The 72,089-nt window shown below is 43.2% G+C and overlaps 1 protein-coding gene across 6 annotated transcripts; it reads left to right on the top strand.

The window, feature by feature from the left end:
- The first annotated feature begins 21,664 nt into the window (after window positions 1-21,664).
- Window positions 21,665-70,480, top strand: LOC147892869 (Leucine-rich repeat protein kinase family protein). 6 transcript variants are annotated; one of them, XM_087386893.1, is made up of 14 exons: window positions 21,665-21,799; window positions 22,369-22,717; window positions 22,869-22,921; window positions 23,072-23,821; window positions 41,062-41,326; window positions 41,511-41,649; window positions 41,731-42,631; window positions 42,859-43,294; window positions 43,732-43,907; window positions 65,847-66,012; window positions 66,097-66,321; window positions 66,448-66,801; window positions 69,329-69,430; window positions 69,519-70,480. In XM_087386893.1, exons 4-14 carry the CDS (start codon window positions 23,076-23,078, stop codon window positions 69,915-69,917), a joined length of 3,909 nt encoding a protein of 1,302 aa, XP_087243019.1. In that variant the 5' UTR covers window positions 21,665-21,799; window positions 22,369-22,717; window positions 22,869-22,921; window positions 23,072-23,075; the 3' UTR covers window positions 69,918-70,480. The 6 variants fall into 6 exon arrangements, with proteins under 6 accessions (XP_087243019.1, XP_087243017.1, XP_087243018.1 ...); XM_087386891.1 differs by having other exon boundaries at window positions 22,882-22,921; window positions 23,069-23,821; window positions 69,519-70,479; XM_087386892.1 differs by having other exon boundaries at window positions 23,069-23,821; window positions 69,519-70,479.
- Window positions 70,481-72,089: the final 1,609 nt, after the last annotated feature.

Below are 72,089 nucleotides of genomic sequence, written 5' to 3'. Positions count from 1 at the left end.
GAGTTCCACAAATGATGTCCACCTGTATAACAGGCGACCATCTTGAATATTGCAACTTCCTAGATCCTACTTCTTAGACAACCTTGGTGCATCTACAAGATCAAACTTGCTCAAAGTCCTCATAGGATTCCTCTTCTTGGCCTTCACTCTACCAAAACCTACTCCTAGGACTTTATTACGACCCTACTCTCTGATCTACAACCATCTTGACCTCTACCAAAAACCTATTCCTAGGACTCTATCAAAAACCTACTCCTAGGACTCTATTATGACCCTACTCTCTAATCTTCAACCATCTTGGAATTCTAGATCCTAATTAACACTTACCCACTATGTCAAATCTTTGAATATTGGAACTTGCTAAATCATGATTTAATGCTAGACCTTCATCCCCAAAACCTGCTTCCTAGTAGCTCATTGGACCAAGAGCTTTATAAGACCTTGGAAATTATGGGACAACGAGATCTCAAATGCCATAGGCCCCAAAAATTGCAACATCACTAAAACCCTTGCCTTTGGATCTTGACATATGAACCTAGTACTTGGATCCTTGCCCCAAAAATTCAAACTAATAAAAAATTGAATTTGGAACATAATACCTCTGTTGCTATCTCAAATTTTGAATATTTGAACTTGCTAGATCACGATTACATGCTAGACCTTAATCCCCAAACAAGATTACATGCTAGATCATGATTACATACTTTTTTTCTCATTGGATCTAGAACTTTATCAGACATTGGTAACTATGGGACGAGTACATTTCAATAGCCATAGGGTACCCAGACCTCAAAAATTAGAACATCACCAAAAACCTTGCCTTAAATCCTGAAAATGCAACCATGTACTTGGATTCTTGCTCTAAAAGGAAACTGAGTTGGGATCATAATCCCTTTGTTACTTGAACATGATCATAACTTTTACTATGCATCTTAGATTGAGATGAAGTGTGGATGAATTAAATATATAAGACAACAACTTGACAAGCTCCACAAGCCTATCACAATTGGAAAATCCATATGACAATGCACCTCTTAACATCATAACATGAAAGTTGCCAAGACCCCTCCTACATAACCATTTTGCATCAAGTTCAAACAATGAAATTGCATAATAGAGTGAGAGATCTAATTGAATATGACAAAATTCGAGTGCATTGATTAACCAACACGTGTTGAAATATGGGTCATTGGGTTGGTCATCATCGATGTACGTAGGGTGTTACATATCTTCATATATTCATATACATGGGTGGATGGATAGGAGTATAGAAGGGATCCTAAGTCATGGTGTGAATAGTCTACATGGACTTAGGGTAACCTGTAAGAAAACAATACAACGTCTGTGCTCAATAGATAACAGGATCTCGTACGCAAGAGAGAAAACAGATAGTATGGAAAATCAAAAATTTGATTACTATAGAACTGATACAATAGATGGCGCTGCCTCCCAGCCATGCGCTCCTATGAAAGAAGCTTCGATGGCAAGCTGGAAATAGTAGAAGACGGAGGCTAGATGCTAAGGAATCAGGGTTGCTATAGCCAGTGATGAAATGGGCTTCATGGGCTTGCTCTTAGTCGGTTAGACCCAATTGGGTGACCGACCCAGTCCGCCCAAAACGATCGACTCGGTCCCGAAATAGGCCACCGACCACACGATAGAACCAGTGCACAAATTAGAGCCTAGAGTCCATTTTCTTCCATTGATGGTTGAGAGCTTAGAGTCCATTTTCTTCCATTAGCCTTTGTGAATGATATTTGGCCAATGTGGGATGTAGGAAGTGATCAATTATGTAGCATAGCACATTGTAGGCACACGGCACTTTCAATGCTAATTCATTGTCATAGTTGTTGACATCCGCTAAGCTACAACTTGAGATGTCTAGCTAGGCCAATGATGTTATAGGTACATCATAGGAAAACCACTCTTGGTACATCATAGGAAAACCACTCTTGGGCATTAGGCGATGTCCAAAGTCTGAGTTTAGGCAAGGGTCATTGCTTCATTGGTTTGATCCTTGTTCTACTTACTTCTCATTATGGCTGGCCATTGCATTCCCTTACTCTTCCCTCATGGCCTTGGGTTTCATGGGTGACTCCTACATTTGCTATGATTGAGGTGGGTTCATTGGTGGCCCTTGTAATCATTGTGTTGATGGTGTCCGTTGTGGCACATGTTGGTATTATCACTGTTGGGGTTGTTGCCTTGCATGGCAACGGTTGTGCCTATTGCTTGCCCTCTTTGCTCTTTGGTGAGTTGGTAAACAAGTCAATTATGTTCACGCAATGGGACATTGTTGATCCTTTAGATCTTCACCACTCCTTGTGAGTAGGCATAATTGTTCAATTAGTCATCCTACCTTTTGCTTCCTCATGTTATTTTTTCCCACCTAATTGTTGATTCTTAGATCACCACTCCTTGTGAGCAGGCATAATTGTTCAACAAGTCATCCTACCTTTTGCTTCCTCATGTTGATTTTTGCCACCTAATTGTTGATTTAGGTGGCAACTAATTTCATCCAATTGATCAAGAACCCTAAGGATTCCTTTAGTTCTTTTTGGACTAGGGTCGATGGAACACATGTGTTAGACACACCCCTGCCTTTATAGCCATCTCTATTCATTAAAGAGTTCACATGATTCTAGGGTTAGCTAAATCATCGTCTTCATCTAGCAACTTTACACTGATGATCACCATTTGCGCCTTCATTTGAAAGGTTTTTGTGGTGGCATCATACAAGTCTTAATGGCTTCAATGGGGCGGTGTTCCAGTCAAAAGCTACTTGCCCTAGTGGCTCACTGAGTTCCCTAAATCTAGTGAGGTTGATCCAAGTGCAACATGGGGCCACTAATCAATAATGGAAGGGTGGAGGTCAAATTGTATGGCTTTGTTGGCTTTGGTCTCTTGGTGGAGGTTCCTTTGCCCTTCAAGGTTGATCTCTTCTTTGGTTGGTGCATCTGTCAGCTTTAGGGCTATGTGGGGCTTGGGTGGGGAGGCTCAGAGGTTGTGGAGGTGATTGGGGGTCTGTGCCCAAATTTGGAACTCCCTTAATCATGATTCTACATAATCGATCCTTTAATCCTAGTTTGACCTACAACAACTCTCTTACTTCCATTTTGTTCCTTTAGTATTTCCTTTGCAAGGTCTATTTGGCTAACACCTCTTGATCTAGATTTTGTTGATTCGCTCCAAAATCACCACCCACAATGCATCAACCCAAAATGGATCAATTATTGCAATTGACTTTCTTTGCCTTCTAAGGCTATTATGAGGGTTTCCCCTCCGGAGTCATGGAACACCTTGACACCATTCATACATAGTCATCCCAATAGCATGGGGTACTATGCTTTGCTCTCTTTCTTGACCACAATGAAGGTCACCATGCAGTAGGCCCCACTGATTTTGATGCAAATGTCTTTTCTCTTGCCAACAAGCATGACCAAATTTTGATCAAAGGGACAGAGTGCTCCATGGAGAAGAAGCTCGACATGGAAGATGAGAGGAGAAGACTTGGAGGAGACCACAAAAACAAGGATAAGCCAACATATCAAGATATCATATTGACTGTAAGCCTTATAAGTGATACTATGTGCTTCATATAATATTCATAGGTATTACCTATTAAATAGGTGACCAATTCCTCCACATCAACATCCAAACCTTGTCCAAAAATAGAATCTAGCAATCACCTTGATGTTCAAATCATAGGTGATATAACAATGGGAGAAGCCTTTATATAATAGGATTATTACAAGGTTTTGTATGGTAATAAAGAGACATGGCAATATTTATACAGGAAACCACATAGCTAGAGTAGTGTATTTATTAAAGTAGATGACTTTATGAAATCGCTTGACCTCTTTAAATTCCATATGCATTACACCATCCTCACACAATGACCAAGTAATTTGTATATGGATATAATTAGCTTCCACAAATATGTTTGGGATTTTTCTCCTCCTCCAATCTCATGAGGATAGCAACACCTCCTCCACATGGCAATGAGTCCATTCCTCTAAATGAAGGAAGGACAACAAAGAAGGAGGGCCTTACCACTTTACCTTACATGAAGGTCAAGGGCAGTGTGAACTCCTTAAAAAATTTAGAGGAAAGAATAGATACATGTCTTTACCAAAAATGCCCATAAAGACTGAGGATGCAAGCATAAAGAGAGTCAAAATATAAGTCACTATAATAGCTACTTCTTTAAATAATCCCATATCAAGTGCTCACCAAAATGATGGATGAGTCTATCATCAAGATGAAGCAAATCATAATCGTGACCAAGCTCATCTTCCTTTAAAACAAATGCACTCTCCAAATTGGATGTTCTCTAATTAATATATGGCAATACACTCTTGATTATTAAGAGATTATAATAAATGCTTGCCAATAAAAACTGCTTAAGCCATTAAGGGCCAAGAAATAGAAGAAAAAAATACAACCAATATAAATGGCAAAATAAAACTACCTTTGAATTGGTTACCAAGTTAAAATGGTTGAAAATGAAGGGAAAATGAAGCAGTAAAAGTATAGTTTGACTAGTCATTAAGACCTTGTAACAAAGTCAACACACACATTGACTAACATTACCTTAAATGAATTAGCCCAACTAAGGCTAGAAATACATGCCACATGTCAACAACCTAAAACCTTAGCCAAGGAATACTAACCTATAAAAAAACTGACAAAAATGCATCACCAAGACAGATCTATGGAGGAAAATAGTACTCAAACTACAATCAATTAACCTATCACTTGAAAAAATGCACAGCTAGAAGCTTTGTTCTAGGGGTATAAAGCAATGCAATGATTTCAATACCACCTCTAGAATGGAGGTAGACATTGAGAACTTTCAAGAATAAATAGTGGCACCCGAGATGGAGCAAAAAATACTTAACAAAATAGCTTTATCATTGATAAAGGACTCTTTAGAAGGTATACAACAATACACAACTAGCTGGCAAAAATTCTAAAGGAATAAAAGTAATGCATGATAAATAGTATGAGTATTTAAAATTGACAAAACAATAAGAATTTCAATGGAGATAAGGTATCCTATAATGAATCTAGCATAGATCCCATGTAATTGACAAACATAGCTCTTGCAACCAAGTAGTCTTCAGTTTTCTAGTAACCATAAAAAGATGACTGCCCATAATAGTTCTTATTGTGAAATAAACTGCAACCTAGCGAGAAGAAAGCAGCCTTTTGATGAGGGATACCAAAAAGCGAGCTAACAAGCAGATTTATTACACCGAGCATAAAAAAGCGAGTAGACCATCCAAATCATTCATTTATTGTATTGGGGAAAGAATATTGTAACCAACATCAAATACAACTGAAAACATGAAAGGGCTAGAAGTGTGCTGTAGGGAAAGTTGCTACTCATTTCTGTAAACTCTGAGCATCCTATTTCTCATTATAGGCACCTCTAAAGGTCCATTACCTCTCACATGGATGAACAAAATCTGTCTATATATGTATTACCTCTCACATGGATGATCAAAATCTATCTATATATGTATCTACTTCTTATTTACAACAAATAAAAGGAGCATAGGAAGCTTCAATTTTTGGATTATTTTCCTAACCTTTTATCCGTCTATCCTAACATCATATGAGCATAGAAATAAACTTTTATTTTGGCTTTTGCATGACACTGTATTGTACTTCAAAGCCACACACATTTTTCATGAATAATCTGAGGATAGAAGAGTTTCACAGTCTCCTTAATCATGGCACCTTAAATTTAAGGAAATGGGTAAGCCATTAGAGAAAGCATTTAGTGACAGCAAGGAAGCCACGCAAAGAATTAAGCCAGGCAGGCAATGATGCCAAATTAGTTCTCAAACAATCAATTCCCATCAGTCCACTTTCACGTACTTGCTTTATGTAGTGGAGCATATTTCATAATGCATCTAGTATTTTAATGGAAAAAAAGTTCATGCACAGTAGAGTGAAATACCAAAGGTATTGAAGCTAGTCCAAACCAAAAGATCTTCATTATTTCCATGTGTATGAAAATCACAGCCCATCGACCTTGCACTTACAAAAAGTGTCCATGACATGTTTATGCAATAGATACTGAAGAAATATAGAGATGTCTCTTTCATCTACTCCACACTTGTTTGGCTCTACTTACTTTCAAACATTTGTAAAGACTAAAGGTATTGATATACCAAACCCACAAATCCTTGTTATTGTATGTGCAAAACATTACCAAAATTGAGACAGGGATCTCTTTTCATCTCCTATACATTGCTACCATTCTCCATACACTCTGCACATGTTAGGATTTTGCCACATCCTTGTGCACCTACTCCATGCATGCAAGGTTTCTACCACCGGCTAAGGCATGAACAACTCCACCTTTGTAAGTGCAACCTGATGAATGAATTGATGGACTTTTGCAACGAGGCCGAGCACCAAAATGAATATGAAGTATATGTGTTTGCAAAGCATGTATGCATTCTTTTTTGCATCACGTTGTGCGAAGTCCAAATAGGTGCAATGTGGAAACTCCACAATTATCACAGCATAACTAACCTTCTTAGCTATTGAGCCTGGAGTCCACACATGAAACACATGCGACACATTTGGAACAATGATATCCTCTTTCAAAACCTTGCCACTTTCTATCATTGCCTTTGCAATCCTTTCTTTGAATTCCTTAATTTTGATCTCCATCTCACAAAATCACAATGACATGGATGTGCATGGCTTACTGTGTTGCCTTGTTGCACTGGATCACCTTGCCCAACATCCTCAAGGACAAAGCCTGCTTTTATCAATTCAGCTCTCTCTTCAATACTTAGAGAGGTTCCCTCAGCAACCTTCCACATACCAGGTGAATCCCATGGCACACCTTGAATAGATCGATCCATGTTCCAAGTATGGGTCACCGTTGTATTGCAAAAATAGATATATTGCTCTATGATTCCATGTGGATGTTGTCTTCTACCTTTGAAGCATGGTGCAGGCACTCCATGATCAGCCCCTCTACCCTGTGCATTAATCAACACCCCACACCTCCTTTGCATATCTTTCATGTACCCAAAGCATGTGACAACACTGTGTGGATCAGTTCTCCGTATTGCCCAATTGGCAACATGCACATCTGTCTCTTTACAAATTGGTTGACCTAAATGGCTTGCTATATTTGGCTTTCCTCTTTTACCAAGCACTCTATTTGTTGTCATTGTGATGTATTCAGGATGATGACTGTCTAGTTCATGCTCCTCAGTAGGCAATCCTGAACCCCTCTTTCTTCTTGTTGTTAAGGATTCAGTCATGGGTCTCTTCAACTCTGGAGAGTTCAATCCAGCCTCTTCTAGCACAACCTCTGTCAAATCCATAAGCTTATTTTGTTGTGCTCTACTTGAATTACCCTCAGAAACTTGTCTTCGCAAAACCTCCAAATTTGGTCCAGTCCGGGAGTGCTTTCCTAACATGTATGCATGATAATGGGCACTTTGTAAAGCACTCATTATAAGATCTGAAGCCGAAGCTTCATATAGAGACACATATTTTTGCAACCCATGACCTGTTCTAATGCGAGTGCTTGTTCTCAGATAGATTCACTGTAGGGACAAAGCCAATATTTTCATGTTGCATTAAGAACATGCCTCCCCATTGACTAACACAAATGTCCCAAAAGGCCATCCACACTTGGAGGACAATCAATTCACCTTCCTTCACATGGGTAGGAGACCAAAACTTTCTAATCCTATTTTTCCATTCATCTGTTACGGCATCTGTGGTTGCATTTCTCCAACTTCGGCATAATGATTTGTGTTCCTCTTGAAATTGGGAGGTAATGCAGCGTCTTGTGTGATCAACCATACTCATTTCCCTATGGAAAATACAAGTTCTCTCCTTTCCCTCCATTCTATTTTTTGGCCCTCCATTGTACATAGTCCTTACAGCCAACCAATTTGAACCAGCACTATTTTCCATAAACCCTCGAAAGTCCAGTTTCTCAAATCCATTTTGTAACATTTGCTCATTTAACATGTGCCAAAATTGCACCTATGCATCTGTGTTCTGTACTTTAAACTCACATGTAGCAATGGTCAATAGCTCATGTATATAGGGGTCATATACATGAGCAGCCATAGTGGCTGACCCTTTAACATGTTGTATGTGATCAAAATGCACCCACATTTGACCAAGATTTCCCCCAGGCCTCATTCGATTAACAAGATCTACTCTAGAGGCAAGGCCTATAGAGGACATTTTAAAAATATGAGGTTGACTCTTATCTTGTAGTTGGCCAGGAAATAATATACTTTGCTTTGCTTCAAGCTTTGCTCCATCTTCGCTCTTGACGCCAAGAATCCTGATGCTCACCAGCATTCTTCTCCCCTTCCCCCTCCTCCTTTTTCCTCCTACCATCCCGTTTAAGGTGAGTGGATACTTCAGTTGCTGTTTGGGGGTGTAGTCGCTGCACTCGTGTACTCACGACTGATGAAAAGAACCTTCAAAATCTTTTCAGCAAGTGTGCAAAGAGAAACTCGGAGAAACTTCAATAGTTGGTGTCACTGTTTGGCAAGGTTAGAACCTTTGAGACTTTTACCTTCTGTTTGAACTTCATAATGTTTGTGTTCAATAGTTGGTGTCGCCGTTTCAACTTTATGCTCTTGCTCCTTGCACCTTTTTTTACTTTCTCAAGTGCTGTTAGAATACCTCTGCCCTTCACTCTACTCCTCCTTTTAAGCTCAAGCTCTCTCTCTAGTCGAGCTTTCTCTCTCTTTCCATAGCTCATTGGAGATGGCCAAACTGTCCTTCATTCGTGAGCGGGTCATGGAGTTCTTTCTACTCCTAGAAGACAAGCTTCTTCAAGTCTTTGCCTTGCAGATTGCGAGCAGACCCTCAAGCTCCGATTGTCCTTGTTGAGCTTTGTCTGCTCCAGATCTACCCACGAGTGCTCAATGCGCTTTTCTTGCTACAGGTTGCTGTCTTCCAAAGCGTCTCATACGCGGCTTCAAACTCATATCAAAGGACTTGTTGAAATGACTTCCTTGCATGCAAGCCCTCTGCCCTCACAAGATGAAGTAGTTTATGCTTGAATTATCACTTCCTCTTAGTTTGAATTATCACTTCCTCTTTAATTAAATCACTGTTTGAATTGCCACTTCCTCACAGATCACAGAGCTTTTTGATCAAATCATCATCTCTAACTCAACTAGAGCCGTGGAGATAAAATCAAGTACCATGATAACAAGTTTGGAATGAAGGCGTTTCAGGCAAGCTCTAAACGCATTTTTTTCATTGGTAGAGCACGTGTATTAATACGCGGTGGGAAACCTTTTAATCTTGCTTTTTTTCAAATGTTCTACCATTGTCTCATGCTACAAAGATTTTATAGTTTGCCTTTTATCAGTTCTCCATTGAGGTGATTTGTTGGCAAGAATGATGTGTTTTAGGCAGTGATTTGTTGGCTAGAGCACAACATATTAATGCGCAGTTCCAAACATTATGACAATTCCAGATTTGCGCTTGAGGAAGGCAAGATTTCAGAGGTCATTAACAAGGCAATTTGCAGGTTTTAGCTCAGCGTATTAATACGCTATGGAAAAGGTGGATCACACTCACATATATTGTTTGTGTTAATAAGAGTGTCTCGTACACTAGGTTTAATGATACCATGCTCATTCAATCTGCACAAATAGACAAGGTTCAAATAGCATTCTAGTTAGTAGTTTCCATATCAAATCATGCACGGCATCAAATAAAATATTTTAATGTACTTACGAATTCATTCTTTGCAATCCAGCAAGCAATGCAATCTCTGAAGTATGGCGAGGGTCTATCACTATGCACATCACCCTAATGTGTCTTGCCTTAGTCTCCATGTAGGCCTCAGAAATCAATTGCATCCATGCAGTGGTACGATGATTGCCCTCCCATACATAAAACATCTTCTTACACATAAATTGCCACTCTTTTTTACTTGCAAGCTCCTTTTCAAATTCACCTTCAACTTCCCTCCACAATGGTGTCAATGTTTCTCTGACTTCATTTGTGACTTTTGTTTCCTCCCCAGTTGAAGTGCAAAGAGAAACAATGAAAGCCCCTTTTTTAGGTAAGTAACCTTCATATTGAAAAGCACTTTTAAGTGTTGCCACATCAGACATCAGACCACGTACACGAGCATATGGAATCATCCTACACAATGGTATTCATGGACACTCATCATAGCCAAGGAGTCTGCATCTACCAATGACATCACCTCCTCTTGCCATCTCCACCTCCATTTCTGCAAGATCCACATCTATCTCTTCATCCTCTTGTGGAAGTGACCGCTCAATGTCTTCATCCATACCCTGAATTGCAACACTATCCATTTCAAGAACCTCTCTTTCATTCCCTACATTGTCATGGACAGATCCCTCACTCGGGGGGCACTCTCTTTTCCTTTTTTGTGCCCTTGCAGTAGTGGCAAGAGGAGGCTTTTTGTTTTCACAAAGTTTCAAAACCCTCTTCTTGACCATGATTCCAAGATTGAAATCCACCAATAACAAACAACAATCCATGATGAAAAAACAATCAAACCGTTATTTTTCAAGCATTTGCTATATAAAGGCAGGCCAAAATTTACCTTTTTGCTCAAGCCCCAACAAATGGCTCCAAGAGTAAGCACGAGCACAACACTAATATGCCCTCCTAAATCTGCATGAGGAACCACCTTGTTTCTTAGTACTTTGACTAGTGAACAATGTGTAGTCATTGAAAAGGCAAGGACAAGGGATTCAAAAGGGAAAAAACAATGGTACCCCTTGACAAGAGTATATCTTGCACGTTTGGTGTTTCAGATGTGCTCATTTTTATTGTATTCACATTTCTCATTGTATTCATTGTTTTCATTTAGCAAGATTACCATGTTTAATTGTATCCATTCACTATTTCTCAAGGTCTTGATTTCATAGGTTGAATACACTGGAGATTACGCAAGCAATAGAACATGTGGGAAAGATAGTTTCTGAAGAGAGGAGGGCAGAGGCTGAGCGCAAAGAGCCTACAAGAATTCACAAAAAGTACTCTGATAAAATGGGAATGGTATGTGACCATCTTTTGTTGAATGTTATTGATGGCTTTTAATGTGAAGTATCTTATCTTTTTGCTTATGCTGAATCATCCTAGGTGCTCAACATCCGTGATCCTAAACTTGGTGATGTGTGGAAGAAAAAGGTTTTTTCATTGCACTTTGAAAGTCATGATTCTATTGTTACCTTATTTAAGCTAAAGTATCTTGCTAATGCGGAGTTGAGAAATGAGAAGACACTCATGTTGCTGTCACTTCTCGATGCTAACAAGAGGATGAGGGAGATGTATTTTATGCTTGTAGGAGATAATGAGTATAGAGGGTAAGTGTTTCATGCCTATCCTATATTTTCTCAGGATGGTATGTGCTTAGTTGGATTTCTTTCTTTGATGTGCTAGTTTGATTTCTTTCTAAGTAGGTGGTTAACAAAGGAGACATTCCTTGAGAAAGTTGAGATCCAATCATCAATGGCTTTGGAGGATTTATGTGCACTTTGTGCAATGACCCAGCCACGTGATTTGCCGGAAGATTATACACTACAACAATATATAGAGGACATTAAATTGGAGGGATGAAAGCATATGTTTGCTTCCTTGAGATCCAGGCATGGCAAGGTTGAGCTCAAGAGTGGGAGAAGAGGAGATCGAGGAGCACAGAGGAAGGCAACAGAGCTTGATCAAAGGGTGATTATGGCTTGGTGATTGTAGGTATTACATATATATTCAATCATGTGAAATCCACTTTGATGAGAAGCCTTTTACATATTTAAATACTAGTTAGCTTATCAAGAAGGTTAAAGAAGTGCCATGTTCTACAATTTGGAGAATAGTTATATTTCATTCTACTCAACAAGCTAGATAAGTGTAGGTAGCCATGTAGCATGAGAGACTATGTTCTCAATCCGTATTGGTGAAAATTTCTATTATAGGATGTTATTTTCTTTTACATGCTTAAATAAAGCATCCTAAATCTGTTTGTATGTAGATGTAATACTAGTGTTAGAATAATGACTAGGCATCGTGTTCACTTGTTAGTTGAGAATATAAAAATTGGTTATTGGGCTCATAAAGACAAGAAGACAATTAAGCATGTCAACTTAGTTTGAGAGATTCTTTTGTTCCAGATTGCTTTGAATTTCCTATAGCTACAAAGAAACTAAAGCATGCCACAAGGGATGCAAGAGGTGTATTAAAGAACCCCTATCAAAGCCTCAACTTTGGTTGGAGAGATTCCTTTATCCCAAAATTGCTTTGACTTTCCTATATTAGTGAGACCCTATCAAAAGCCTCATTTATCAATTAATGAATTGGTAGATGCTTTTGTTTTGAAAATGACTGACTATTGGATGCTCTTGTCTTCTTAGATGGCAGCTTCTTTTTCTTTCTAGGCTTTGTGTTCCCCTTTTCTAATGCAATTGCTTGATGGAACAACTTTTCATATGTCCTCATCAGGTACCTTATCTCCATGTTGTGTATCTCCATTTCTAGAGTAAGGCCACTCATCAACTAGGACCACAATGCCATCTCGTCTCACACATTGGGGAGCTAGTTGGTCTACACCCTCATTTGTGTTGTGAATCCATGCACCATTTTGCCCTTCATTTGGTTGAGGTATTGTGCTTCACTAACACATCCTCCTTGTGCTGAATTTGTGCTAGAACCTTTTTAGGAATTCTTCTTTAGGAAGAGTAGGTGCATTTACTTTGTATTGATCTAGGCTAACAAACTTCTCCTACATGTATCCAATGCATTCAAGGGCATCCTTCATCCAGTTTCTTGACTTCAATAGCAGTCGCGATGTAGTGTCTTTCCTTCATGTCTGTGTCAGCCACAAATCTCTAACTCCCTGCATCGTGTAGTGACATTCCGTTGTTGGCTTAACTTCTTCACATGGCACCTCATGGTCTTGGTGACCTTAACGAATGGTCACCTATGGATTGGGCATCTGGTACACTATGTTGACTAGCGAGACCATGCTACTCCCCTCTTCGCTGAGTCCTTCAGTTGTTTGTCATTTTCCTTTGCCTTTGCTAGGGAGATTTGTTACCCACTTTGTCCTTTAGTCTACAAGCTCTTGTTCAATTGCAATAAATCACAAAAACATCAATTCTTTGATTCAAGGAGAAATATTAAAAGATATAAAGTATAAGTTTTTTCACAATTTATACCAAAATTTGGGCTCAAAATCATGAAAAATGAGCTCTAGGTTGCCAAATATGACATTTGTCTAAAGCAAGAGTGATAGTCTAGTTGGTGTCTCTGCTCCTAATTGTGAAGTGGATTCTCACCCTATGGAGGTAAAACATGACCCCAAATTGCCTATTTTGCACAAAATTTCTTGACTTTTCAACTTTTTTTTCAGGTTTTTGGACCTCAAGATAAGATTCTTCCACCTTCATAGATCTTTCACCTCCATAAACATCCCTTTGCTACACCGTTTCAAAGTTGTTGCAATTTGAACAAAGCAATATAGGTATTTCACCCAAAAAGTGTGCATTCTTCATGCTAGGGTTAAGAGCATTAATTCGACACTAGTTTGATGGATAGATGGGAAAAGACGTGCATTCCTAGCCATCGAGTGGTATTTCTCTTCATATCTATGTTGTTTTGTTCTTCATTCATGCATATGTATGATTGTTAATCTCCTACCAAAATGTTATTATTTATTTTCTTCTTTGTATATTCCAAGCTCAAAGAAATGCATAGGGTTTCTTATCGTAATTCATTGGCAATGATGTGTAGAAAGTAGTTCTTACATTAGCTTGTGTAAAGAAGAGTTGTCATTGATCAACTCTCTCTCTCTCTCTCTCTCTCTCTCTCTCTCTCTCTCTCTCTCTCTCTCTCTCTCTCTCTCATTACAAGCTTCATTGTGGCATTGAAATTCTATGTTCAAAGATGAATACTAGAATCCATGGTCTTTGATGGCAAGATCACGATGCTGAATGACACAACTAAAGAAATATTTGCCCAAATGTTTCACGGCTATAGTTGTTCCTCTCTTTTGAGGTTGTCGTCCCAATTGATAGGTCGTTTCTATTCCCTATCAATTTAGAAACAACAATATCAAATTGTCAAATGCCTTCTACAAGCCGAGCAATAGATAAAAGCATGACAACAATACTACACGAAACAACCCATACATGCTTTCACTTAAAAAGCTATGGGAGAGACTAGAAAATCTTCAATGTCCCCTAAGTACTCAAAGAAACCATGATTTGACTATACAAGAGGTTGCTAGTCGAGCTAGCACTGCCACTAGCGATGGGCCATGATGCTCAAAAAAAGGTCATCATAAGTAGCACTAGGGGTTAAGTCAAGTTGTCTACTCTCAACTCGAAGATTGGATGGAAGTACACTAATAGATATGTAAATGCTAAAAAAAAGGTAATCATAAGTAGTTAAGCTATGCGCCTATTCAGTGAGCTTTTTCGAGCGAAGAAAAACCGAGCAAAACGTACTAAAACAGGCATGCATATGCATCATCACCATCATTAAATTGAGACCTCTTAGCTATCTCATTAATTCTTGAATGTTTAGGGTGTGTGCTTGCAAGGAGTGTCCCCGAATCATTTGTCTAGTTCTTATTAGTTTTAAAAATTACACAACAAAAGCCACTAAATAGGAGCACCCATGTCGGGAACAACAAGGAGTAACCAGCGGAAAAAATAGATGGACTACATTCACAAAAGAACCAAATACATCGATGTATGCATCATCACCATCATTGAGTTTGAAGACACTTAGTTGTCTCATAAATTATTGTATGTTTAGGGTGTGTGCTTGAAGATATGCATTGTCCTTTGAGTTTGAAGATGCAACAATAGATGGACTACATTCACAAGCAACAAATACATCGATGTATGCATCATCACCATCATTGAGTTTGAAGACTCTTAGTTGTCTCATAAATTATTGAATGTTTAGGGTGTCTACTTGAAGATATGCATTGTCCTTTGTCTTTGGGACTTGTCTGCTCATTTTGGGGTGCAAACAAATGCAAAATTTCTTGGCTTGAATAGAGCGCTAAAGCATGAGGCAAGGGGCTAATGCATGAGAGAGGCCCAAAGCATGAGAACTAGCCATTTGAATAAGGATTAATCTATGTAATTCTCTCATGCTTTAGCCATTTGTCTTTCCATTTATTTCTTTCATGCCTTTTTATTTTAAATTTGCCATGAATGCAATGTGAATAATTTACATGATCATTAAAAGACTAATCTATCTATCATGATCACATGCAACATTATCATAATGTTTCCTTGAGACTTCGCCCTTCTCATATTACCATTTATAAGCAAGTACATTCAATTCCTCCTAAACATCACTAAAACATGTAGCATTTCATGGCATTTCTAGGAAAGTTTTTTTGCAGGCTAGAAGATGTTGTGTTAGCATGACTTGTTATTGGGATTTTTTTTTCCTAACATGGAGCAAAATATTGGTATAGAATTTGGATATTCTGACATCACCAATGCGTACGTAGTGCCCAAAACCCCCAAAACGACTTTTGAATCATCAAAATCGAGCTTCAAATAAATGACAATTTCAAGCAAATTTTTTGGCCCAAATTAGGCCGCACCAATGGTGCGGCCTGCTGATCTAGGCAAAAAAATTTGTTTGAAAATGTCATTTCTCCCTCATCCAAAGTCCGATTTTGGTGATTCAAAAGTAATTTTGAGGGCCTTTGGGCATTTTGGACGCTTTGACCAAAATCGGACTTTGGATGAGGGAGAAATGACATTTTCTACGCAAAAAAATTTGCTTGAACATGTCATTTCTCCCTCATCTAAAGTTTGATTTTGGTGATTCAAAAGTCATTTTGGGGGTCTTTGGGCACTCCGGACACATTGACCAAAATTGGACTTCATATGAGGGAGAAGTGACATTTTCAAGCAAATTTCTGAAGTCCAATTTTGGTGATTCAAAAGTCGTTTGGGGGGTTTTGGGGTACTCCGAATGCATTGGTAATGTCAGAATCTCCAAATTTTGCATCAAAAATATTAGGGATTTTGGGCCACTCCGAATGCATTAGTGTGGCCTAATTTATGCAAAAAAAATTGCCCAACATTAACATTATCATAATGTTTTCTTGAGACTTTTCCCTTCTCATATTACCATTTATAAACAACTACATTCAATTCCTCCTAAACATCACCAAAACATGTAGCATTTCATAGTATTATTGGGAAATTTTTTTGCAAGGTAGAACATGTTGCACTAGCATGGCTTGTTATTGGAAAAAAAACAATTCTAACATGAAGTAGAAATTGGTACAAAAATTGGATAGTTTAACATTACCAATGCACCCGAAGTGCCCTAAAACCCTCAAAAGGACTTTTGAATCACCAAAATCTGACTTTAAACGAGAGAGAAATTACATTTTCAGGTAAATTTTTTTGCTTAGATCAAACCACGCCTGATCTAGGCAAAAACATTTGCTTCAAAATGTCATTTCTCCCTCACTAAAGTCCGATTTTGGTGATTCAAAATTTGTTTTGGGGATTTTAGGGCACTTTGGATGCATTGGAGATGTCAAAATCTCCAAATTCTACATCAAAATTTTGGGATTTTAGGGCCACTCCGAATGCATTGGTGTGGTTTGATTTATGCAAAAAATTTTGCCCAAAATTGGCTCAACATTATCATCATCATTATGTTTTCTTGATTTTGCCCTTCTCATATTACCATTTATAAGCAACTACATTAAAATCCTCCTGAATGTCAACAAACATATAGCCTTTCATAGCATTTTTTAGGAAGTTTTTTTGCAGGCTTAAACATGTTGCGGGAAATTTTTTCCCCACATGGAGCACAAAATTTTTGATATTTTAACATCACTAATGCATTCAAAGTGCCCAAAACCCCCAAATTGACTTATGAATCACCAAAATCGAACTATGCAGTAATGTCATTTTGGTGGGTTTTACTCGGTTTCTTCTTCGGAGTTTAGGGGGACTTAGCTAGGCTGTCCCCTCCCACCAACTTTCTTTGGTATTTTATTGTGATCTAGAAGATTGGATGAGAGTACACATCAAAGAGGGAGTTCAAGTGAAGACGTATGCCTTATTAGACTTCATGTAGATAGATGATGTAGGTTTTTTGGCAAAAGACAAGAGGGACATACAAGCACACTTCGATGCACTAGGCAGATTTTGGGGAGATTTTGTAGACACTTGGGCATACAATCCAACATCTTCAAGGTGAAAGCAATTGTAATCAAAACTCAAAATAAACAAATGAACTGTACATTCAAAGGGAAGTTTTTGAACACACTGACCTCATACAAATACCTAGGGTTGGAATTTTAAGACACTTACAAATGGAATGTATGTGTGGAAAGGTGAATAATTAGAGGTTTGAAAGATCTATATAGCCTCCAAAATAAGTTCAAGAAGGCACACCTATGGAACTAGGAAATGAGAACCTTCCTGTACACCATGTTTGTGGATTAGTGTCATCCATGGATGCCCCGCTTGGGCACTTGGGCTCTCCAAAGCTCATTGCAAAAGAATAGAAATAATACATAAATGATTTCTTATAGGAGAAGTAGGGGCCAAGCTACAGGCACCCTATCCCATTTTACTAGAGCTAAGACTAGTAGTATGGTACCTCTTGAAGCAAAAGCATTATGCCAATACATGGTCTACCTCAACAAGCTTGACAAGATGGATGCAAGTGAATCCCATGCAAAGAATGGAATCTACAAAGAACGTTGGATGGCACAAGGAGTGGGGGGAATTGATGAAGTTATAGGGCATACAAGCTATTGATATCCAAGGCGATATGGGGGAAATAAGAAATTTGGTCATGCAACAAATGCTACGAAAGCTATGGCAAGACCTAGGGAGGGGAAAAACGCAGTTCTACAAACAAGAAATTAATCCAATGGATAGATACAAAATGCAAAAATGCCTTGCAGAGGATATATCAACATTCAAACAACATTTAATTTGCAAAATGAGGAATAGCTCCCATGACGGGGTAGGCGGACAATATGTAGGATCCCAAGAGGCACAAGAATCTCCAAAATCTATATCCCTACAAGGGAGAAAGAAAATTAGCAGCATTTGCTCCGGCAGTGTCAAGCCTATGCGTATACTAAGGAAATAAATAGTGGCAGCACTGACAACTTAAAAAACCCTCCTAGAACAACCAACCAAATAGCTAGGGGACTACCTAAAGGAAGTTTTGGGACATCGCAACAAAGTCCTCGAGCTAGCACACCAATTGGCTAAGCAAGTGCTCACAACATAGCAAGTTTTGCAAAGAATTATTCTCAAAATTTTGGGATATAAATAGCCACAATGAGTTAATAGAGGTTACTAGCCCCATAGATCTTGAAAGATCTCAAGGACTTTAATACAATTGCTTCATATCATCTCTCTCTCTCTCTCTCTCTCTCTCTCTCTCTCTCTCTCTCTCTCTCTCTCTCTCTCTCTTGCTTGTCCACTCTCCCTTCTTGTGATCTTCCCACCCTTTCTCTCCCCCCTGCCGAACCCTTCTCTTTGCCCACCCCCTCCCTTGCTCGATGCCTCCAATTCGGCACCCTTGCTTCTCACTAGCCATCTCCTCGACTCCTTCCTTCTCTCAGCATTTGATGACTTAGTAAAAATTAGGTTAGTTTTACTTTTAGTTTATTTTAGTTTAGTTTCTTTAATTTAGTTTATTAAGCTAAGTGCCAAATGCACTTAGCTTAACATGAATTAATGTGAAATTTGAAGTTGTAGATTGAATTATTTTGTGGCATGGGATTTTTATATGCAAAAGTAAAAACATGTTCACTTTGGTAGTATGGTCATTTGAGTTATAATGGCAAATTACAAATTTTAAGTAGCAATGGTACCCAGTGTGTACCTAATATGTGACCCTAGTAAACAAAATGGAATCTAGCAAGATACTCCCCCTTTTGTTGATGACTTCCCCATCCTCCCCTTCCCCTTCTCCTTTCGCTCGCCCCATCTTGCACCCCCTCTCCCTGTGTGCTCAGCCCGCCCCCCTCTCTTGCATTTTCCCCCATGCCTCAACCACCTGCCCTCCTAAGCTAAGCTAAGCTAGGCTAGTTTAGGTTAGCTAGTTCAATTAGCTTAGCTCAAGCCAGATAAGTTGGGTTCATTATGTTCGATTGGGTTACATCAATTTAGGTTAGGCTAGACAAGTTGGGCTTGTGAATTTAGACATATATCATGTAGCATGCTTGATTAGCAGTATTGAAGGTCTAACTGATGTGAATTCTAAAGTTATAGATTTTGTCATAGAATATTTTTATGCAAAAATAAAAAAATAATGGCTTTGGTGCTATATTGATCGACATTTTGGATTGGGAGTTATTTACAAGAAACTGTACCGATTATGTACCCATGGAGACAATGGGTACATAATGGGGGTACCATTTTGTTCAATATTTGTAACTTGCAATCTACAACTCCAATGACCATACTATCAAAGCCAACATTTTTCATTTTCGCAATAAAAATCCCATGCCACAAAATAATTCAATCTACAATTTCAAAATTCACTTTAATCCATATTAATTCATGTTAAGCTATGTGCACTTAGCACTTACCTTAATAAACTAAATTAAAGAAATTGACTACACTAAAATAAACTAAATACAAAACTAAACTCTTCAACTAAGCCACCGCTTGCCCCATGAACATTGAGAGACGGAAGGAGTGGAGGAGATGGCCAATGCGAGGAAAGTGTGCTTGATTGGAGGTGCCTGGCAGGGGAGGGGGCACATGGTGGGTTGGGAAAGGGGGAAGAGAAAGGTGGGTTGGGGGAGCAGGATGACAAATAGGGGGAGAGGGACGAGTAGGGAGAAGGGCGAATATACACGACATTCTCAAACATGAAGCCTAAGAAGGGGCCATTCTCTTGGATTATAATTCTTTGTAGAAGGAAGCACACTGCCTCCCCACCCACATTGTGTGGTTATAATAATTATGTTTAGAAATATATTTAATTGCAAGAAATGTGTGAACTCTGTTAGCATTGCCTGAGGCCTCCTTACAGATAGTGCTATAATGGAGGATTAAAACTCTATTGTGAATTTCCACGTGTATTTTCTAAAAAAGTAATGTGTTTCAAATTGCCATTTATGGAGATCATCCTACACAAATTGCACTTTAATAGCCGACTCCCTTTACAAAATCGTTTTCTTTATCTTTTGCATCCAATGGTGCTTGCTTTACCACTATACTAGGAGGAAGTCTCGACATGCACTTGTGCAATCTTCTTCTCTTTCTTTCCCCAAGGTATATTTACTCAATCTAAATTCTTATAACATTTACTTTTGTGTCTTGGTGCTTCCAATAGGTCTACAATGTCGTTTCCCAAGCATACTTGCTATCGCCTTTCTCCAACTTGCTACTGTCTACTTTTGTTGATGGCTCATAGCCGGGTATTTTGGTACTATTTTATGCTTTCTCCTTCAATTTCAACAATAAAATCACAATTGGACTATTCACTCGAATTACAATTCTTGCAAAGCATATACTAGCTATGCTATTTTACTTTTGTCCTTAATTTATACTATCTCATTTTAACACCCATAAAACAAATACTCTTACATCTTGTGATAGGTTCGATAGGCATACATTTAGGTCTCTTGGGGCACATAGGATTATTGAGGGAGGATGCCTAATTGCAACCCAAGGCCCCACCCAACAAGCCTCTTCTACAAGGGCCACATGCTAGTTGCCAAAAAAAAATTGAGCAAACCATTCGCACCGGATAGACATACGCACATGGGTGGACAAGACCCCCTGACCAAAGAGACGGGATTGAAACTCCTTTTGTCCCTCATGTAATTTTTTCTATAAATTAATTTGGTGCTTCGAATTGCCATTTAATAGCCCAACTTCCTTTTCAAAATTGTTTGCTTTCTCTTTTGCATCCAAAAGCGCTTGCTTTACCACGGGAGTGCCACCGTGCAAATGCTCACTCTTGTTGCAAATAAGACTTGAACCTAGCGCTGCACCTCCACCGAAGCCAATCTCTCTCACCCTTGGCACGTGCAGCATTGGTGGCAAAGTTTATGCAAAAAAGTACAATGACGGATGCAAATGGGCTACACAGGCAGGCAAGGGTTGGTAGGAAGAGGATATCCAATAGGAATGAAGAACCTTGGTTATCTTGCCTCTGGATTTCAATCCTTACATGTCTGTGATTTCGACCGGAAACTGAACTCGCTCACATAGTTTTCGGCCTGCCCCTGGCTAGGTCTAAGTGAAGGTGCACTCATATAAGAAGTGAAATTAGGATTTTAAATTTTCACGAAATTCGACGTTGGTTACGGGCAGTTGATTGACACTTTCTATTTTCTTCCCTGGAATCTCTCTCTCTCTCTCTCTCTCTCTCTCTGTATCCCCCTCTCGCCTTCTTTCTCTCTCTCACTTTTCTTCATTCTCTCTCTCTCAGCTTTCCGTCTCGCCTTTTTTCTCTCTCTCAGCTTTCCGCTCTCTTTTCCATGCTAGACATCCAATTCATCTTCTTTTTCAATCTGTGGCAGGCCTAATGAATGATGATATTCATCATTCATCTTGGTTTTTTTTTTTTTGGCCCAATGATGATGAGTCATCATTTGTCGGTGGGAGCATTGCACGCCTATTTACATGACGACTTTGAGCTGCTGTCTTTTGTGTTTGTGTTTTGCGTAGAAGCTTCAAAGCTTTCTGCGGCTATGGAGATTCCCGCCCTCCTCCCACCGCCTCTCCCTTGATCCAACGCTTCCCGCTCTTTCGTCTTCGCCAAAGTATGGTTTCTTTTCTCACCCTCCACCTTCAACTTGTAATTTTTTCGCTTCCACATTCGTTCATTACAAAGCCCTACGTCCTTTGTTCTCTTGTGTTTCTCAGAGCTCTTTTCTGCGATTTCGGCTACGTTTTGAAAATACGAACTCAAATCTTGCACGACAATTTACGCTCCGCAAGTTGTCCTTTTGCTCTGTGTAACTTAACCGCTATAGAAAGTCAAAGTGTTGTTGTCGACAGAGTGCCTCCAGCGATTTTCGCTCTCCACTGGTGTGAGCTTTTCCGTTTAAATCAAGTTAATCACAAATCGTGAATTTTCAAAATTACACAATAACGTATCGTACAGGAATATGGCGGTCCTGCATGTTCGAGAGGCTTTAGGCTAGTCCTTACTAGCTCAGAAACACCAAGGTATTCAATGAGGTCCGTTGTTATTTGAATTCCTTCGGACTTAAGTGTCACGAAACCTTGGTGGACAGTCAAACTATCGTCTTTTTAAACGAATCCGTAACGTTTTGAAGGAAATTGAGTTGGGTCAGTTTTGAAACGTGTCTCGTGTTTTGCATTACAGGAGCAGGGACAGAATCCCCAAATTTCTACTAGCTCAGCCTGCTAGGAAGCAGATGCAAGTGGGGAGCTGTGCAGTTAGGGCAGGGGGGATTTGCAAAAGCAAAGTTTGAGGAACAGCAGAATGTCATCAAAGTCCTGGGAATGATTACTCAAGCTCAGCAATCTTGGTCTTTTTCAGATTTGCTGCGAGTTGGCAGGACAGAAGGAATGAGGAGGTGGAATATTGCAATGCAGCATAGAGGGGCAAAGAAGGAAAGAAGTTGCACCGGGAGAGCAGAAAAGTGTAACCGGTATCCAGGAGAAAAGAGTCACTGCCAGAGAGAGACGTGAAAGCAGCAGGTGGAATAAAGGTATCTTTAGCTGCAAACGAAATCCTAGACATTGAAGGAGAGGTTTATAGAGAGCATGAGAGGAGCTGATGACTATAAGAAGTGGCAGTGGAGCACTCATTTTGTGGCTGTCAAGCTATGGAATTCTGACGTATGACAATTTTTGTCTAAGTGGTGATCCTCAGGACGGCTGATATGTCTGAGATTTTAATTACTCTACGGAAAGTACGTACTATTCCTGTCAAGCATTGGACACGATTTCATGAATATGAATGCCTTTATGGTCTTTTTGCTGTTCACACAACTAAAAGTATGTTATGCCTCACGGCTTGGCTTGTTGGTTTCTTTTTTTTGCTGATTGGTTATGTACAGCAGCAACATGGACGAGAATGTTAATGTTTTGGAACGGGCATTGCCTGACATTCAAGGCAAAGAGGTTAAAGGAAACGACACCGAAATTGATGTCGAACTACCTTGGGATGGTTGTGCGACCACTCTTGGTAACACAGAGATGGCAGCTCCCTCTTCCAATGGATCATCTGAAATCCGAGCACATGCAGCTGAGAAAAGTGACACTGATGCGGGTTGCTTGAATTTTGAAGATATTCACAAACAAAGGGAGGAAGGATTGAAATTTGAAGCTGATGATGTTTTATCCCCAGCATCCATTAAAGATGCTTTGAAAAACTCCTCATCTAATGTAAACAGTGACGATGAAGTGGTGGATGTCTCACCCAATGGGTTCTCTCTTGCCACCTTGGAGTCTGTTGCTGGGCACAAATCTCAGGAAATTTTGCGTGTGCGAAACATGTATGTCTATGATAATACGTTTACAGTACTACCTAGATCTCTGAGCAGGCTGAAAAATCTGAGAACGTTGAAGGTTTTCTCCAATGAAGTAAGGTTACTGCCAGATGAGGTAGGTGACCTTGGGAAACTTGAGCATTTGCAAATGAAGGTGTGCCCGAGTGGCCTTGGGAGCTTGCCTTCTTTGGGCAACTTGAATCGTCTGAAGACATTGGAGTTGCATCAGACACCTTTGCGGCCTTCTGTGTTCTCTCTACCACCTGAAATATCTAAGCTGCGTTTGCTGACACGGTTGGCTGTTTGCAATTTCTCAATCTCGTAAGTGTAGATTATATTAGTTCTCGTGTTTGTTTTCTCTCAAATGTCTTTCGTTCTAGGATACATAGCTGTGCTTGAAACCTTTAGAAATGCTGTGTGCTTGTGCAGCATGTGGGTGAGTGTGCGCATGTGCCTGCACCTGTCTGTGCTTATGCTTATGTATGGCCTTTCTTTTTCATAATGGTACTTTGGTACATGGTACATGGGTAGATTTATCAATCTTTGTGTACAGTACAAGACACGAAATCATACTTTTATTGGTATTGAGATATCGGATGACAGCTTATGCCTGGGTATGGATGGCAACTTAGGCTTTTATACTGATGAGAATATAGGCGGAGCTTTGCTTACTAGGTTACTGATGAGAATATAGGCATAGCTTTGCTTACTAAGTTATTCTTATTTTGGTTTTTCTCTTTTAATCATGGTTTTGTTTGACATCTCTTATGAACCCCCTTCTTCCCTTGTCCCTCTTTCTCTCACCTTTGTTCTTTTCTCTTTCAGTTCCTCTGTCCACATGCTCTCGACACATTCAACTATCCTACTAAGCCTGTACAATTGTTGAAAGTTACTGCTCCACCCTGCATGCATGACCTAGTCTTAGACTGTCCTCATGGAAGTCTTGACAGTGAGGGAGAGTAGGGCATCATGTAGGTTAGGTTGTTTGGGGCTGTTTTGAGGGCATGGGTATGCTGAATTATAATCCTAGAAGTGGATTACGGGCCTCAGCCAACCAGCTCATGCCTAGGATTCACCAAGGGTCGGTCAGGTATGTTTGGCATGCTTTGCATACAAAGTTTACCTTGTGAGTTTTTTATCCAGGTTATGGCCTGCTAATATCATCAGAATTCCTTTTAGCGGTGCATTGCCCTATATGTCTGGCAGAATACTCAAATGGAAACATTGGAGAGAGAGAGAGAGAGAGAGAGAGAGAGATGTATTAACGTCCTCGGAAGACCTCACAGGCCTATGGGACAAGGTACAAAGTACACCAAAAGGATGATCTCATACAAGCCGCAGTGGGCTGGAGCAAAGGGCGCACTAAGGCCCTTGCTGAGTGCGAAGACTGCTAAACTGATAAGCTGATAAACTGGACTCAGATATATAACCTGAAGACTATCTGAGATTCAGGCTCAGAAGTCCAAGCCTAGCACCGTAGTGGCTCGCCTATGAGCGGTGAAAATGTATCGGATCTGCATCTGTCGGGTTGTGTCATGCTGTGGTGGAGGGGGACATGGTCTCCTCGATCTTTGAACCCATTGGGCTATGTTCAAAGTAACCCCTCTTCTTAGGCGGTCTCCCTTGAGGAAAGCTGTGATAGGGCGGACCTCAATGGAGTGTGCTTTGGTCACTCTCAGTGCTGTAGGTGGCCTCTGCATCCCTCTCTCAGTAATCCAAGCTGCCTGCATGTCAGCTATCTCCTTCACCACCATCCCGATGTGTCCTGGAACTGACTCAAATGCATAGAAGTCTGTGATGTGGCGCTGTGCTCTGTCAGCCTCTTTGTCCTGTGGTCTGATCGCCTCCTGCTGCTCTCTAATCTGTAGTAGTAAGGTTTCCCCGCGTTGGCGCATCTCAAGTAGATAGAGCCCAATGCAGACCTGATCTTGGAAGTGGATCAATTGTGAGTGGACCGAAGCCAGTCCCCTCCTGGTAGAGGCAGTGGTATCGTCCCCTGATCTCATAATAGGCTGGGCAGACACATAGGAAATGCTCCTTTGTCTCAATCACTCCTAGTGTGCAAAGCATACATAGCCACTGCTCCCTGGGTGTGCTTGCTGCTCTCCCCGTCTCGATCCTCAACTGATGAGATGAGACACGGATCTGTCAAATGGCAATCCTCAATGCATGAGAGACTTCTCTATCCTCGAGATACTGGGGTTTGATGACGAATCCCTCTTCCGATACTCTCAGGCAGTGGTCACAGTAGGACTGGGGAGCTCCTAGTCTCCCCCCCAAATCTGAGACGTATGGTGTAAGAAATCCTAGATTTACTATATTTAGAAATGTGCTAAGGATCAGAAAAGAGACTGAGATAGCAGAGAACAAGGAATATTTGTATTGCTTGAATATCTGTAGGGTGGATGTTGTGTGTCATCCATATAATTGGGCGTCTCTTATATAGAGAGTGAAGAGTCACACATGAAAAGGTGTGTACTCCAAAGGGTATGTGCATGAAGAGGTGTGTACCCCTTGTGAAGGGTGTGACCCTTGATGAGAGGGTACATTACAATAGGAATGTCTCTTCATTAGAATGTCTCTTGTGAAGGGTTATGCCTCATTAGGAAGTGTCCCATCGAAAGGGCAAGAGTTGTGCCTCTTAGGAAGTGTCCCGTCGAAAGGGCATACCCTTCCACAAGTGTCCATTCATCAAACCATCCATAAGTCTAGAAATAGAGAAAGGAATACGTCACAGATCGTGACATCCCCTCCCACTCAAAAGAAAACCCTGGTGGAGATAATGAACTGATGTAGAAAATATCACTGTAAATTCTGAAAATACTGCTGTAAAATGTCAGACTACTGCTGTAAGTCTTCATCAGACTGCCAAGTAGCGTCGGAGTCGTCCAGATCTCGAGCGTTCATGACTGGCTGAGTAAAGATATACTTTAGAGAGTGATGGTCTGTCTGGACCACAGAGTCGGCTTCCATGAGATAATGTTTCCAAGAGCGATAAGCATGTACAACAGCAAGAAACTCCTTATCATAAACCGGATATCGGGTTTGGATATCAGAATGTTTATGGCTGTCAAAAGCAACAACTCTGCCTTCTTGCATCAAGACTGCTCCTGTAGCGATGTCGGAAGCGTCGGTCATGACCTCAAATGGAAGGTTTGGGTCAGCAATAGCCATAACTGGTGTGGTAGTGAGTGCTTGCTTGAGTTGTTGGAAACTATACTCTGTTTCGGGAAGCCACTGAAAAATTTATGTGCTTTTCAATAATTCGGACATAGGAGCTGCGATTTCGGAAAACTGATAGACCTTTGTATGGTAGAAGTTTGCCAATCCGAGAAAAGAGCGGACATCATGAACATTCTTAGGAGTGGGCCAGTTTCGGATTACCTCGACCTTCTTGGGATCCACAGAGATGCCTTGAGCTGAAATAACATGTCCCAAATATTCGAGTTGGGTTTTGAAGAACTCACTCTTCTCAATGTTGATGTAGAAAGAATTTGCACGGAGAACTTCAAAAACTTGGTGAAGATGTTGTTTGTGCTCATGTAGGGATCTGCTGAAAACGAGGATGTCATCGAGGAAAACGAGGATGTCATCGAGGTAAACGATGACGAACTTATCGAGGAAAGGCCTGAAGATGTCGTTCATTAATGTCATGAATGTGGCCGGGGTATTGTTTAACCCAAAAGGCATGACCAAACATTCATAGTGTCCATACTTTGTTCGAAAAGCTGTCGTGTACTCATCACCTTCTTGTATGCGGATTTGATGATAACCTGAACGAAGATCAATCTTGGAGAATTGTGTTGCGTGTAGAAGTTGATCGAAGAGGTCATCGATGCGAGGCAATGGATACTTGTTTTTGATAGTGAGCTTGTTGAGGGCTCGGTAGTCGATGCAGAGGCGCATTGACTTATTCTTTTTTTCCACAAGTAGTACAGGAGATCCGAAGGGCTACGACTGGGCCGAATGTGACCTTTGTCGAGTAGTTCGGTGACCTGTCTTTGGATTTCTTCATTTTGAGTGTAAGAAACCCGATAAGGAGGTTTCGACGGTGGATTACTGCCTGGAATAAGTTCGATTGGGTGATCCACTGGTCGTCGAGGTGGTAACTGCTTTGGCAATTCCTGTGGAAAAAGATCCAGGTAGGGCTGGAAAAAAGGTTGGTTGAGGTATTCAGGAGGATCCTTTGTTGGTGTCTCCTCGACTGCCGTAACCAACAGAAACGAAGTCTTTACTTGGCGTTTACGAACCCACTTCTTTACTTGTAGGGCAGAGGCAACTGGGGTTGAAGGAGAGTCCCTAGAACCAGTTAGCTCAATAAGTTTTCCCTGGTGGACAAACTGGATAGTATGGCTGCGAAAGCTGATTGATGGATCATAGTCGTAGAGCACTGTTGTCCGAGTATGACATCGTACCGAGAAAGAGGCATAATGTCGAAGTTCAACTTGTCCGTATAATGTTGGATGCGAAAAGACAAGTTTTTAATCCTGGTGTTGCACAAGAAAGTTGTTCCATTTGCGAGTTCAATCTGATAGTCCATGAGACTAGGACTGGTGGTCAACCGAAGTTTATCGACCACAGAACTGGCTAGGAAATTATGAGAACAGCCACTGTCGATGAGGATGGTGACCGTTGTTCGACGAATCGATCCTTGAACACAAAGTACTTGAGTGGCCAGGGAAGGTTCGGGGTTGCTGGCAAGGCTCAGGTGGATGGTATTCGCCATTCGAACAGCTTTGCCTTTCTTGTCTTGTGCTGAGGTAGCATCTTCTTTTTGGGAAGTGCTAGGTTCCATATTGGAATTTTGCTTTGGTCGCTTGGGACAATCGAACCATCTATGGTCGCCTGTACAGATGGTACAAAGTCCTTTTGAGCTGGAGTTGTTCTTCTTGTCAGTGGCCGCACCTTTATGTTGGGGATGTCGGTAATGACTTTGTGAAGAAAAAGAAGCGCGATCCTTGGGGGAGTGCTTTTGTTGGAATCCAGCAAATGATTTCTGAGGCTTCTGGGGATCTTGAGACTGTCGCTGACCTTGATTACCGAAGTTTTTTCGAAACCTGGTGTTATCTTGAGGGCGAGCACCTTTGGCCATAGTAGAGTTCTGTGTGCGATTAGCACTCTGCTTCCCTGTGTTTAGGAAATCTGTAATGCGCTCTGCATAAGCAATAGCGCCATCTGTGGTGGTGATGTTTGCTTTAAGAACATCAATGCGTAACGAGGGATTTAGGCCTGAGATGAAAGCATGAAGGCGATCATCCTCAGTTAAACCATCAATCTCCAGCACCAATGTGGTGAACTGAGAGATGTACGAAGACAGGGAACCCGTTTGCTCCAACTGTCGGAGTTTTGAACGTGCTTGGAAGTCCGCATTGGCAGGTATAAACTGCTTACGGAGCACGTGTTCAAAACGTTCCCATGTTAACACACTTTTTTCGTCCTTTAAGCGTCTTTGCCACCATAGAAATGCTGTATCCTTCAGGAGGGAGGCTGCCAAGGCGATCTTTTTGCCTTCAGTGAGGTCAACAGTGTCAAAATACATGCGCATTTTCGCGAGCCATTGGTCAACTGTTCGGCGATTGCGTTGACCAGTGTAGGCTTCCGGAAGTTTGACGTCAAGTCTTTTAGTTTTGGAAGCTTGAAGTAATCGGTAGAGGGCACGTAGTTCAGTGTTTTCTACCTCTGGTGGGAATGAATCCGCATAGTCGTCTGGTTGCGTCACGTCATCCTCTGTATGTGCGGTACTTCGAGAATCTTGAAGTTGTTGAACTTTTTGGACCAAGTCGGAGATGCTGTCCTGAAGCTGGGATATTTGAAGTTGCAATAGTGATTCGCCTTGTACGTTGACTTCAGGTGTCTTTTTTGGACTTGATTCTTTGATCTCTGGAGAGGCTTCACGCGAGCGGTGCGACATATCGGAGATCCCTGTGAGAAAAGCGCGAACTTGTGCTCTAGTTTGTACCATTCCTGGAAGAGGATTCGGGCTGCTCCCTGAGGTTGCTCATGTTGGAGGGGGCAGGCGAGGCAGGATGGAACCACCCGTGGAAATCTGGTAAGGGAGGTCCTGTCTGAGGTAACACTGGTGATGCTGAAAGTGGTGTTACTGCTCGTGATAGGACAGGGGTAGGTAGTAGAGTCCACGGATCTGAAAAGGGATAAGGAGCTGCTGTCGGAAGTGGAGGATATCCAGGAGAGGGAGTGCCTTCAGAGTGTAAATACTGACTTGGAGAAGGTACAACCTGTAGAGGAGGATATCTGGGAGCTGAAGGAGGTGGAGAGTACCCTGGAGATGCCGAAGGTGAGGGGTAAAATTCTCTCCAAAAATGGACAGCAAACTCTTGAGGAATATCGTGTTTAGGGTATCTTCGTGTCTCGTGGAACACAAATGTAACTGAGGTGCCTCACGCAGAAGGTAGAGGATGTGGTCCAAGTCACTAGGAGGGCATGTGACACAAAAGACCCAAGATGCAAAGGCTCCAAAATGGGCTGGCTGTGCAATTTGAAAATGATAGTGTGGTAGCTGATGCCTGAGGTGTTTTTGAAATGCCGGGGATTACCAGGGGTTTCCATGCTTTAATGTGGATTCTTTCATTTGCTGTAATTTGTTAAAGAGAATCCTTAAAAGCAGATTGGAAAGACTCCACTTGGCAATAATTTAATCTGCCAAGTTATTGCGTAGAAGAAGGCTGCAAGTCGGTGTCCGGAGATCCATGGTGCAATGGTTTGCGAGGAGCGATCGATACTTGTCTGGTCCGGGCTGTCAACAGGCTGTCTTCATCGCGCGAGGAGCTGCAACTAATGCTGATTTGGCAGGACCAAAAATGGCGAAACAAGAGGCAGCAGGCTGTCAATGGCGAGGCTTAGAGCATTGCCCAGGGCTGGACTGCGCAGGAAAGGCAGGAGCAAAAGAACCTGGCGGGTCAAGGACTGCGTAGGAGGGGGGAGGGCTGGCGAGGCCAAGGATTTGTGCGCAGGGCTGGTCGTACAGAATGGCGCAGGGCTGTGGCAGGCTGCAGGACTTGCGCAGGTTTGTACGGCAAAGGCAAGGGCTGGCTGCTGGGCGTGTGCAGGCTGTACGGCAGAGGCAACGGCTGGCTGCAGGGAAGGTAGGCTGTACGGCAGGCTTGCGCAGGCTGTACGGCAGACTGGCGGATGGTACGGCGCAGGCTGCAAGGCTGATGGCGAGGGCTTGCGCAGGCTGTACGGCCAGGCTGCGCAGGGCTGTACGGCGAGGTGATGGCTGGCCGTACGGGCTGACGCAGGTGGTACGGAAATCCGTACGTGCAGTTTTTTGTTGGAGAAGAGGCGACTTTTCGTTGGGCTTCCTAATGGGTTAGTTGCCCCAAAAATTAAATGGGGGGTTTAGTTAACCCTAGGTAGTTAGGGTAATCCTAGGGGTAGGGGATGGTTTTTTTTTTTTCCCTTTTTACCCCTCTAGGTACCCTTTTGTAGGTACTTGGGGCCTAAAAGGTGTGCCTATTCGAAGGGGTGTGACCCTTGGAATAGGTGCACCTTTTCATGAAGGGGTATGTCCCTATTGTCAAAAGGGGTGTGACCCTGCATGAATAGGTATGTCCTTTTGTCCACGATGGGGTATGTCCCATGAGTGAGGAGTCGAGACTCGTCACCAAAAGGTGTGTCCCATGGTGGAAAAGGTGCGTCCCTTGGTTTTGGGACAGCCCAAGCACCTGAAAAGACACGATTTTTGTCGTGTCCATTCACATCAACTTGTGATGTGAGGGAGATGGAGAGGCCAAGATGACTTTAGGCCGGGTAGGCGTTTAAAAATTTTACGCTCATCCTCTCCATCTCTTCCATGCACAATGTGCACGGATGTCCTTCTAGCGGAAAAGATGTATCAGATCGGGGGGAATTCCTTCAGGCAGGAGCGAATTTTGCTCTGTAACCAATGTAAGAAATCCTAGATTTACTATATTTAGAAATGTGCTAAGGAACAGAAAAGAGACTGAGATAGCAGAGAACAAGGAATAATTGTATTGCTTGAATATCTGTAGGGTGGATGTTGTGTGTCATCCATACAATTGGGCGTCTCTTATATAGAGAGTGAAGAGACACATGAAAAGGTGTGTACTCCAAAGGGTATGTGCATGAAGAGGTGTGTACCCCTTGTGAAGGGTGTGACCCTTGATGAGAGGGTACATTACAATAGGAATGTCTCTTCATTAGAATGTCTCTTGTGAAGGGTTATGCCTCATTAGGAAGTGTCCCGTCGAAAGGGCAAGAGTTGTGCCTCTTAGGAAGTGTCCCGTCGAAAGGGCATACCCTTCCACAAGTGTCCATTCATCAAACCATCCATAAGTCTAGAAATAGAGAAAGGAATATGTCACAGATCGTGACATATGGAGATGAAGGAGATCTAACTGTATAATACGGTTGATCCCATCTCGCGAGATCGACTCAAGGGTGCATCCATGCTGTACTGGAAAGTGGGGAGCCTGTCCATCTGGATACCGTGCTTGGCAAACCATGTGGATATCTGTGCATACCATGTGTCTGCTCTGCTCTCTGCTAGTCGTCTAGATGACTCCAAGGCTAGTCTCGGTAATCTCCATCGGGGCAAGTCCCAAACTTTGTGGATGAAAGTCACTGTTTGAAAGACGGCATCAATTTGTAGGGGAGTCATGGCGAGCTCTACGTGTATTATCTCATGTGGAACTGAGGGCTTACTCCGAATCGTGCTGGACCCCATAGTCACCTGTAGCCGCTCAAATTTCCTCCACTCGATCTTCGGTAAGTCACATCCCGAGCAGAAGGGTGCTGCATACATGGCCGTCGGTCGCACTAGTGTGTTGAAGAGCCAGATCTTCGTTGGTGAGTTCTAAAAGTGTGAGTGGAAGCCTTGTCTCTTATCGGGCCAAAGCACCCCGTCCTCGTGTGAGTCGAGCTTGGGTTGCATGGGTCGTCGTGAAAAGGGGTCTTGTGAAGACTGCTCCCAGATATGTGTAAGACTTCACTATCTCCACTGGCTCATCACGATAGGTGAAGCTGAGTCGACGAGTCACTACATGTGATGTGTTGAAGACCATAACCTTGGTCTTCCCAAGGTTGACTGTCAAGTCTCTCTCTGCAAAACCTCTAGTGCCTTCAGATGTCTCTGTAGCCCTTCCGTTGATGATGATATGAGGACTATAACATCAGCGTACAGCAATATCTGTATCATGAGGTCACCCAAGAGTGAGAACCCTCGCCTCCTAGGCGATCTATGAAAGATGTGATCTCATCAATGTAGAGTCCGAAGAGGGTCGGTGAGAGTGGATAGCCCTGCTGCAATCCAATCGTGCTCTCAACCCAGTTTGATAAACCGCCTGGGGCATATACTCTGCCTCCGACTGACTCATATAAGCTCACTACCCCCCAAATCAACATCTTTGGAATTTGCATCTCCTGTAGTCTCTTGACCATGCGGGGACGTGGGATCATGTCAAAAGCCTTCCAAAAGTCTACGAAGCATGTGTAGACTTTCCGGTGTTTGGATCTCGCCTCCTCAATGACAGCTCTCAAAGTGAATATGTGGTCTAAGGTAGAATACTGCCTCCGGAATCCTGCTTGTCGTAGTGCTCGCTGCCTTTGAGCCTCTGTATGACTATTGAGCTCCCTCTCTAGACCCGATCCATAAATCTTGGCCAGAGTATGACCAATCATGAGGGTGTGGTAATTCCTAGTCTCCATAGGGTCAATGGCTTTGTGTATCGGTACAATAGTGGTGGTGCGCCAGGTGGGTGGGAAGCCATGACAAACAGCCTGGTTGAGTATGTGTGCTAGGACCGGAGCTAGGACCTCTTGCCCATGTGCAAAGCGCTCAGCCGGTAGACCCTCGTGATCTTGTGCTTTTCGGTTGTGTAGCCGACGAAGTGCAGCCCGCACATTCTGTGTAGTAAACAAGTGACAAGTGATGGGCCTGGGCATAGAGGACATGTTCTGTGGTGTCTGCATCAAGACATCATAGAGGGAACATGCGTACGTGTACCAGACATCTGGGTCAGTTATGGGGATAGATGACTTCCCCTCCTTTAGGAAACCTCATCCAGTGGTCGGGTCTCCTCCTCGGAAAGATTTGACAATCTCATCCATCCTATGGGTGAGAAAGAATCGTCAGAAACTCCTCTGTGCCTCAGATGACATCAGATGCCCTAAAGTTTGCTCTTGTATGAGGTAGGCTCTTGCCTCTCTGCATTCAGTATCAAACCAAGGGTTTTGAGGTGTCTTCTTATCTCGAACGCACGTGGATCGAGTCGTGGGAAAGGATTTGGTGGCAGCATTCGTACCAATGAGACAAGGGCGTTCGAGGCGTGCGCGAGGTCTATGTCATCCTCAAGTAGGTCTGGGAGTGCTCTGGCTAAGTTACTCACGTACACTGGGTTGAGGGCACGGTCAAAGTGGATCTAGACATGCGTAGGCGTGATGGGGGCTCTCCCTGTGGGTGGCATAGTGGCAGAGACATGGAAGGCCAGGTATGAGTGGTTGGCTCCGAGTGGGGGCAGGGGTACAATGAATCGTGTATCCGTGACACAAGGGCTAGTGGGCCCAGTAGGTAGTCCACTGTACTTGACCCACCGTCATGTGGGAAACATGTGAGTCCACCAGACAATGGCCATCTCTGAAGACCATTATAGATGATCAAGCCATAGACTACCCCCAAATCAAGTAGATGTCGCCCATATCCTGTCACGAGTGGAGCATGTGCGTAGTGTCTCAGTATCCCTAGCTTAGTTGCATCTAGCTCCGGGACTATGTGGGGATCTCTGTCATCTGTGAAGTCAAGCAGACCCACCTGCCTGTTTCTTGTCCGTGCATTGAAGCCTCCTTGCAAGAGGATGTCTCCTTGCCTAGAGAACTTTGTGATGTCATCATGGATTGTCTCAGATGGACTGTCTCTCTGCGGTGATCTCTTGTGCATAGGAAGACGTGTTCGGAGGAAATTAGCATATCGCCATAAAGATAGGTTGTGCTTCCCGGGGCTGAACTCGTATCCACATGTATCGTGCATGCTCCTCTCGCCGCACCACAGATATGAGTGGCCTCAAATGTGATTTGAAGAGCACAGCTACCTCCCCAGAGAGAGCGAGAGACGTCCATGGGAGGCCTCACGGGCCTATGGGACAAAGTACACCAAAAAAGGAGCTCATACAAGCTTTGCTAGCACGCCTTGCTGAGTACTATGCTAAACTAAAGACTCAAGGGCCCAAAACAAAAACTCGGACAAAATTGAAAACTGAAAAAACTGAAACCTGGTGGATGGGCTGCAAAGATGTCTCGGATCTACATCTGCATCTGTTGAGCCACCTCTAGCAGTGGTGGAGGGCGTGGTCTCCTCGACCTCTGTATTCGATGGGCGATGTCAAGAGTGACACCTCGTCTTTGGCGATCTCCTTTGAGGAGAGCTGAGATAGACTAGGCCTCGACTGTGTGTGCTTTGATCACTCTCCACGTCATGTGTGGTCTTTGCATCCCTTGCACGATAGTGTCGCGTTGTCTCTCCCCACTAATCTAGAGTGCCCTCATGTAAGCTAGCTGCTGCTGCTCCACTCCACTATGTCCTAGAACTGACTCGAATGTAGAGAATTTTGGGACATGCCGCTGTGCTCACTCAACCATAGCATCTTGCGGCATGGTCATCTTTGGCTGCTCTTTGATTTGTTGCAATAGTGTCTTGGTGTGCCACTGCATCTCAATTAGATAGAGTTCAATGCAGACCTAGCATGGAATTGGATCAGCCATGAGAGTGGGCCATAACCATTTTCTGCGTGAAAGAGGTAGTGGTATTGTCCTCGAATCTCATAGTAGGCTGGGCAAACACATGAGAAATGCCCCTTTGTCTCGACCTCCCCCAGTGTGCATAGCCTACATATCCGTTGTTCTCTGGGTATGCCTGCAACTCTCCTTGCCTCAATAGTCTGTTGATGGGAAGAGACTCGCATTTGTCCAATGGCAATCCTCAGTGCATGTGAGACTCGTCTGTGCTCGAGGTACTGGGGTCTGATGATGAGGGCATTCTCCGATACTATCAAGAAGTCGTCACGATCGAACTAGATCTTGGTGGGGATGCATCCCCCCCCGCCCCCCCTCTCTAAAGGTCCGAGATGTATGGAGCTGCAGGAGATCTAACCGTATGATACTGTTAATCTCATCTCGTGGGATACTATAGTGAAAGGAGGGGAGCCGGTCCATCTGAATACCATGATGGGCAAACCATGTGGATGTGCATGCATACCATTCTGCACCAACCCCGCTCTCTTCTAGTTGTTTGGATGACTCTAGGGCCTCTCCACTAGGGTATGGCCCAATCTTTGTGGAGGAATGTCATTGTTTGAAAAATAGCATCAACCTAGAGAGGGGTCATGGCGAACTCTACCTATACTATCTGATGAGGGACTGAGGGCTTGCTTTAAATCATCCTAGACCCCACAATCACCTATAGCTGCTCAAATCTCCTCCACTTTGTCACTAGCAGATCACCCCCCAAAAAGGTGATGTGTACATGGCAGCGTAGTTGGGTATGTGCGCGTATGGCAGGTTTTTCTATACGTGTTCCGTACGGCCATACGTGGTTTTTTTTTGGGGGGGGGGGGGAAGGTGTCCCCAAACATTAGAAAACCTGCTTTTTTTAATGTTTTCGTATTCTGTACTGTCGCCCGATGCCCTCCCAACACGTTGCTGTTGCTCCAGCCTCCTGACTATGGCTGGTTGGCTGGACTCAAGGGCCTTTATAAGGGGCCCTTTGCCCCCTTCTTCAGCAGTCAGTTTAGGTTTCAACCTTTCAGCCGCCCTTGTTATGCCTCTACCTGCTCCAAACATCACCATACAGCTGCCTGTGTAAGGCTGCGTTGGAGATTCCGTTATCACCCAAGACTTCTAGGCTGCCTGCGTTTGAAGTTGGAGCAAGCGTCAAGCCTCAAAGTATGGGCCATGGCTATGGCTGCTCTCTTCTCTAATTTTCCAGCATCTATGGCTGCTCTCTTCTGAGTTCTCTAATTTAGTTGATGGAGATCTTGAATAGGGCTTCAAGTCCTCTTTTGCTCCTTTGCCTTAAGGCTTATTTGCCCTCTTTTGCAAAATTGCAGCTTGCAGGTCCCTCTCTCCCGTGTCTCGACTCCTTGATAGAAAGAAAGGACCAGAATGGGATTTTGTAGACATGTTGAAGCCTTTGGCAATGGGACCGTATACTTGTCAATGCAAGTACTGTCCGCATAAATGGGATGGAGGACTGACCCACATAAGGGCACATTTTCTTGGGCTGTCGAGCTTTGGGGTTGATAAGTGTACCGCTCCTCCCGAAAACATGAAAGAAACTTGTCGAAGGTTGTAGGCAAAGGCAGCTCTGAAAAATGTTGCAGCTCAGATTGATGCTGAGGTGGCTGATTTGGGGGATGCTTGAGTGAGTGGTACTACAAGTGAAAGTACATCTGCACATGGGCCAAAACAAAAGAAACATAACATGTGGCTGATTTGGGGGATGCTTCAGTGAGTGGTACTACAAGTGAAAGTGCATTTGCACATGGGCCAAAACAAAAGAAACATAAGTTGTCAAAGGAAGCCTTGGTCAAGGCATGGGAGTCACAGGCATGGAAGGATGCATACATTGCTCTCCGTCACTTTTTCTTTGCAGAGGATATTCCTCATTGGAAGGTGAGGAGTCCTTATTTTTTGGAGATGGTTCGTGCAATTGGTCAAGTTGGACCTACCTTCAAGCCTCACAAAGTTTTGCACATGAACGAGCTAAATACCAAAGCGGTAGGCATAGATCAAGAATGATTACAGCTGAGGGATAAGTGGGAAAAATATGGCTCCAGCATAGTATGTGATGGCTGGTTTGACACTCGGCGTCGGCCTATAATCAATATCATTATCTCATGCATTTTTGGCTCAGTCTTCTTGAAGTCAGTGGACACAAGTGGGCAATATAAGTATGGGGAGTACATTTTAGGATATTGAAAGATGCCATTCTTGGTGTCGGGGCTGATAATGAGGTGCATATATACTAGATGCACATGCCATTGCCTTGATCTCTTGTTTGAGGACGCTGAAAAGCTTACATGGGTGAAGCCAATGCTGGCACATTCTATGATTGTGACATTTGTTACCCGGAAACACTCCAGCATTGTATCAAAATTTCAGCAAAAAGGAATTGGTGAAACTAGTACAAACCGTGTTTGCTTACATGTTTATCACGATGGTAAACTTGTTGGATGAGAGAGTCTACAATGGATTCTACCTCATTGTTGTTAGTGATGAGTATTGCAGGAAGAAGGTGTCACGCATTGTGAAAGCACAAAAGGTGTCTTCCATTATATTAGGTGCTTCATTTTGGCAGGATGCAAGAACCATTGTGAGGATATGTGCTCCTATTTTGAAGATCCTTTGCATGGCTGATAGGGAAGGGCCTACCACGGGGCTTGTCTATGAGCTCACTGAACGGATGGCGGAGAAGATAGCAACTATTGATAGTGACTTCCCAAGGTTGGCTGATGTTAGAGCCTTGTGTGCATGATGGGTGGATGGATGCCATAGAGCGGTACACGAAGTATGATGTTGAGAGCCAGGGCATATAATGTGATGAGTTGGATATTTACAAGTCCATGTCAGGCACATTTGCTTGTGCAATTGCGAAGGATGAAAAGAAGATGCACTAAGGGGTGAAATGGTGGGAGACATTTGGGGCTCACACACCAAATTTACAACGGTTGGCGCTTTGAGTGCTCTCGCAATGCACATGTGCTTCTTCTTGTGGGAGAAATTGGAGCACACTCTTATTATCCATACTAAAAGAAGAAATAGGCTCCTTCCAAAGCATACAGAGAAATTAGTTTACATCCATACTAATTTGCGTCTCATCTCCAAAATCAAGGAAATGGAATTTGAGAAGATAGAAGTGACCTTGGAAATGATCAACAAAGAGAAGGGTTATGAGAGGCTGCGTGCTTTGCAAGAGAATAGGGAGGGAGAAGAGGAGATTCCAGTCCCTGTTGTTATAGGAAGGATGGATGTTTGTGTAGCTTCAAGAAGCTCTAGTCGTTTGGAGTCCCATAGTGAGGTAGATGAGGATGAGGATGAGGAGGAGGAGGAGGATGGCACTGGTGTTGATGATGATGAGGATGCAGCTTGAGGCTTGAGCCTCATCAAGATTTAGTTGTCATGCATGTCAAGCTTTATTTCCAGGCTGTGGCAGCCTTTTCTTATATGATGTTTTACCTTTCATGTTTTGGTGTAGTACCTACTAGCTACTTCCAAGTTTCTTATACCTACTACCTTTTATCATGATGTTTTGGTGTAGTATTGATCTATCACTATGTATCAGAATCGAGATGACTCTGTCCCTGAACTCATTCATGAATCGTGACTTCAAAATTAATACAAGTTTGAACTTGAAAGTTTTGTAGCTCTCTATCTATGAAATGTGTACATTGAAGCTCTCTATCAATCAAATGTGTACAATGTGTATTTTTATGTTTTCTGTGTGGTAAAATTAGGGTCACGTATGATTCAGCCCCAGTGGCTGATCCATACTCCAATCATACTTCCATACCCGTATGCAGTATGCGTATGGTAACGTACGGAAAAAATGATGCATGGCAGTAGGCCTCACTAGGGTGTCAAAAATCTAGCCCTTCGTCGGCAGATCCAGTGAGTGCGCCTGGAAGCACTGCCTCTCTAGTCGGGGCCAGAGCTCCTTGTCCTTGTGTGAGTCGTGCCCTAGCTGCATGGGTCATTGTGAAAATTGGCCCTGTGAAGACTGCTCCCAAGATGTATAGGATTGCACTATCTCCACTAGCTCACCTCAGTATGTGAAGCTATGTCGGTGGAGCACTGCAGTTAAAGATCATAAACTTGGCCTCTTCAAAACACCTCACAGGCCTCCTTTGCTGAAGATGATATGAGGACTATGTCATTTGCATATAGCAGTATCTGTATTATCAAATCAGCTAGTAGTGATCCCTCGCCTTCTAGGCAGTCAATGAAGGGTGTGATCTCATCAATGTAGATTCTAAAGAGAGTCGGTGAAAGGGGGCATCCTTGCTTCGCTCCGATCGTGCTCAACTGAATTTGATAGGGCTCTTGGGACACAAGCTCTCCCCCTGACTGACTTTGTATAGGCTCATTACCCCCGATATCATAGCCTCTGGAATCCGCATCTGCTGGAGTCTACTGATCATGCGAGATTGTGGCACAATATTGAATGCCTTCCGAAAGTCTACAAAGCAGGCGTAGACTTTGTGGGATTTGGACTTTGCCGCCTCAATGATAGCTCATAGGGTGAAGATGTGGGCTATGGTGGAGTGCTGTATTCGGAATCTTGCCTGTCCTAGAGCTCGTTGCCCATGTGCCTTTGTGTAGCCGCTGATCTCTCTCTTATGGACTCATAAATCTTGGTCAAAGTGTGGCCAATCATAAGAGTGTGGGAGTTCACGATGGCCATGAGCTCCCTTGCTTTGTGCATCGGCACAATGGTGGTAGTACTCCAAACCAGTGGGAAGCCATGGCATACAACGTGGTTGAACATGTGCACTAAAATTAGAGCCAAGGCCTCTACGCAAAATGCTGGGTGCGGGGTCCCATATCCAAGCAAGGGCTTGCCTCTCCCAAAAAGTCTCGGGAGGGATGTGAGAGAGAGGGGTTCAAGAGCCACACAAGCCCTTATTTCCTTATGGGATTAAATCCCCAAATGACACGTGTCAGCAGCCATGATCCCGCCATTATAAACCATACTCCAACCCCAAATGGAGGGGGGAAGGCCACCACCTCCAACACCTGCGGAGTGTGAGTATGTGATCCGAAGCTTGCCTGTCCCATGGCTTTGAGCCCGCGGAGCTTTGCGAATAGACTAACCTTTGTATCAAGCACCGATGCATAGATTTTGGACATGACATGTCCAATTATAATGGTCTTGTAGTTTTTTGTCTCTGTGTGCGCGCGCGTGTGTGTGTGTGAGAGAGAGAGAGAGAGAGAGAGAGAGAGAGAGAGAGAGAGAGAGAGAGAGAGAGAGTTAAAGCCTTAGAAGACCGATGGGTCTATGAGATTGATAGAAAGCTGATACTAGAAGCAGAAAGGGTGGAGCTACTAAACGAGCATCATCACGCATGCTGAATGCTTAGTGCTAAGTAGTACATAGTCATATCATCAAGTAATGGCATCATCGTCATCATCATCATCATCATGGTTGTCATCATCATCATCATCATCATCTTCGAGAGCGAAAGTTTAACAAGGGTGGCATTGTTTACACCCACCATTGGTGGGTGTTGATGATGCCTTTGTGTGTGTGTATTGGGGGAGGGGGGGGGCAGGGCATATGGGCCATGTGTAAGATCAAACCAGGGGGGTGTGTATGGGGCATGTGTAAGATTGAACACATATATACAAGGGTCTTGGTGGAGTCCATGGTCTGGGTGTGTATTACGAGGTTTAAACTGCTCTGCTCGTTTACTTGCAAAGGATGACTTTGGGCATTTCTCATATTCATTTAGTTAAACGTTTTGCTAGGAGGCTTGGCGTCGTGCTGTCGAGCAGAAATGAACAGTGGTTCTAACAAGGAGCAATGTATGCAGGTTTCTTCCACCTGAGATAGGTGACTTGAAGAATTTAGAGGAGCTTGATATCTCATTCAATAGATTAAAAGCATTGCCAAAAGAGGTTTCCAGCTTAACAGCTTTGAAGCATCTTCGCGCCGAAAACAATAAATTGATGGAGCTACCCTCGGGGCTGGCTAGTCTTCCCAATTTGAGTTTGATTGATGTTGCCCATAATAAATTGACGTCATTGGAGTCCCTTGGGCTATCTTCCATGACTTCTTTAAAGGCGCTTGATGCAAAGGTTGGTTTGCACTTACACAGTTTCTGGTTCTCTCTTATGATCTGAAATACTGCATGGTAGTGTTGAAATGAATGTGTCTTTGCATGGGATTGTGTGCTGTTGTTCTGGTGAGATGCTGTTTACTTGTTTTAATTGTAAGGTAGGCATTGACACATGCTTTCCCTTCCCCCCAAAAAAATCTCAGTTCAATAAACTTCAGAACACTGGTGAGATCCCTGACTGGATAACGTGCAATCTGGAGGGTAACCCTTCTTCACTTGGTCAATTCCCATCTTCTAGTGAGGATGCTGTGGTTGACTCAGAATTGTTACCAGCCGTTGAAGGTAAGGATGTGATGCTTCAAGTTGTTTTTTGGGTCTACTCTTTATTTATTCTAGTCAACTCCAATCAACTATGTCTCACAGGCGATGATGCTTCATCCCATGCACAAAACTCACTTTGCTCCAAGGAGATTGCTGTGCCCAAAAAAGCTGTGTATGGTAAAAACAGGCAAAGATGGAAGAGACACGACGTTCTTCAGTTAAAAGCTAGACAAGAAAGGTTAAACATGAGCAGAAAGTCAAAATCAGAGTCCATGGAAGATACTAAAGATGGAGTAGATGATGTAATGGACAGAGAATCTACATTCACCGAAGGTAGGCCTGAGGGACAGAATTCAAGTAGACTGTTAGATGGTGGTTTTCGTCAGAAATTCATTGCAGGGGAGGGCGAAATCAAGGGTGATAAGAAGAGAGCCCTAGATTGTATGGGGAATGTAGGTGCCGACGAAATTAGGCTCGATGATGGTGCAAGGCAAGATGAGACTAGTACAGAGGCACTTCAGGACAATTGTGGCATTCAGAGATCTAAGAAGGATGTACTCTCTGCAAACATAGTTTCAGGATTTCTTGAAGATGCTGACTATATGCCTGTTAAGGGGGGGATACTTATTGACAGTCACAGCTCTAGGAAAGTTATAAGCGGTGATAGGTGTAAACAGCCTGATGCAAGTAGAGTAGAGGTTGAAGAAGAAACTGGCCAGGCTTTTAATTTTAAATCCAAAGGACAATTGGAGAGTGCCTTGGTGAGTGGTAGGCGCAAAGGTGGATGCTCAGATAGGAATCCGAAGCCTAGCAAGCGAAGGAAGTCAACACAGGTTTTCTCAGAGGTATCTTACACATATCGAAATCAGTCCCTTTGTGGTTTTGCTGAGCATTTACAAGACGGCTTTTATGATGCTGGACGAGAGTATCCCTTCTCCTCATTAGAATTGCTGGAAAGTGAGCAGCCGAGTTTTGATTCTCGTGAAGTAATTTTAGTGGACAGGTCAGTTATTGCAATCTGTGATTTTCATCTTTTTCCAAAGCAAACACTAAAGCAAGCTGTGCAGGAAAAAAGAAGCAAGATAAATGTGGGTGTAAAAGCCGTCGTCAATAAATATATTGAATGAAGAGAACAAATACTAGATTTTGATGTGGCATGGCAGTCGGATCAATGGACTGCAGGAGCTCATCCATGTTGTTGTATTATTTTACTCTACTGCTTTTTTTCAGGGAACGTGATGAAGAACTGGATGTGATTGCTCTTTCAGCAAATCATCTTCTTACAGGACTGGAGCTGGCTGGGCGAAATGTGGGAGATGTTGAATACTATGGATTGAATGCTTTCCAAAAAGCTGCCATATTATCCCTTTATGTTTCAGATTGCTTTGGTGGAAGTGACAAGACGTTGAATGTCACAAATGCTCGAAGAGCTGCTCTTGGAGGTAGCACAGGTGTTCCTTTTGTATGCTCTTGTAGCTTGGGCAGTCGTGCAGCTGCTTTGTCCAGCTTGAATGAAAGTAACAGGAGTTTTCAAGGCGCTATCCCTACTGTACATATGCTTTGTGAAGGGGCTGTGAGGCTTTTGAAAATGCAGCGGCAGTCAAATGTTGTACCGATTGGATCACTTCCATATGGTGTTTGTCGACACCGGGCGATTTTGTTCAAGGTACTGCACTCATAGATTTACGACAAGCCTGTGTGACTGTAATTTACATGTATGTTATGGATGAAGCACCATGTTGACATTTGGTTTTTGTCTATGTGCATGCGTATGTGGGTGTAAGTGTGCCTGTGCATGTGGAGCTCGCTTTATACATAATATAACCACCTGAGGGAAGGAGGGTGGATGTGCTTTTGAGTGTGTGCGTGTGCCTCAAGCCTCGTGCACTGTGATGTGAGTATATGTATCTACACACACACACACACACACACACAGAGCACAAACATGTGCTCACGCATGCATACATTATCTATGTATCTACACATGTTCATGCACATGCATGCATATAAATATGGATATGCATGTATGCATCAATGCAAGTGCACACACTGCATAGATAACTTGTGACATGCACTGATAGTCCAACTACAATTGCAAAACAGTATCTGTGTGACAGGGCATCGATACCTTGTGAGCTGGTTCGTGGATACCTTGATTATGTGCCACATGCTTGGAATGTGATTCAAGTGAACAAAGGAAGTTCTGATGTACGAATGCTGGTGGATGCTTGCCGTCCTCTTGATATACGTGAAGAGAAGGATCCTGAGTATTTTTGCAGGTAGCGTTTTATTTGTCCTAGCTTCATAGTAGCCATTTAGCGTGGCTGGTTATCATGTAGAATAATTTGCATGGTTTTCTTTGTGCACTTTTTTTTCTTCCTCCATAGTAATGTTTTGCTGTCTTTGACTATCAACGCTACGTGAGTGTGGCTGCACTATTTGTTTTATCATGATATGCTCAAATGAAAGTTGCTGCTTCTCATATTGCCCAAGGTGCAACAATTTGTGAGTTGTCATATTTCTAATATCGAATTTTCATTTACAACTGTCAAGGCATGCTTCAAAGTCTGAGATTGTTATTGTATATTCTGCTAAGGACTAGAAAGACAATTGGAAATTTAAAACACCTGTGTGTTGGCAATGGTGTTATCATGTCTCAGTTGACGTTTTAATGATTGAGCCTAAGGTGGCCCTGTGAGTGTCTATCATGAGATTGAAACTGCACTATGTGTTGTTTTTTCAGAGGATGGGTTTGGCCATGTTCTTGGATTCATCTCTCTCTCTCTCTATATATATATATGTGTGTGTGTGTGTGTGTGTGTAGTAAATCCCTTATTTGATGCCAAATCGGCCTTTCAAGTTGATAAGGAGCAGCATCCCTAATCAACCTTCTTTTTTTGGCCATGTCCAAAGGTGTATCGGTGGGTAGTAAACAATCTTTATACACAATAATGAGAGTAAAGAAATAAAAAAAGTAGTTAACTTTTTATTAGATATTCGCATTACGTAGAAGTTCAAAACTTGTGATTACAAAGCTGTCAGCCATCATGTTCCTCAATACCAATGTCCTCAATGCTAGGCCCTTGACTACCAGGGTCCTGATTAATAGGGTGCTCTAAGATAGTACCAATGTCCTCAATGCGCCCTTGACTACCAAGGTCCTAACTAATAGACTGCTCTAAGATTGGAGTCTTAATAGCAAGGTCCTCAGTAGTTTGCTCTTGGAACTATTGCTCTTCAGTTCCAAGCACCTGACTAGTAGGCTGCTTTGGAGTCTGTAAGGTCATGGTTGAAGAATCATCTATGCCTCCTGGTAACTCCTCCTAGTCATGCTTTGCCTCGTCCATACCTTCTTTGGGTAAGGCTTCCTTACTTGATCCACTTGCATGTCCTTCACCCAAGATCAAGGGTGCCTTTCTCACTTTTAATTTCAAGGGAAGTGCTTCCACCTCTTTAGACTTACCTTTTCCTATGATGTGCTGTACTACTACTTCTTGCTGCCACAGGCCTTCTCGTAGATGAGTGGAACCTCCTTGACTCTAGTTGACAATTGATCACCCTTATTCTTTGTGCAGATTTCTTCTTGGCGTAAGTCATTGGATTCAGAGCTTTCATCCTCATCATCACCTGAGCTAGAATCATCACCCTTAGACTCACTACCCTTGTCTTCCTCGACTTCAAGAGGGAAATCGCCTAGCGGATTGGGAGCTAACAAGGCCAGAAACAGGTTGCAAGAATCTCCCTAGGATGAATTTGACTGCTGCAAGAGCATATTGATTTGTGCTCCCCTCTCCTTGGATACAAAATCATGCAAACGAGCTCTTGAGGTTGATTAAGTCTCATCGATGGTGGCATAAATGCTTGCGTAACATATGAAGGAATGGACTTCCCATAAAGCAAAAAGTTTTTCTATGGAGATGTTTGGTTGGAGTGCTACTGGTGGGGACGACCCTTGTCAAACGACGTATTGCTCCCGCACATTGCTTGCGTTGTGCCTGTCCTCGAGAGACAATTTCACATCTTCTGTGGACCTGCTCAGCTACTCGAACACTAATCGAGACACTCTCGGCAGGCTTGCGTCTCCGATTTCCTTCGCATAGATTTGCTAAGTATTTCTGGCTTTTTGGGAGATATCACAAGTCACTTGTTGACTATGGCATTTTCTTCTCATGGATCAGATTTACTGCATACTGGACCATTTGGCATGAAAGGAACACTCGACTGTCCTCTCATGCTCATTTGGATTCATATGCCTTCTTTAAGCATTCGCTGCATACCAATTTATATGATGCCTAACATATAGGTGACATCTCTCAGCATATTTTAGAGAGGTTTTCTCACTGCTTTTAGCTCCTGCATTATTGTTGGCAGTGATTGTACATAGTATCAATTAAATCAGTGATTTCACCAAAAAGGTGTTTGTGTGAGTGTGTATAAAATTTCTTTGATAATTTAGGGCTACTATTCCATCCTTTTGCTTTTTACTTACGCTTGTTTAGCTTTAGAGGGATTTTGAGTTATCACTAGTTACTGAGAGTTAGAGATCTTGCAGTGAAGTATTCAGACATCATTAGATTTCCCTTCAGCCTAATTCTATGGAGACTTTGTTTTTGGACACGGCACCACAGCTTACAAAGGGTTTTAGTCCTAAATCAAACCCTTTTGCCTAGGTGGGAAATGACACAACTTTTGCTTGTAATGTGTTATGACATATTGGCGTGGTGTAACTTGGTAAAGTTTGACTTTGAAATATTTTGTATCATGTAAATACTGACACAAGAAAGTGAGAAAGGAGTTGGAAATTGACACACAGGGTTACATGTGCCCTTTCCAAGTGAGTGAAACGGTAACTCTCTCCCCTCACATTCACCGACTAGTGGAATGGAATATTCTCCCTCTTATAGGCTCTTTTGATATCCAAAGCTTAGTGCCTTTTAATCTGTGACCCCTTCTGATAGATCCCGAATATATCTCCACACTCTCATTCACCATGGGTTCTTTTTGTATGTGGTGGTGGAACTTATCTCCTGCATGACCTTTTTCAATATCTGACCTGACAGTCATCCAGTACATTGAACCAAATTGTGAGAAGAAGAAAGAATGTGTATTAAATTCTTCAAAAGACTTGAGGGGTCTATGAGACTAAAACCAGATACAATGTGCGGAATGGCTGGAGCCTCTAAATAAGCATCTGTAACCAAGACAAATAGAAATACAAATATGAATACAAAATATCTGAAGCTATGGGGAGAAAGACAGATCTGCAATGTTGTCATGACAAGAGAAATCACTAATCTGTGATTAGTAGGCATTAAAACATTATTATTATGTTATACGCCAATGCTGTAACATGTATTTGTATTTATGATGGACACCGACCGATTTGTTATGGCGGTGGATCATGTGAGTAGATAGGACTAGTCGAGCTGGAGCCACTGCTTTAGACGGCATCGAATTTGGACATGTGATACTTATTCTATTAATAAAAATGTGCACACATGTGTCTAGGTCCTAGGGGCAATAGGAAGGGAAGGGTGCATTAAGGTGCATTGAATGGTAGATGCATGGGTCATAGGATAAAGGTAGGTGTAAATGGGAAGATGGAACTTGAGTGATCTCAAGGGACATTAATGAAAGGGTATCACCCTTTCATTGTGAATCTCACGTTGCATTCTCTCTACCACATTGCATTCATCCGTCATCTCTCTCCCACCTTGCATGTAGGTCGAAATAGAAACAAGTACTCTCACGAGGGCACTCTTCCCCATTGGAGGGCCAATCGGCATTCAAATTCTGCATGCATTGCACACATTTGCATTCTCGAAAAGTGTGGATTTTCACATAGCGGTGACGATCCACGAGTGGGACGAGAAGAGGGCGACAGTTGCGGACAATTGAAGTCGTAAAAGGGAAAGGCAAAGCATCGAAGCAGGAGGGTGAGGCTTCTACCTCCTCATCCCAAGACTCTACGATGAACATAGAACCAAGAGTAAATGCTATCCATTCAGCCAACACTGGTGTATGGATGTGTGAACTGAATAGAGAGTAGGCATATTCATTGTAGAGTATGGACAGAGAATAAATATTTTTCTCCTCTGTGTAGAGCGTCTGATAAGATAAATAGGGCTGAAATAGAAGAGTTGGAAAAAGAGATTGAAGGTCTATAGTTTCTATAGACTAAGTAGCTCTCCATCGCAAAATCATCCATAGCCAAGGTCTACCTAGTTCAATGAAAACATTTGGGTGAGAGAATCGTTTTAATACTGACCAATTTGTTGAGAATGCGTTTAAGCTTATTGAGCAAGTTACTGTAAAGAGATTTCAGCAGCTAAGTATTCATAAGAGGATTCTGAGCATGAAGAGATACTGAAGAGGCACTGCAGTGGTACTTTTGCATTTTGAATATTCAGCATCAAGAGGAACCAGAACTTGAAGATGAGATTTAAGTTCGGATTCAGAAGAGATCGTGTACTACCAAGAGAAAATTATTTGCAGAATATGAAGAGGAGATGCAAATGCAGAAGTAAAAGAGAAGCGTACGCAAGAGAAAGAGACAAGAGAGGATCTAGAAGAGGACTTCTGCCCATTTAAGCAGGAGGGAGTGTCATGACAAGAGAAATCACTAATCTGTGATTAGTAGACATTAAAACATTATTATTATGTTATACGCCAATGGTGTAACATGTATTTGTATTTATGATGGACACCGACCGATTTGTTATGGCGGTGGATCATCTGAGTAGATAGGACTAGTCGAGCTGGAGCCACTGCTTCAGATGGCATCGAATTTGGACATGTGATACTTATTCTATTAATAAAAATGTGCACACACGTGTCTAGGTCCTAGGGGCAATAGGAGCATTAAGGTGCATTGAATGGTAGATGCATGGGTCATAGGATAAGGGTAGGTGTAAATGGGAAGATGGAACTTGAGTGATCTCAAGGGACATTAATAAAAGGATATCACCCTTTCATTGTGAATCTCACGTTGCATTCTCTCTACATTGCATTCATCCGTCATCTCTCTCCCACCTTGCATGTAGGTCGAAATAGAAACAAGTACTCTCACGAGGGCACTCTTCCCCATTGGAGGGCCAATCGGCATTCAAATTCTGCATGCATTGCACACATTTGCATTCTCGAAAAGTGTGGGTTTTCACAAATGTTGTATCACTATGACGGTTCTCTGTATGCTGTTTGAGAATGGATAGGAGACCTAGCAAGCAGAGGGGATCTGGAGGAATGAAACCATTGATAGAGCGTTGACGTTTGGTCAACCTGCGTGGTCTGATGTGTGTTAGAAAAGAGAAGTGGAGGTCCTGTCAGCAGAAGATTGTAAAAGCCTATGCCAATTGAGATTTCAATTATTTCCTTTATGTGTTCAAGTGCGTAGAGAGAGATGCAGATAGTTATTGAACTATGCTCAAGAGAGTAGAAACGGTAAATATATATATTTCCAAACATGGACCAAAATCTTGTACAATTGGTGTGCACATTGTTCCACAATCTAGCAGCAAGGTGTTGCCTAGATGTGGACCTTTGTCACTACAAAACTGCTCTCCTACCTCCCTGTGGCACCTTCAGAACACTGTCAGCTTGCCTGTGCTCCTAGAGCTTCAGTGGGCTGTGTAGTTATGCCCCACAAATACACATCCTTGCTGCTGTGGTGGACAACCAAGGGTGAGGTGCTGTTTGCTCTGTGATCCTTGACCTCCTTGTACAATTGGTGTGCACAGTGTGCGACCATCTAGCAGCAAGGTGTCACCTAGATGTGGACCCTTGTCACTACAAAACTGCTCTCCTACCTCCTCCGGCACCTTCAAAAAACTGTCAGCCTTCGTGCTCTCCTAGAGCTTCAGTGGGCTGTGTAGTGATGCCCTGCAAATACACCTCCTTGCTGCTCTGGTGGACAACCAATGGTGAGGTGCTGTTTGCCCTGTGATCCTTGACCTCCTTGCTACTTCCGTCTGCAGCCAATGATGAGGCACAAGTCTCTCTTGATTCCTGCCCTTCTTGCCGATATGAGGACCTTTTATAGATGTGGACCCTTGTCATTACAAAACTGCTCTCCTACCTTAGCAATCCATTGACTATATGGTCGTTCGATGGTGGGCCACGACAAAGATGAAGGCCTTAGGGACAGCTTTCTAGATATCAAATCATTTTACTTTGCTTTGGATCTCCTTTCGTGGAGGGTTGCATGATAAGTGCTGCATAATGTCATTATTGCTGCACTTTCGAGATAGCCAACCCCTTGCCGTGGTCTTACGCAATGCTTGTTCTTGTTGATTGTAGGTATATCTACAAATATCAATAAACTAGATACTTAAACATTCTATGTCATGAACATAGATAGGTGACCTTATAGGTCTTATACTAGGTAACTAACTTCCAAATTGGTGTTGTTGAACCCACTTGATGAGGGCCAACAATGTAGGCCATTATATGTGATAAGATCATGTATCCTGTCGAAGTTTTCGTCCAAGTTATGGCCTGTTGGTATTGCGATCATTTTTTTAATCTTAAATGGTGCGTTGCCCTATCAGCTAGATTTAGATGCTCGTTTGGGAGAGACTAAAATGAAATTGTTTAGACTTCACAAGAAGTTGTAGCTTGAATGAAGAGATGTTGGACTACTTTTTGATTAGCCTTCTCCTTTAGTGCTAGCCTTCGTCATGGCTGAGTTTGCCCTTCACCTCCGGAGTGACAACATAAACTTAGTACGAAGACTTTGCATAAATGGATGCTCAAGTATGTGTGGGTGTGTGGATTTGTATGTGTGAGAGCATATTTTTATACTATGGTCTATACCCACTGTTGGACGTTGATGATGTCAGTGGGGATGTCATAGTAGCTAGCCCTTGCTATGCGTGATGGAGTTTATGGTTTTCAATCTTACGAGTGACTATCGTGAGATTGAAAGTGCACTATGTTGTGTTTTTAGAGGATGAGGTTGGGAATGTTCTTGGATTTATCTAGGTATATGCTTCTGTTGTATTGGCGAACATGCAAATTTCACCTTGCGAAGTTTTCGTCCAAGTTGCGGCCTGCTGGTATTGCAATAATTTTTTCTATCTTAAATGGTGTGTTGCCCTATTAGCTAGATTTAGATGCTCGTTTTGGAGAGACTAAAATGAAATCGTTTAGACTTCACAAGCAGTTGTAGCTTGAATGAAGAGATGTTGGACTACTTTTTGATTAGCCTTCTCTTTTAGCCTTCGTCGTGGCTGAGTCTGCCCTTCACCTCCGGAGTACTGACAGAAACTTAGTACGAAGACTTTGTATAAATGGATGCTCAAGTATGTGTGGGTGTGTAGATTTATATGTGTGAGAGCATATTTTTATACTATGGTCTACGCCCAGTGTTGGGCGTTGATGACGTCAAGGGGGATGTCATATTAGCTATTCCTTGCTATGCGTGATGGAGTTTATGCTTTTCAATCTTATGAGTGACTATCATGAGACTGAAACTGCACTGTTGTGTTTTTAGAGGATGAGTTTGGAAATGTTTCTGGATTCATCTAGGTATATCCTGGGAAGAGATCCTCACATGGAGGTCATCGGATCCGAATCCACAAGGACTTGGGAGTGATGCCTTACAAATACACGTGGTCATCAGATCCGAATCCACAAGGACTTGGCAGTCATGCCCCACAAATATACCTCCTTGCTGCTCTGGTGGACAGCCAATGGCGAGGTGCTGTTAGCTCCCTGATGCTTGACCTCCTTGCTACTTCTGTCTGCAGCCGATGATGAGGCACATGTCTCCCTTGGTTCCTGTCCTTCTTACTGATATGAGGACCTTTTGTAGATGTTCTGAACCTCCTTGCTGCTGTGTAGGCAGCCCAATCTGAGGCACCAGAGACCCTGAAGACTGAATTAGAACTGCCCCACCCTGGGGCCTTTATATAGGGCCTGGAAGCTCTCAGAAACAGCCGACCAGCCTGCAGACTGGCCGACTTAGTCCTGCAGACACAGGTCTGCACAAATCCTGCGCCTTGTTGCCACATGGCAGCTGTCTGTCCGCTGCAGTTTTCCTGCCTGCCATGAATTGTATTTCTTCTCTAGACTGCTCCTGTACTTGCACAGATCTGTAGGGGTCCTGACAGCCCAAGTTGTCTGTCCTTGCAGGGTCTTCTCTGCTTCAAGCTGCTGTGCCTCTTGCAAGAGGAGAGAGATGGGACACGTTTAGGCTTCAAAGACTAAAATTGTGAGTGAGCCAATAGCGATAAATATACATAAATGGTTGAGTGGTGACGCTAACAAAAGGACAACATAAGGCTTGGCGCTCTAGAGAGGGGAGGGAGGGGAGAGGGGACTTTCTCCTCTTGACACATGGTGCCTTGTTTGTGTAAAGATATAAACCCAATTGTTTATCCTATGGTCAAGCGTGAGCCACTTTGTTTTTTGCTAATGTCCTTGCTCTTCAAAGGGGGAAATCATGGGTTCAAGTTTCCTCAAGTCACATCCATGAAGGAAAATTTTCAAAGAAGGGAATTAGAAAAAAAAAACACATCTGCGAATAGAGGATCATCACTTGCAAGTATCCAGAATAACATAGGACATACGGCCTTGCATTTTGTAAAAATTATATGTAAAATGTTCATCAAGGATTTTTTAACTATTGGAGAAAGAAGCTCAATCAGTATGCAAAATATAAAAAGTTATAATATGTTCTACAAATATCGTGAAACTAAAAAAAATAGCTCGATAAACTTTCCAAGATTTTATATTAATATATAAGTATAGCTTCGATAAAAAATTCATGATGATGATGTGATTTGTGCCTCGTAGGTGTTTAGCTGGTAAGCTAAGAGGTTAACTAGGTCCTCTTAAAGTAAGGCTTCCAACCTCGACCATTGTTTTTGGACAAGGTTAATTATTTAATTAAAGGACAAAAAACCATTCACCCCACACCGGTGTGTCATCTCATTTGGCATAAAAGACATAAATTTCCAAACTCCATAAGTTTTTGCCCATTGCTTCAAATCTGCACCAAATTGGTGTGCAAAACTTGTTCTTAAAGGTGCACTACTCAAAGAGCACATTGGAGCAAATTGGGTTGCTGGATCAGGTGTGATTGATAAATGGCATGATTTTGGGGCTTTGCACTACTCATACACATGTTTCCTTAGTAAGACAGCATCAATGGATGAGTTTAGAGTGCTAGACCCTCATATTGTTTGATGGAAGCAATTTTCACATATGGGAATACCACATTTGTTCAGCCAAGTCATGGTTTCTGTGAGGATCACCAAAACCTTGCCTCATTAGAAGTTTGAGTGAGGAGAGACATCAAATGACGTGAGTGTTGATGTATTGATCATTGGTTGGTTTACCCACATGTACTTTATGTTGTTAAAATATTTATACATGGTATAATACAGGGAACCCTTAAGGAACTTCAGAATGAATGTGAGAAGTCCTCGTGGAGATAGCACAACCTTATTTAGGGTGTAGTATATATTGTATCGTGTTCATTGTTGATAATGTAGAAGGTGTACATTTGATAGCAACCTATTGTGTGCACCTTCTTCCCATGAGTGGGTGTGTGTGCACGCATGCATGCGTGCACGCTGATATATTTCAAGGCATCCAATCTATGGAGTCTAGAGTGTATAATTGTGCTTAAATTGGCATAAGGTTTAGGGATAGGTTGCTTGTGTGGCGAGCTTGTGAAAGTTAAATCATAACCAAGTTTATTGAATTGATGAATCATTAGCCACCAAGTGGTGTGGCTGACTTCTAGAGCCTTCAATGTCAAGTAGCATTGGGCACGAGTTACCCAACTTCACCACGGTACAACCTTAGACGATAACTGGCTAATCATCATACTCTAACTTCTAGACCTATGGCACCACCAAACCCTAAAATGCCTGAACATTTTTACTACAGCCTCCTACAAAACCCACTGTCCCCTCCACAAGCTTAGCACATTTGTCCTAGACGCGCTGCCAAGCAGAATGTATTCAGCCTTCCTAAACACTAATGCTTCTACACTTCACATACTCAAGAGTAGCCCCCATTACCCAATGCACACATGGACAAGGCATGAGGGACTTTGAGGGGCTCAATTCGTATGTTCAAACTTCCTTGCATATCTACATGACGACTTATCTAAGGTCCAATTATCTCATGCAGGAAGAACTGCTTGACATTAGGCTCAATCTTAACACACTTGATAATATTTATCTCATGCAGGAAGAACTGCTTGGCATTAGGCTCAATCTTAACACACTTACTAATATTTATCTAGTTTAATCCTTGTGTTTAACCTTCTTCCCTAGCATAAGTGTGGTTTCTTTCCACGGTGAGTCTCAATTTACTGAGTGAGAACTGCTGAATGCCCATTCAAGGTAATCATGGTGTGGTACTCAGTTGGAGAAATCTAGGCTTGTACCCTAGCACCTTGATACTTGGCTAGACCTTCACACAATGGAGGAACGGAGGACCAATAGAAGAATCTTGAACCAGCGGGGAACAGAGATATACATCCAACTTCAAGAAATGTATTTCACAAGAATGAACTCACAAACACTGAGATCTGGAGTAGTAGACAGCAGTAGAACAGCCAAAATAACTCAGTATATTACTTAAAACATATGCCAAAATAGGCCAAGTTGATGCTCCCCCTGAGATCACTATCACTTGCAGCAAATGGCTGCCTGTAGATGCATAGTGGAGGACTCCTTCACTGCTCCTAACTCTGCTCTGCATTCCATAATTGGCGTCGCTGTAGTCTCGCTGTAAGTGTCTTGCAAGTCCCCAAATGGGACCATATATAGGGGAGGTGCTGATTTGCAGATCTGGCCGACTGGCCTAGATCTCAGAGAGTGGATGGTCTATAAAATTACTGACTAGGTCTGTGAGATTCAGACCCACAGACTGCCCTGATCTTGCAGACTGTTGCAGGGCTATATATGCCCCGCAATCCCATTCGTTTGGGCCCTTAGCTGGCTCCAATCTGCCCCAGCCTTGGCCCTATATGGCCACCATTTCCATATGGACTGATCATCCTCTGTATTAGATCCATTCTCCACTGCAGATCTGTAAGCCTCTCCTTGTGGATCTTACTCCCATCTCCTGCAGCGAATCTCCACCTCCTTTCATATGCTGCAGCCTCTGCTGCCCACGTAATGGCCTTCTTTCTGCCCATGTCTCGTAGATGAAAGAGGGTGTGTGCGCTGAGAAGACCTTGGCGCTGGGGATCTCCAGAGATTACGAGCTGCTGTTCGACTCGCAAGATGAAATGAAAGCTCTTGAGAGTGTCTAAGTAAATCCACTTGCTTGTTGAAGGAATGTAGAAATTAAATCTGTAGCCTTAGATGGAACTCTGTGTGTGTGTGTGTGTGGTCCTGCGCTTCTGCTCAGCTGTTGCTTGAGGTCTCTCCAGCTCCAGCTTTGGGTTGTGCAAGCCACTGGTCATGCCACCTTCCGCTTCAGGTTGCGTCAGCACTAGTTCCAGCTTCGGGTCTATCTGGAAAGCCAGTCCCTGCAGGTTGTGCCAGTCTCTAGCTCCTTTTTTAAAGTTCCTAGGCCCTTAGCAGCCCTGAAGCACACTGGAGTCTGGAGCTGAGACTTCAGGACATGGAGGGTACGGGTAAGCAGAACAATGAAAGATGCAGTGCAGAAATGCGTTGCCTCTCCCTCAGCCCAAGCTATGTCCACCTTGAATGAAAGTCACTACATAGGTCCATCGGATCCAGGAGAAGGAGCAGCAGGGAAGGCAGGACACCTCACGGGAGCTTGCCTCCACGGTTAAGAAGATGGTTACTTCAGAGATAACATCCATCAGAAAGAAAGAAAGAAAGAGAGTTTATTAAAGTCTTCGGAAGACCCACCTGTCTTTGTGATTGAAGTAGACGCTCGCGGTACCTGACTGCCTCATGGATGAAAGCCACCAAGCATCTTTGGTCTAGATAAGAGACAACACCCCAGAATTGTCTCTGAAGAGGTAGTAGAAGCGTCCTCGGATATCATAGTATACTGAAAATGAAATGCTCCTTAGACTCGACCTCCTATATGTCACATAATGTGCATATGCGCCTCTCTCGGGGTAGACCCTCTGCCCTGCCACTCTCAATGCGCAGTCTATGTGAAGAGACCCGAAACTGTCCAGTAGAGATCCTTAGTGAGTGGGGTAAGTGGATCTGTGTATATTTTGGTGGGTCAATGAAACCCTCCTCTGTGATATGTAAACATTGATCCCTGTAGAAGCTGAGCTTCACTAGAAGCTTGCTCGGTCCCAATCAGGTCCGGAATGTGTGTAGCTATAAAAGATCCTCGCAGATGACCTGGTTGATCTCATGTGACAAGAGAGGAGAGAATGGCACGTCAATGGTGTACTGGAAGGGAGGGAGTCTATCCATGGGGAGCCCAAGTCGCTCAAACCATCTCTCTGTGCGTGCATACGAGCATCTTTGGTCACTAGCTGGTGATAGTGCCATAGAAGAGGACAATGCTAGCCATTGTAATCTGTTGCGTCCAGAAGTGCAATCCCTGTATCTCTGACCCAGTATAGGTAGGTGATAACCTGAAATATTGCATCTAGCTATAGTGGGGATGATCCAAACTTAGCTTGAATGATCTTGTGAGGGATGGACGGCTCATCGCGGATCATCCGCGATAGCATGAGAACCTGTAGCTACTCCATACGAGCTCACTCTATATTTGATAGATCCGGCCCCCAACAAGGACTACCGTACATCCTCGTTGGACGGACCAAGGAGTCAAACATCAATCCTTTGGTCTGTGGATCTTGAAAGTGTGAGGGGAAGCACTGTCTCTCTAATTTGGCCAATGAAGTGTGTAAGAAATCCTAGATTTACTATATTTAGAAATGTGCTAAGGAACAGAAAGGAGACTGAGATAGTAGAGAACAAGGAATAATTGTATTGCTTGAATGTCTATAGTGTATCTGTTGTGTGTCATCCATACAATTGGGCCTGTCTTATATAGAGTGTGAAGAGTCACACATGAAAAGTTGTGTACTCCAAAGTGTATGTGCATGAAGAGGTGTGTACCCCTTGTGAAGGGTGTGACCCTTGATGAGAGGGTACATTACAATAGAAATGTCTTGCAATAGAATGTCTCTTGTGAAGGGTTGTGCCTCATAGGAAGTGTCCCGTCGAAAGGGCATACCCTTCCACAAGTGTCCATTCATCAAACCATCCATAAGTCTAGATATAGAGAAAGGAATACGTCACAGATCGTGACATCCCGTCCCACTCAAAATAAGACCCTGGTGGAGATAATGAACTGATGTAGAAAATATCACTGTAAATTCTGAAAATACTGCTGTAAAATGTTAGGGTATTGCTGTAAGTCTTCATCAGATTGCCAAGTAGCGTCGGAGTCGTCCAGATCTCGCCAAAGAACAAGGAATTCTGTGATAAGTCGATGTCGAGTCTCTCGCTGTCGATGGTCCAGAATACACTCAGGAATAAGGAGAACATAATCGTCTTCAATTTCTGGGACATAATCACCTGCAGGAGAAACTGCTTCATCGCCTGGAATGTACGTCTTTAGCCAAGAAACATGAAATGTCGGATGGATTTTACCCCATGATGGGGTAATTCCAATTTGTAACTTAAAGGTGAATTTTTCTTGACGATCCGGAAAGGTCCATACTATCTTGGTCGCAACTTAGGAAACACAGACTTAACCGTCTTATAGCGATGTGGGGCTATAAATAATAGCACCATGTCACCAGTGTTAAATTCTAGGTGACGTCTCTGTTTGTTAGTAGACCGTTGATACTGCTCTTGCGCTTTTCGCATATGATCCCTGACTTGGAGTAGAATGTCTTGCATTTCTTGAAGCAGTTGATCAGCTAGGGCCACTCGATGTTGAAGTACAAAATTCGTTGGCACAATCGGAGTGTGTCCATAAGCTGCTTGGAATGGAGTCATGCTGATGGCACTATGGAAAGAGTTATTATAAGCAAACTCAAGGAGTGGTAGATACTCTTCCCAAGCTGCTAGGCGTGACTGAATATAATGTCGAAGCATTTCTTCCAGAACTTGGTTGACTCTTTCAGTCTGGCCATCTGATTTTGGGTGTAGGCTGAACTGAACAATAGAGTTGTACCCAAAGATTCGAACAGTGAAATCCAAAAGTGACTGGTAAACTTAGGATCTCTGTCGGATATGATATTCTTGGGCAATCCATGGTGTCGGAAGATGTGTTGTATGAAGAGTTTGGTGATGTCCGGAGCTTGTGCCCTGCTTTTGCAAGCAACAAAGTGTGCCATTTTGGACAATCGATCAACAATTACCATAATCTGAGTGTTACCTCTGGAGGATCGTGGTAGTGTTGTAATGAAATCCATGGAAATACTTTCCCACCTTTCAGTTGGAACTGGAAGAGGCTGAAGAAGTCCTGCTGGAAGTCGTCGGCTTGCTTTCATTTGTTGACAAGATAAGCAAGATGTAACCATTTTGATGACGTCGCTTTTCATCTGAGGCCAGTAGTATGTTGCACTGAGTAACCGATAAGTCTTGTTGATGCTTGGATGGGCAGCATAAGGAACTACATGATGCTCTTTTAACAAAAGACGTCGAACATCCTTGTCATGTGGTACACAGACACGATCTTGATAATACAGAAGGTCGTCCGTATAAGAATAGGATGAGAAAATCTTCTGTTCGGAAGTCGAAGGGTGATCTTTTGAAAGAACTTGTACTGGTGTGCTGAAGTCTTTATCATTGAAATACTTCCCTTTGAATGAATTGGGAACATCCACAGATAATGTAGAGATTACCATAGCTGATGCTAGAGGTAACCTGTTGAGAGCATCTGCAACTACATTGCGTAGTCCTGGAATGTACTCAATGGTCATGTGAAAGTTGGCCAGAAACTCAACCCAGCGTGCTTGTCGAGCGTTCATGACTGGCTGAGTAAAGATATACTTTAAAGAGTGATGGTCTGTCTTGACCACAGAGTCGGCTCCCATATAATGTTTCCAAGAGCGATAAGCATGTACAACGGCAAGAAACTCCTTATCATAAACCGGGTATCGGGTTTGGATATCGGAATGTTTATGGCTGTCAAAATCAATAACTCTGCCTTCTTGCATCAAGACTGCTCTTGTAGCGATGTCGGAAGCGTCGGTCATGACCTCAAATGGAAGGTTTGGGTCAGCAATAGCCATAAGTGGTGTGGTAGTGAGTGCTTGCTTGAGTTGTTGGAAACTATACTCTGTTTCAGGAAGCCACTGAAAAACTGCTGTGCTTTTCAATAATTCAGACATATGAGCTGCGATTTCAGAAAACTGATAGACCTTTGTATGGTAGAAGTTTGCCAATCCGAGAAAAGAGCGGACATCATGAACATTCTTAGGAGTAGGCCAGTTTCGGATTACCTCGACCTTCTTGGGATCCACAGAGATGCCTTGAGCTGAAATAACATGTCCCAAATATTCGAGTTGGGTTTTGAAGAACTCACTCTTCTCAATGTTGATGTAGAGAGAATTTGCGCGGAGAACTTCAAAAACTTGGTGAAGATGTTGTTTGTGCTCATGTGGGGATCTGCTGAAAACGAGGATGTCATCGAGGTAAACGATGACAAACTTATCGAGGAAAGGCCTGAAGATGTCGTTCATTAGTGTCATGAATGTGGCCGGGGCATTGTTTAACCCAAAAGGCATGACCAAACATTCATAGTGTCCATACTTTGTTCGAAAAGCTGTCTTATACTCATCGCCTTCTCGTATGAGAATTTGATGATAACCTGAACGAAGATCAATCTTTGAGAATTGTGTTCATTAGTGTCATGAATGTGGCCGGGGCATTGTTTAACCCAAAAGGCATGACCAAACATTCATAGTGTCCATACTTTGTTCGAAAAGCTGTCTTATACTCATCGCCTTCTCGTATGCGAATTTGATGATAACCTGAACGAAGATCAATCTTTGAGATCAATCAATAGAGTTGATCGAAGAGGTCATCGATGCGAGGCAATGGATACTTGTTTTTTATAGTGAGCTTGTTGAGGACTCGGTAGTCGATGCAGAGGCGCATTGACTTATTCTTTTTTTCCACAAGTAGTACAGGAGATCAGAAGGGGCTGCGACTGGGCCGAATGTGACCTTTGTCGAGTAGTTCGGTGACCTGTCTTTGGATTTCTTCATTTTGAGTATAAGAAACCCGATAAGGAGGTTTCGACGGTGGATTACTGTCGGGAATAAGTTCAATTGGGTGATCCACTGGTCGTCGAGGTGGTAACTGCTTTGGCAATTCTTGTGGAAAAATATCCAGGTAAGGCTGAAAAAAAGTTGGTTGAGGTATTCAGGAGGATCCTTTGTTGGTGTCTCCTCGACTGCCGTAACCAACAGAAGTGAAGTCTTTACTTGGCGTTTACGAACCCACTTCTTTACTTGTAGGGCAGAGGCAACTGGGGTTGAAGGAGAGTCCCTAGAACCAGTTAGCTCAATAAGTTTTCCCTGGTGGACAAACTGGATAGTATGGCTGCGAAAGCTGATTGATGGATCATAGTCGTAGAGCCATTGTTGTCCGAGTATGACATCGTACCGAGAAAGAGGCATGATGTCGAAGTTCAACTTGTCCGTATAATGTTGGATGCGAAAAGACAAGTTTTTGATCCTGGTGTTGCACAAGAAAGTAGTTCCATTTGCGAGTTCAATCTGATAGTCCATGAGACTAGGACTGGTGGTCAACCGAAGTTTGTCGACCATAGAACTAGCTAGGAAGTTATGAGAGCAGCCACTGTCGATGAGGATAGTGATCGTTGTTCCACGAATCGATCCTTGAACACAAAGTACTTGAGTGGTCAGGGAAGGTTCGGGGTTGCTGGCAAGGCTCAGGTGGATGGTATTCGCCATTCGAACAGCTTTGCCTTTCTTGTCTTGTGCTGGGGTAGCATCTTCTCTTTGGGAACTGCTAGGTTCCATATTGGAATTTTGCTTTGGTTGCTTGGGACAATCGAACCATCTATGGTCGCCTGTACAGATGGTACAAAGTCCTTTTGTGCTGGAGTTGTTCTTCTTGTCAGTGGCTGCACCTTTATGTTGGGGATGTCGGTAATGACTTTGTGAAAAAGAAGAGGCGCGATCCTTGGAGGAGTGCTTCTGTTGGAATCCAGCATATGATTTCTGAGACTTCTGGGGATCTTGAGACTGTCGTTGACCTTGATTACCGGATTTTTTTCGAAACTTGGTGTTATCTTGAGGGCGAGCACCTTTGGCCATAGTAGAGTTCTGTGTGCGATTAGCACTCTGCTTCCCAGTGTTTTGGAAATCTGTTATGTGCTTTGCATAAGCAATAGCGCCAGTTGTGGTGGTGATGTTTGCTTTAAGGACATCAATGCGTAACGAGGGATTTAGGCCTGAGATGAAAGCATGAAGGTGATCATCCTCAGTTAAACCATCAATCTCCAGCACCAATGTGGTGAACTGAGAGATGTAGGAAGACAGGGAGCCTGTTTGCTCCAACTGTCGGAGTTTTGAATGTGCTTGGAAGTCCGCATTGGCAGGTATGAACTGCTTACGGAGCACGTGTTCAAAACGTTCCCATGTTAATACACTTTTGCCGTCCTTTAAGTGTCTTTGCCACCATAGAAAAGCTGTATCCTTGAGGAGGGAGGCTGCCAAGGCGATCTTTTTGCCTTTAGTGAGGTCAACAGTATCAAAATACATGCGTATTTTTGCGAGCCATTGGTCAACTGTTCGGCGATTGCGTTGACCAGTGTAGGCTTCCGGAAGTTTGATGTCAAGTCTTTTAGTTTTGGAAGCTTGAAGTAAACGGTAGAGGGCACGTAGTTCAGTGTTTTCTACCTCTGGTGGGAATGAATCCGCATAGTCATCTGGTTGCGTCACGTCATCCTCTGTATGTGTGGTACTGCGAGAATCTTGAATTTGTTGAACTTTCTGGACCAAGTCGGAGATGCTGTACTGAAGCTGGGAAATTTGAAGTTGCAGTAGTGTTTCGCCTTGTACGTTGACTTCAGGGGTCTTTTTTGGACTTGAGTCTTTGATCTCTGGAGAGGCTTCACGCGAGCGTTGCGACATATCGGAGATCCCTGTGAGAAAAGCGCGAACTTGCGCTCTTGTTTGTACCATTCCTGGAAGAAGATTCGGGCTGCTTCCTGAGGTTGCTCATGTTGGAGGGAGCAGGCGAGGCAGGATGGAACCACCCGTGGAAGTCTGGTAAAGGAGGTCTTGTCTGAGGTAACACTGGTGATGCCGAAAGTGGTGTTACTGCTCATGAGAGGACAGGAGTAGGTTGCAGAGTCCATGGATATGAGGAGGGATAAGGAGCTGCTGTCGGAAGTGGAGGATATCCAGGAGAAGGAGTGCCTTCGGAGTGTAAATACTGTCTTGGGGAAGGTACAACCTGTATAGGAGGATATCTGGGAGCTGAAGGAGGTGGAGAGTACCCTGGAGATGCTGAAGGTGAGGGGTAAAATTCTCTCCAAAGATGGACAGCTAACTCTTGAGGAATATCGGGTTCTGGGTATCTTCGTGTCTCGTGGAACACAACCTGGACTGTGCTGAGGAAGTAATGTAACTGAGGTGCCTCACGCAGAAGATATAGGATGTGGTCCAAATCACTAGGAGGGCACGTGACACAGAAGACCCACGATGCAAAAGCTCCGAAATGGGCTGGTTGTGCAATCTGAACACGATATTATGTGATAGATGATGCCTGAGGTGTCCTTGAAAGGCCGGGTGAATTACCAGGGGTTTCCATGCTTTAAGGGAGCGTCTTTCATTTGCTGTAATTTGATAATGACAAGAGAATCCTTAAAAGCAGAATGGAAAGACTCCACCTGGCAATGATTTAATCTGCCAAATTGTTGCGTAGAAGAGGCCTGCAGATTTCTGTCCGGAGGTCCATGTTGCAATTGGTGGCGAGGAGCAGATCTGGGCTTGGCATTTAATAGGCTGTCTTCATCGTGATAGGAGGCTGAAACTGCTGCTGATCTGGCAGGAAAAAGGTGGCGAAACAAGGAGAGCAGGCTATCAATGGCGCAAACTGGTTGCAGGCTGATTTGCGACAGAATGGCTGGTTGGCGCTGTGCTCACGCTGCAGGCTGGCAAGGAACAGGGCCGAAAAACCAGCGGGGCTGCAAATGGCAAGGTGGCTGGCAGCAAAATGGCGAGGGCTGGCAGCGAAAATGGCGAGGCAAGGCTGGCAGCGAAATGGCGCGGGCTGGCAGCGAAATGGCGAGGCAGGGCTGGCAGCGAACGGCGCGGGCTGGCAGCGAAATGGCGAGACAAGGCTGGCAGCGAACCGGCGCGGGCTGGCAGCGAAATGGCGAGAGGCAGGGGCTGCATATGGCGAGGAAAGAGGGCAGATCTTGCGTGACCAGATTCCGTACGATGGAGGCGAGCCTACGTGACAAATCCATACGGGCGTCAAAGGGTGCGTCCCTTTTTCGTTTGTGGCTGCCTAGGTTGGGTGGTTGCCCAAAAACTAAAGGGTGGGTTTATTTAATCCTAGGGTAGCTAGGGTAAACCTAAGGTTTGGGGCTGGGTTTTCCATTTTAACCCCTCTAGGTACCCTTTTATAAGTGCTTGGTGCCTAAAAGGTGTGCCTATTCGAAGGGGTGTGACCCTTGGAATAGGTGCACCTTTTCATGAAGGGGTGTGTCCCTGTTTTTAAAAGGGGTGTCCCTACATGAATAGGTGTGTCCTTTTGTCCACGATGGGGTGTGTCCCTTGGGTGAGGAGTCCAGACTCTTCATCACAAGGTGTGTCCGATGGTGGAAAAGGTGCGTCCCTTGGTTTTGGGACAGCCCAAGCACCTGAAAAGACACGATTTTTGTCGTGTCCATTCACATCAACTCGTGATGTGTGGGAGATGGAGAGGCCATAGATGACTTTAGGCAGGGTTGGCGCGAAAAATTTTTACGCTCGTCCTCTCCATCTCTTCCATGCACAATGTGCACGGATATCCTTCTAGCGGAAAAGATGTATCAGATCAGTGCTAGAAGGTGGGGGGCATTTCCTACAGGCAGGAGCGAATTTTGCTATGATACCACTGTAAGAAATCCTAGATTTACTATATTTAGAAATGTGCTAAGGAACAGAAAGGAGACTGAGATAGCAGAGAACAAGGAATAATTGTATTGCTTGAATGTCTATAGTGTATCTGTTGTGTGTCATCCATACAATTGGACCTATCTTATATAGAGAGTGAAGAGTCACACATGAAAAGGTGTGTACTCCAAAGTGTATGTGCATGAAGAGGTGTGTACCCCTTGTGAAGGGTGTGACCCTTGATGAGAGGGTACATTACAATAGAAATGTCTCTTCAATAGAATGTCTCTTGTGAAGGGTTGTGCCTCATAGGAAGTGTCCCGTCGAAAGGGCAAAGGTTATGCCTCATAGGAAGTGTCCCGTCGAAAGGGCATACCCTTCCACAAGTGTCCATTCATCAAACCATCCATAAGTGTAGATATAGAGAAAGGAATACGTCACAGATTGAGACAAAGTGTATCCCCTCAGGCGGGCATGCATCGCGGGTCTCATAGTGAAGATAGGTCCAAAGAAGACAACCCCAAGGTACGTATATGACGAAACAATCTCAATAGGCGACCCGTCAAATGTGAAGTGCTCTCGGTGCATAACGGCTCGAGATGTATTGAAGATCATGACCTTGGTTATACCAAGGTTGACCTTCAAATCATGGGACTCACAAAAGGACTGTAGTGCATCAAGGTGTCTCTGGAGGGCCTCTGCTGATGAAGAGAAAAGTGCCACGTCATCTGCATATAGCAATCCGGATCAACGTGCTATCTAGAGAGCATCCATCCCCCCCCCCCCCCCTGCGTCTGCATAATTGTCTAAGCTCGTCAATGTAGAGGCCAAACAAGGTGGGTGATAAAGGACATCCTTGTTTGACCCTAGTAGTGCTCATGATCTCATTTGTCCACCTTGACCCTGCCTGGACTCTGCCTGAGACTCTCGTAAATTGCCACGACGGCCCGAATGATCTCCCTGTCATACCCCAAATCCTGTAGCAGTAGTGGACAATGAGGTAGCTGACAAATCAGCCTTGAGCTGAAGGAGAAACACAACCTGCACATCTGGGGCCTTCCAAAATGGAGGAAGATGGAACACACTTTCAAGGATAATCTTGCAGTTATTGAGCAAGCAATGCCTATGCTAACATGGAACATGGACACAGCTGATATATTCCAACGCACCCTAGAGAGGATAGCAACTAAAGAAGCAAGGTTGCATATTCGTTGTCAAAGCTAGACTTTTGAAAGGTACAAACTTATGGATAGTAGATATCTAACTCCTCACCAATTAGAGTCAAATGCGTCTGAGCTTCAAAAAGTCAAGGATGCTCGCAGAAATGGTAAATGGTCTAAAAGACTCTCGTTCTAATACTGATGTATGTTCCTCCTTTATGGAGTCTTGATGGCATTAAATCTCAATAAGCTGAGTTGAATTTTGCTCGCTCCCTTGTCTAGGCTTTATGCAATCCCAGCTGGTGCTCTAATGTTATAGCTACCTTGGGTCCCATAGAGTCTTTTTGGTCTTCAAAGTTCTGCAGAGATTAATATATTCTTCAAAGTTCTCCTTTAGTGCTAGCCTTCTTTATGGCTGAGTCTGTCCTTCACCTCAGGAGTGCCGACAGAAACTCTATAGGAAGACTTTGTATAAATGAATGCTCAAGTATGTGTGAGAGCATATGTTTATACTATGGTCTACACCCACCCACTGTTGGGTGCTGGTGACGTTGGTGGGATGTCATAGTAACTAGTCCCTGCTATGTGTGATGGAGTTTATGGTTTTCAACCTTATGAGTGACTATCATGAGATTGAAACTGCACTATATTGTGTTTTTAGAGAATGAGTTTGGGCATGTTCTTGGACTCACCTAGGTCTCTCTCTCTCTCTCTCTCTCTCTCCGTTAGTCTACTTGCACAGCACTTACTTTTAAATCAATCCTTGTCCCTGTGCATTTCCTGCGAGGATGATTCTATGCTTTATTTTTATGTCTGTCAACTTGTTGATAACAGGGAATCTTTGTTATATTAATTTCGAAGCCTTTCAGTGTTGAAGGTTGGAGTGCACGGACATTTAAATTCACAGTGAGCCTATGACATGCAGAGTAGAAGCCCCCCCCCTCCCCCCCCCTTTTCAAGGACTTTGCAAGAAGTTATCGTTCGATTCTCTGAAGCATGAATTAGCAGATTGTTGGAGTACACCATGTATTTAACTTCTTTTGCGTCTGTCCTATTAGGTATGTTCCTTTCATACGATTTCAGCTGCCCTCTTTGGAGACGGAAGAATTATCATTGGTCCAAAGGGAAGAAATTCTTCCTGTACTTCATGAAGAGATAGGGCGCGGTGCTTCTGGATCCATTGTGCGAAGGTGCTCACTGGGATCTCTTAATGCGGCTGCAAAGGTACTGGTTAACTGTAATGTGGGAGGTTAAGAAGCCTGTTGCACAATGTTTTCATCAGTACTGACAGGCTGGCCATTTTTCTAGGTACATGTATTTGATCAGGCAAGTGAGGCACTGTACAAAGAGGCGGTGAGCAGGTGCTTGAGTGAGCTGCGAATCCTTTGCAGCCTAGGGGAACATCCTCATATAGTTTCTTTTTATGGTCATCAGTTTAGCTCTACTTCAATGGATTCTCTTAACTCCAAGCAAGGAACTGAAGCTCTTCAATTCATGATATTCATGGATTATGTTCAAGGTTGTTCATTAGAGGTATAAAACTGCTCTCTAAAACGCTTGTGCATGAGAGGTTACTGTCTTTATGACGTTTCGTCAGTGAAAGCAGGCAGTACTGGCTTTATACTGTTGTAACTCGTCATGTTCTGTGCTATCTTGCAGAATGTTTTGTCTAGATATGCGAAGGAAGGCAGGTCACACATGCCTGCAAAGGAGGCTGCTTATGTTGCAAAAGCTGTTGCACATGCCTTATCATTTGTTCATGCCAAAGGAATTGTACACCGGGATATCAAAAGTAGTAATGTGTTAGTGCACATTGAAGGTGACCGGGGAGATGGCACACCTTCAGTGAAGCTTTGTGACTTTGACAGTGCGGTTCCTCTTTCATCCTCATCTTCCCATAGTTGCTATTTGGCCCATCGCGGTGTTCCACCTGTGGAAGTGTGTGTTGGTACACCCCGTTGGATGGCGCCAGAGGTATTTCGGGCAATGTATAGGCGGCATCCTTATGGACTGGTAAGTTGAATTTCTGCATTTGTATGACATTAACCTGGCTCTGATACCAACTATTGAAAATGGGAGAGGGTGAGAGGCACATGATTGGAGACAAGAGCTGAGGCACAATAGCTGATGTTGATAGTTGATCAATTCGTAGCAAGTACATGGCCTCATTTATAGGCTGGGCAAGCCTTATCTTCCCACACTGATACCTCATAGATGAGGTCACACACAAGAGAATCTAGATCCTGTAATCTAGGGGAGGAATCACACCTACCGCATGAGGTGGCACAAGTGGCCTCAAGACTCTTCACACTCACACAACTATAGGACACTCCTAGGACTCTAGGACCACGCACACTAGGACCACACACACTAGGACTCCGATTCCAACACACACGCAGTGTGGCATGCGCCTGTTCATGGAACTTTCTTATATGTTTAGGGGGCCCAAACATCAAATGGGTTTGAAACCAATACTAAAATCTAAGAACACTTAATTTCTGTAGTTTCACAGGATAATTGAGCAATATGGGTTTTCTCTCATGACAATTCATATAACAGTGTCGTAACAGACAGAGTAACAACTCCACTTAAAATGTAGCATGAATCATTCTAAGAGCATGGGTCATGCATCTCCATCCTGTCATTATCATCCCTGTGCCCCCTCTTTTAGTTGCAATTCTCATGCTTCTTTTTTAGCCTCTCTGTCAAACTTTTTACTTTACCAAATCAACACAAGGAAACCTTTTTTTGGGGGGGGGGAGAGGGGTTCTCATGTGAAATACGAATTAAAATCCAAGGACACTATATAATTGAGCATTAGGCTGGTTCTCTGTCAAAGGATTCATTTAACTCAGTGTCCTACCAGACAGCTTAACAGCTCCCTCAAAATGTAGCATGAATAGCATCTGAAATCAGGAGGCAGTGGGTCATGCATCTCCATCCAATGATCATCATCCTCGTGCTCCCTTCCTTTTAATTGCAATTCTCATGCTTTTTTTTGAGTTCAGTAGTTGAGTTTGTCTTGCAACCGGTTTCACTTTGTATCTGAGTACCTTGTGAAACCTGTCGTGTTTTTTTCCCCTCAAGGACACCGTAAACATATCTTGTCCTAAAAACCTTAAACATATCTTGTCCCGAAAAGCTGCATCTCTTGAGAGTATATTGTACCTTTCCAGCAATGACCAGCAGTTGGAGAGTTAAAAGGACCAAAATTCCCTAAAGCGACCTTGCCTGTCTAGGGCTGGGACATGCTATAAAAGACTGTGTCTTTTAGCTCCAGAAGAGGTGCCCCTGAGATGCAACATGGTCATTCAGATTAAAGTCACTGCGGCCCTCGAAGGGGAAGTTGAGTAAGCTTGCACGATCTCTAAGTCCCTGTAGAAGATACCACCATTATTTTTCTTGCGGAAATTCACGTCAGCATACCATATGGTGCTGGGAGCGCCTACCGAATAAAGGCCTTGTTCTAGAGGTTAAGATAGCATGTGCAATAGTCCATGTGTACAGACTTGGGCTCCTAGGTTACCTGGTATGGTGAAGGAGCATCTTGACCATTTGCAAACACAGTACATCTGCTTTCATCGAGTTCCGTGATGTAATCCCACCTCTTTCATAGGAGCTGTTCCTCGCCAACCACCTATGGCACTTTTGGATGTTTTGTTTGGCCTCCATATCTGGTTGTGGCTCTTGATAACTGCAAACTTCTCCTCAGAATCTCGATATTCATCTCATTGCAGTTCCTATAGAGCTGCCTGATCTCATTTGCCTCTCCTTTCCCTGACCTTCAAAGGTCATCAGACGCAGGTCTTTTGTGCGTTGGAGTCTGGCCTCCTCTTGCTTCTACCTTTCCGTTTGCTAAATAGTGCATTGTATGGTCAATTCATAGACAAGCTCTTTTCACAGTGTGCCTTTGAACGTGCATGTTTATATGTAATTTCGTACTGGTAAGTTAAGATAATTGAATGCTGAGATAGGTTTCATGTTGTACAGTTGTTAAAGGCCTGGTATTGATGGAACTGCCTTATAGCAGCAGACAGGATATTAAATCATGGAGGATAATATATTACATATACAATATCAAGATGAGGGATGAAACAAGGGAAATTGGAAAAACTAAAGAATGTCATGAACAAATAATGGTAAATCATATGTCCGTACATTTCAATGTATATTGGAAGCCCTAGAAATTAGTAAGCACCGAGCATTCCTTGGCTTCAGGTGTGTTGTCTCAATAGTCCATTCGCATCAGGAATCAGATTTATGGTCTTTGACCAAAGAAGGCTGTGGTTAAATAGGATTAATTGGCAGAGTTTTTGGGCTCCGAGTGTCTGCCTTTTAAACCATCTTGCATTCTTCTGGGTGTCAATTTAAGCCATCACTCTCTCTCTCTCTCCCCCCCCCCTACCCAGCAGCTGGGCCCGAGCTGCACTCTTCCCCATTTTTCTTTTCTAAAATTAAAAAAAATGAATTGGTTGATGTTTATAGCTTTTGCTGTCTCAATAAAGTACCCTGTGCATTCATAATCTTATCTCCTGAGCAGGAAGCAGATATATGGTCTTTTGGTTGTTTGCTCCTGGAGATGCTGACTCTTCAAGTTCCTTATGCTGGACTTCCTGAAGCTCAGATTCACTCTCATATTCAGGTTCGTTCATGAGACCCCTTCCAGAGCTCATCCATTCTAATTGTCAGGTTTTAGCACGTTCTGTGACTGCTTTACTTATTGTTTGTAGCAGAGGGGACGACGACCTCAGCTGCCCAATGAAATTAAGAAGCTGGCTACTGAGACCACTTCTAAAGGAGATGAGACGAAAAACATGTGTGTTGTGTCCAATCAGGAACTGAAAATCATTAATGTGCTAGTAAGGTTATTCAAGTCTTGTACAGAGTCCTCGCCTGAGAACCGGCCAACAGCTCTTGAAGTATACAAGGATCTATCGATGATATTGGACGCCAACCAAATCGATGCAGGACAGAAGAATTTGGAAACAGAAATTTTGGAAGTGACAACCACTGTAAGCCCAATCAAGGGCTCTCATCTTGAAAGCAGTATTGCGGGCCTTGATGCTGACAAAAAGCATGAGGATACACAAAAAAGTCATGAATCTTTTGTGGAAGGAGAAAAGAATTAATGTTATTTTTTAAAGATGACGCCTTATCAAGTATTCTTTTCACACAGTGCCAAGTATCCTAATATTTGGGAACTACTTGAGAAAGCTGGTGTCCAAACGAGACTGTGTCTCCAATTTGCACTTTTTCGTGATCGACTGATCCCAGAAATTTACACCTTGATGGGTGCATAGACTTTTAAAGACATACATGTGACCTGTAACTGCCTATTGGGCCATAGGGATTTCATACCCTGCTATTTATGATGGCGTCATCCAGACAATTATAAGTACCCTTTCCATGAAACCATGACTTGAGATGTTTTTTTCCAAGGTTGAGATGTTAATCAAAACTTGAGAAAGTGGCCATGCTTGATAGGATACGTTCATCTCTTAGTGGGCATAGATATGTCAGGAGCAGTCAAACTCTCTAAAGGAACCTCAATATCCAGGGTGGATTCCCCCCTACAGTTTTTTCAAATTTTTATGTACAACGAACATTTTAGAGGCCCTTATATCTGCTTGTATTAAATGTAGTCCATTGGAAGGCTGCGTTTGAAATAGTATTCTTTGTTGTAATACTGATACATTTATTAGGGTAATAATTAAGGCTTCCATATAATGCCAATGGCATTGCATGCTTTTCTATGGTTTCAGTTTTGCCAGTCTTGTTGAGGGAACAAGTGCATTTATATAGAGCATGTATCTGTCACCTAGCTGAGGTGCAGTAACGTGCAAAAGAAGCAAAAATACTGCCCAGTGTATTAGTGGTAGAAGCAATTGTTCATGCCATATCAGTAATGTGAGAATGGTTAAAACAGAAATACTGAATGACTTAACGCCTTGAGAATTAGTTGCAGTCTCTTTTTAAATCGGCTGAAGAGGAAAAGCGTATGGACTTCTTGAGAATTTACGGCAGTCTACTTTTGAACCCTCATCAGTGCTGGGAGAGTTGTCTATAAGAAGCTTTCAAGTGTCCATGCCATATCAGTCGTGTGAGAATGTTCTTTAGACAGAGACTATTGGTTGAAAGAGAACAAGCGTACGACTTTATCCGTAAGAATAAGTGGCAATCTATTTTGTAAGCTCAGAGCAAGTGATAGTGGTTCAGTGTAGCCTATTGAAATGAGAACTCAAGGGAATGGGAATTAAGGTGCTGAATGTAATGGTACAAAAGCAGGGTCGCCATGTTAATGATGCGTAATGCATTCCTGCGGATTTGTATAACAGAAAAAGGGAAGCCATAAAGTTTGATTTTGACAAGCCTGGTTACAGGCGATTCTGAAATCTTGAGCCATAGAGATTGTAGAAATTGTAGAAAGCTTTGCTAAGATCATGACGGGACAGTAGCAGGTTAGTTATTGCAAGTTTTAGAGGCGATTAAGCATAATTTCTTGGCACTGTGATAGAACCATGTTATTTTGTCAGAGTCTCTCCTCTCTCTCTCTCTGTGGCCATGCTCGTCTAGCTGCTCCGTTGCTGCTCCGCCATGCCCGTCTAGTTGCTCTGTCATGCCCGCCACCCTCCACCCCCGCCCGCCCCTAAAAAAAGATATAAATAAAAAATTTTAAAAAATCCCCCATGCACGTATGTGCACGCCTGCCACCCTCTCGCCATGCTGCTCCGCCTAGCTTGTCTTGCTCGCCGTGTTTGTCACCTTGCTCCGCCATGCCCACCTACTCTCTGCCTCGCCTAGCTTGCCATGTGCTCCGCTAGCCCACCTGCTTGCTGTGCACGCCTACCTGTTGTGCCTAGCTGCCATACTGCTCTCTAGCCCGCCACCTTGCTCCGCTAGTCGCTTAGCTGCCTAGCTCCCTCTCCAACCCGATAGCCGCTCGTCCCGTCACATTCCTTGCTCCTGCCCGCTCCACCAGCTAACGGTCCCATTCTGTCACGCCTAACAAGGACGGCCCGTCACGCTCCACCCGCCATGCCGCACTGCCTGTCATGAACCCGCCCTGTTGACCTGACGCCTAACCCCCTACACACTCTGCCTGCTCTTGTCAGACTGACTCGCCACCTAGCCCCCTGCCTTACTGTTGTGCCTCCTTCGAGCTGTGGTGCCCTTCCAATCCTTTGCCTTTGCCGTTGGCCTAACCCCCAACCTTGCATCCTTGCATCCCACACTGCGCCTCAAAACTCCTCCCAAGGTCACACTCCTGCCTTCTTGAACCTGCAAAGAAAACACAAAGGAAG

This window comes from Dipteris shenzhenensis, chromosome 16 (assembly GCF_047967505.1).
Source record: "Dipteris shenzhenensis isolate YYH24624 ecotype China chromosome 16, Dip_SZ_1.0, whole genome shotgun sequence".
Classification (NCBI taxonomy): Eukaryota; Viridiplantae; Streptophyta; class Polypodiopsida; order Gleicheniales; family Dipteridaceae; genus Dipteris; species Dipteris shenzhenensis.
This window is presented reverse-complemented; position numbering and strand designations above follow the sequence as displayed.

What these genes read in the sequence shown, in the direction of transcription:
- LOC147892869 (XM_087386893.1), top strand. Translation starts at nt 23,076, where the DNA reads ATGGACGAGAATGTTAATGTTTTGGAACGGGCATTGCCTGACATTCAA. An exon ending in GAAGTAATTTTAGTGGACAG is followed by an intron (nt 42,632 to 42,858) that starts GTCAGTTATTGC and finishes GCTTTTTTTCAG; the next exon opens with GGAACGTGATGAAGAACTGG. An exon ending in CTCTTAATGCGGCTGCAAAG is followed by an intron (nt 66,013 to 66,096) that starts GTACTGGTTAAC and finishes CCATTTTTCTAG; the next exon opens with GTACATGTATTTGATCAGGC.